At 36.4% G+C, this 72,089-nt stretch overlaps 1 protein-coding gene across 1 annotated transcript; it reads left to right on the forward strand.

The window, feature by feature from the left end:
• The first annotated feature begins 14,562 nt into the window (after positions 1 to 14,562).
• ANKRD50 (ankyrin repeat domain containing 50) lies at positions 14,563 to 51,635 on the forward strand. Its single transcript, XM_031466455.2, has 4 exons — positions 14,563 to 15,486; positions 37,667 to 37,896; positions 43,486 to 47,036; positions 48,573 to 51,635. Exons 1-3 carry the CDS (start codon positions 14,975 to 14,977, stop codon positions 47,031 to 47,033), a joined length of 4,290 nt encoding a protein of 1,429 aa, XP_031322315.1. The 5' UTR covers positions 14,563 to 14,974; the 3' UTR covers positions 47,034 to 47,036; positions 48,573 to 51,635.
• The last annotated feature ends 20,454 nt before the right edge of the window (positions 51,636 to 72,089 follow it).

The raw sequence follows: 72,089 nt of genomic DNA on the forward strand, positions 1-72,089 counted from the left end.
GAACAGCGAGCAAGGAAATGAGGACCTGCGAGGGACTGAATTCAGCCAACAACCTAAAGGAGCTCAAAAGCAGATTCTTCCTCAGAGCCTCAACATAAGAGTCCAGTCTGGCTTACATCTTAATTTTGTCTTTGTGAGACTTTCAGAAGCAAAACCAGATGAGCATACCGTACCCAACTCCTGACCCAGAGAACTGGGAGACGACAAGTTTGTGTTGTTTTAAGTTACTACATTCGTGGTAATTTGTTACATGGCTACAGAAACTAACACAGTTATAAACACTCTGGCCCCAAAATGGGGAAAACGGAGTCAGTTTAAAATCTTGCTCGGACGGCTGCACTAGGCTTCAAGACCTGGGAATACCCTCTGTGGCTTTCCTGTCTGCCTTCGGGGATCTCAGTTCTGAGCCGGCCTTCTTTTCCACGACAGATAGATCCTATTTGTAACTGAGTCGTCTTACCAGCCCCTGCTTCCTGCCGGGAGAACATGGGGGTGCTGAGAGTCTCCTTTTATTCCATATTCTTTCTGTCCCTTTCAGTCTCAGCTGGCAGTTCTCCTGCTGATCAAATAGTCCCAAGTACCTCGTGGCTTTATGTAGATTTCTGGGGGTTCACTCCATCAGACAAAAGGCTCCCACACAGATTTTTTTCTGAGGTAATTCCTTTTCTATTTTTGGCTTCAGCTAAGATGGCTAAAGAACACTGCCAGTAAGCTTCTTAGAGGTTTTCTGGTTTGATGGAGATTACGAAACACATCTTTCATCTCTGGTGATTGAACACCCTGACTTTTTGATCTTTGCAGGGTTGCAGAAAAAGATTGTATGGCCACACCCACAGGTTTTACTCTGTGCCACCCTTTCAAGAGTAACCTCTTAATGTTAGCATCTTTTGCCATCTCTATAGGCTGAGGATTTCCTAAATCAGCATGTCCTGGTTCCTTTTTATTTGACAATCTCAATTCAGTATCCAAATTTATTATTTACAAGTTCTGCTTTCTAAATAATGGCAGGGAACAATTTTCCTAAACTTCGCGCTACTACATCACAAGCATCTCTCTTCCTCCAGTTCCCAGTATCACCTTCCGCACTTCCTTCTGAGCTCTCACCAGTAGCGTTTTTCGTGTTCATATTTCTACTAAGAGTCTTTTCAAAGCAATCTAGGCTTTTGCTATCAAGTTCCTCACAGTTCTAACAGCCTCAGCTCATTGCCTGATTTCAAAATCCCTTCCACATTTTTGGGTATTTGTTACAGTAGCATTCTTGGTATCAAAATCTATATTAGTTTTCTATTGCTGCAAAGCGGAACGACCATAAACTTAGGCGCTTAAAACAGTGTCCACTTATGATCTCACAGATTCTGTACATCAGACGTCCAGGCAGGCTCAAGGGGCTTCCAAGTATTCAGGTTAAAATCAAGATGTCAGCTGGCTGTGTTTTCATCTGGAACTTATGGTCCTTTTCCAGGCTCACGCTTGTTGTTGGCAGAACTGATTTCCTTGCACTAAGATCACTATTTCTTTGTTGGTAGTTGGCCAGGAGTCACTGTCAGCTCCTTGCAGCCCTTCTACAATCCTTGCTCATGGTCCTGTCCATCTCCAAAAGCAACAATAGTGCATTGAAACCTTCTCTACTTCAATCTCTTAGTATTAAAAAAAATTCTACCTAAAAACTGTCACTTGAGTGTAGTTCTGTTGTGAGGCTTCAACTGTGATTTCTCATTTTTATTTAGTGTGTAATTTGTGGACTTTGGTTCTGATGTAACCTCCCCACGTGAATTTTTCAGTAATCATTTCTGCCTCGGTCTGAGAGCATACCTTGATTAAAATATTTTCCTCTCCCCAACCTCCAGCTATTGTTATCGAATAACAGCACCTTGTTCCTCCTGAATTTCAGGAACTGTGTGAGCATTTCCTTTATGTAACCTGTGTACCTATCCGAAAGTCTTGTTTTAATCTTATCAATTACAGATTATAGACTGAAATGCCAGGTACTTACTTATGTAACATTTCTAAATTATTCTGGAAGCAAATAATGACTATATATAAACAAATACAAGTAGAAAAAGTATATATTCTTTATTCATTTTAATTGGAAATTAGCCAAATCAAACTACCAAGGATTATAATACTTGTTAACATTACAAAGGTTATATTAAATAAGAAATATATGTTAAATAAGAAATCAGCTATTGCTAATGATAGTAAGTGTGAAATTATTGTTGAAAAATGTTCATGTTGATGAACCTTTCAACACACACTAGTTAATTTTTTAATAATTAACTAAAACTAAGCAAAAACTAATACTAGGCAAAAATTCTACTTCACTTTGCTATTTTAGGGTTCAACAACCAACAACTAAAGAAGATAAAAATAAGTTGTTTTTAACTTCCTTAGATTGAAAAAATTTAATTAGCGATAGAATTACAAGTTGATTAAAATCAGAACATTGAACTAGACGTATAGAACTGGAAAACAGAATACTGTCTTTTGTTATGTAGTAATTTATATAAGTAATATTCCATTTAAAGTCAAACATTATCAGTTTCTGTTCAAGTATGATATTCACATTTTCTGAGCCTTAATGCCTCAAAGTCCTGTTATTTTGAGTGAAAATGTAATTTTTTATAAATACAAAACCCCAAACTGAGAAAAATATCAGTGCAGATGGACTTTTTTTTTTATCTTTTGACTGTACTCCTGTGTTTTCATGTTAAATGGCCCACTGAATTTAGGGGAAGCTGTTTAAATCAGAGTTTCTTAGTTTCTTAATCTGGAGTCCTGTGACAGAGAAGGGCATTATTCCTTTAGAATTAACAGCCTTTGTGTATGTGTGCATTTTTCTTTCTTCTGGTGGAGAATTTACATCACTTGCCAAATTCTCAAACATTTCCATTTGCAGTACTTAAAAAACATGACCATAATATTTTGCACCTCACTTCATCTGAAGGTAGAGTCTTTCCCCTCTGCCTGAATCTGTCCTTGTGAATTTCTTTGACCTATAAAATGTAGCAGAAGTGACACTGGGTGAGTCCAAGAGCAAGGCCTCAAGAGGTTTTCCAGATTCTGCCTTCTCTCTCACAGAACTCCAAGGCCATCCTGCTGTTAAGAAGCATGCGGAGAAGGCCATCTCATTCTTTGCAGCCAAACCCATCTAGCTGGTAACCTAAACATGGGAGTGAAGCCAGCTGAATACAACTAAATGAGGGAGCCCAGTGGAGAATAGCAGAGGACCCACCCAGTCCATCCAGAGAATTGTGAGAAATAATAAATCTGTTTAAGTCACCAGTTACATTATGGTGTGTGATGTAGCAACAGATAACTGACACACTCAGAATCTAATACTCCAAAAGAAACTGGTATAGAGGCAAAAAGCAAGTTCACCTTCAAATGCTTTTCCCTTTACTACAGAGCCTTTTTTGACAAATGTCCTAAAAAAGGAGACTTTTTGTCAACATTTGATATTTGTTTTTTACTCTCTAAATCAAAAGAACAAAATGTTTCAGAGAAATAAAATATTTTAAAATTAATTTTAATTCAATAAAAATTATATATAGATTTGGTTTCCTTTGAAGAAGTTAAAGTTTCCAGGATTATTGTGTCCATTCAAGAGCGCACAGGCTTCAATCCACAATCAGTTTCTCACGGTTAAGCAGCCACTTCTGCAGGTAATACTTGCTTTACCCTGTTACTGCTTGATTTCTCCTTTTTTGTGGTTTCTCCTCCTCGGCACAGGGAAGTAAAAAATCTTTTAGGGGTAAAGTTGATCTACTTCAGTGCAGGAGATGGAGCCCAAATCTGGGAAATCTTGTTTCCTCGGTCAAGAAGCAAGAGTTACCCACCTTAGCAGACTGCAAACCAGGATATACCGACGGCACATGGACTGGTAATTGCTTTCTTAGGTGCCTAGTAAGGTTACCTTACGATTGTCTTCATCCCAAATTCTTGTGACATTGTCAGTGAATTTCTTGACCTTCTTTACGCAAACATGTAGAATCTCCAATGTGAACTTTTAAAAGCTCTCTTGTTGGAGGGGTGGGGGGGGGGGGAATTCTCCATCTGAGAAATTGATCATTTTATGTTTACTGTGTCTTGACTCAGAAATAATTATATATATATAGATTATCTATTCTGTATCTTCTTTGCCCTGGTCTGAATAAATAAATATAATATGAAATTAAATGTTGTCTAACTTAGAGGTGATCTCAATTCTGTAGTCACTGATAATTTACAGATAGATGGTGTTGCTTTTTAAGCCATGATTTATTCCATTGTCATGTGACACTAACATGCTTAGCTTAACTTTTCATGTGCATCTGCATTAAAATAAAATTTAAAAAAAATTTCAGTTATCCACTCACCACCTGTTTTTATATTATATTTTCATTGTTAATGCCTTTACTGATTATCAGTGTAACAGAAATATTACAATTTTAGACAGATTTAAGTAAAAAGTTCCTTCTTAAAGTTCAGAATGTTAAAGTAAAACAGAACTACTTGGTAAATATTCATCTGAGGGGAAATAATCTGATACCAAGAAAATGAAAGAAGTTATTTTGACTTTCTCATATTATTTTTTTTTCTTAGGATTTAAAAAGAATCTTGATATAGTAGTCTAAATTTCTAGTCTTCTATCATTTTTCTTAGTAGGTGACATCCTTCCTAGCTTTATTGAACTTCTTCCCCAGTATGCACTATGGAATGAGCCATTTCAGTAATGACATGCATATGCCAAAATAATGTGTTTCCTTAACCTTTTGATATTTTTCTTTGGTAATTCCCAGCCCTGGTTTGCCCTCCTTGTCTGCTTTTTTCATTCCTGCTTCAGAGATGCTGAACATTCCTAGAGGTCACAAAATTATGCAGATACTGCTAATTGTCTTCCGAATGAACTTCCTTTACTTCTTACCAACAGCATGCTGCTTTTTCTTTTTTTTTCAGAGCAGCAACGTGTTCAGCCTACCTTCTGTGGTTCTGGTAAATTAGATGTGTAAATGTGTAATGAGAATTACTGGGTAGGTTATACCTTCCTGATATAGGTGCCACCCATTCTTTTATTGTCTACTTCATTCTTATCTTTTTCTTGTCCCCAATGGATATGAGAATCTGGAGAAGGAATGTCATCTTGAGGTCACTAGGGTGACCAACTGACTTGGTTTACCAGGAACTTAGGAGGTTTCTCAGATGTGTGACTTTCAGTTTTAAAACAAGGACAAGGTCATCCTACCATTAGGTGACAATGAAAATAAAAAATACATACTTAGGAAGACAGAGGAAAACTAGAAGGGGGATTCCTGAGTACTGTTGACATCTAGATAAGCCACGCCATTAGCTTCTTATTACACAAGGGAAATAAGCCCTTAAGTATCAAACCGTTGGATGTGGATTCTGTTACGTGTGCTTATACACAATCTCTAACTGCACTCACTCCCTTGATACAGTCTGATCCGTGTTGAGTGTGTCACAGTCCACTTGAACGGTGTCACCTGCAGTTGTGCAGTGAACAGCCTATGCAGCTATATGTAGTGGTCGGACCAAAACTCTGCTTCCCTAAAACCTTGAACCTCCTAATGTTCCAACCATGATTTTACTTCATAGACTACGCTGTTTCTCAGATACCCTCCCTCTCAAAATGTCTCCAAACCATACTCCCTTTCTTTCTTCCATGTGAACTCTTAAAAAAAAGGATTACTTCTCCTTTTCAAAGTGTACCTTTCCCAGTATAAAGTTGATCACTTCTCTTCCCACCTCCTCTGGGCTCTTAGTCTACCTGATTTGCTTAAAAAATATTTAGTTTTATTATCCTTTTTTTATTATAACATTAAATTTGATGGGTTTCTCACATAAAGGTATGCTCCTTGGATAAACTAGTTTGCCTCTTTATAATATAGTCTAGTATTAAAAATAAAATTTTGAATGAATTATTAATGAGCTTATTCACCTGAATCATTCAACATTTAGATCTATCTTTTATCTGAATAAGTTTCTGTATAATGTGTTCTTTGCAAATATAGAACCCTCTATACAAAAAGAAACCATCATGAAACAAAAGCTTTTATTATTTAAGATTAATGCTAAACAAAAATGTTCTATTCTTTTGAAATTTTGAAGTAGTCAAACTCCAGAAATTCAGAAATTAAAATCAACATTACGGAGATAATGTGCTTCTGATTTAGCTTACCCCTGACACACCATCCTAGTTACATACAAGACAATGTTGGTAAATTGAGAAGGCAGCTTCTGATTCTCATTTGTTATAAGGCAGTATGCTAGGACCAGATGTTTTTTATGTGGGGAAGTATCATATAGCTGTCTGACAGGCTAGAATCAGAGATGTTCCTGTTGATTAAAGGTTTCTAATATGATAAGAAATATGCAGTGGAGAGAAAAGACACTTGGAAATTAATGTAAATTCTCCTTCAGTCTATATGATTTTAAAAAGTTCACTTACCTTCTGTCTCACTTCTCTAATTGTTTCTCAAATGGACAGTGTATGTCCCAGAGAAAACTAGGATGGGATAAATAATATTTCAGTTCTTCAGAACTGTTTCCATTGTCTGAGAGACTAGATGAGGAGAGGGACAGAGGAATTACATGTAACACTTGCAGAACATTATGAGATTTCTTATTTCCATCAGGTAGTGTTTTAGTTATTACTATATAACAATAACTCGATAACTTAGAGGCTTAAAATAGTAATCATTTTGACATCTCTTATGGTTCTGTGGTTTGACTGGGCTCAGCTGGACAGTTCTTCCACTGAGCTCACCTGGGGTTCTTCATGAGCTTGCAGTGAATGGTGGCTGGGGCTGGAATCATCAGGGGGCCCAACTAGGATGCTGGGCTGGCTGGGCCTCTCTGCACCTCTGCATCTCCATATGACCTCAAGGCCTCTCCACGTGGTCTCCTTCAGCAGGGTAGCCAGACTTCTTTAGGAGTGATTCCCAAAGATGAGCGTTCCCAGGCTTGAGAGAAGCCGCTAGTCCTCTTCAAATCTAGCCGTGGAGTGACTATAACATCACTTCTGCCACGTTCCATTGGTTGATGCAAGAACCACTGGTTAATGTGAAGCCCAGGCCAGGAATGGTGTGAGGCAACTGCTTAAGGGTGTAAACTTCAGTAGGTAGGGTTCCTTGGGGGCATCTCTGTCCCACCTGGCTTGGACAGGTAGCAATAATAGTTGGAAGAAAGGCACAAAAACCTTGCTTCCTTTTTCAGGAGTGTGGGTACCTTTCAGAAAATAATTTTGGATGGTATTTTCAGGACATTTCTAGCACAGCAATGATCTCTGATCAGGTGCTCACCATGTTCCATAGTTAGAAGCCTTTGCATATGGGGCACCTCAACCAACTCACTTCCAGACTTGGGATTTTACATTTTCCTGTCAGAAGAATTTTTAACAGAGGGGGGCTTAATCAAAATTAAATAGAAATATAAAGAATGATCTAAAGGAAGGATCACATTTTAGGCTAACTGAAGAGTGCTGATAAGAACCTAGATAAAACTGAGGAGTAAGGAAAATATCAATTTCCTCAGGAAGGTCACTTGACATCTAGCCTGATGGAGAAAAAACAAAACAAGCTTTCTGAGAAGCTAAATGCCCTGCCATAGGTCTCTCGGTGCTGCTATGTGGCATGATTGTCTCTGCCTTCACCGCCCCCACAGAGCAACGTGAGCGAGTTCCCTGGTCACACGTGTGGGCTGGGAAGCGTGGGAGTCCCAGGAGCCTCTGTGACCTTAGGAAAAGGTCTTCTAAGATGAGTTACTCCCAAAGACACTTCGTTCAGTTTATTTTTATGCTTTCTAGTATATAATATTTATCTACCAAATGAATACAACCTACCTCCCAGAGGGTGCTAATACCAAGGAAGGATGACCTAGCAGGTAACAGAAAAAATAAGGTAAAAGAAAAAATAAGGTAAGATTCCAGAAGAGCAGAGACACTGAAGACAATAAATAAAATACTCACTTACCTGGGAATCTATCAAGTTAATAACTATGTGCTGCAAATCAACAGACTGATTAAGAAATCTGGTCAAAGAATGCATAGTGGACATAATACAGCTGGGAAAGTCTGCTTTGATAAATGATGTTTAGCATTAGTTTCAAATCACTATAATTATATGTAATTATTGCTATTTTTACATATGACCATATAACATAAGAGTCAGAAATGTAACATTGCTAATTCAGCTTCAACTGTTCTCAGATAGTTAAAATGAGGTTCAGAGAATATTTCATTAATGACCTTTATCAGGATGAGAGATTCAATAAAAGGATAATGATGACACTGTGGCTGGGCATGGGCTTACAGAAGAAAAGATAGGAAAATGCAATTATGAGAATCCATTGGAGGGACATATTTCAGAGACTCCCACTTGGCTTCTTTAAATTCCTTGCTGTATTTGAGAGGCAGACAAGGATATGAATTTCAGATTCATACTATAATGTGTACTGTCGATGTAATTTTGAGAGTTTTGGCTCTAAGAGCCTGTAGAATAAGGTGGGGCATTGTAACCAGCTACTCAATAACCACAGCTAGTGAGTCTGTATTCCCCTTGGCTGGGAATTCTGCAAAATAAATCTTATTTTGGAGTTTGTTTAATTTTTTGAAGGAAAGGCCTATACCTTACACATTTTATAAGCAAAACCTATTTTTAGGGCTTGTCTTCAAGAACAGGAACAAACACAGCTGGCCACAGTACTTTTAAAATGTAAGGCTTACATAAGCATTCTTTTAAAAAGGGTCTTTTAAGAGGGCAGCCAAGCTGGATGTTCCTATCATGATGCTTCCCATGTCAATCAAAGACTTTCTACAGTTGATGACCACATCAAGCCCAGCGAATGCAACTAACATGACTTGTGCATGTTTGTTAAACAAAGCTCTGTTATTAATAGTAGTATTCAAATAATCTGGAACGGGTTTGGTAGACCTTCATATTTATTTCCAGCTTCTGCCATGGTCATGTTTCAAAGTGTGTGAAATGCATTAGTAATGAACAGAGTTCTTTAAATTTGTGGGGAAATCTGAAAGATGGCCAGCATTAACTCTTTTCTGGACTCTTTCTGGATGCAAACTAACTAACCCCTCCCTTTCAAGGATAGAGTGCAGGACAGTAGCTAAGAAAACAAAACTCAGCTTGCTATGAGAGGCTAGATATAGCCAACTCCCGGTCTTGGTAGTAGACAGTGGAACTTCAAGCTTGCTGATCCTTCCAGGTACTTGGTGTACCAGTCAGGTTGCGCCCTGGCCTGCTGCTGCTGCCTTTGACATGCGTGAACTCACCAGGCTGCCACTTCAGAGAATCAGTGGTAAATGCTGAAAATTAAATGTAAGGTCTATCTGAAATATGTGAAACAGAGGCTGAGTCACCCTGTTAACAGAGCATATATCAAATAGGCTGAATGCTTTTGTATAATAAACAGAGTTCTTTAATTTTGTGACATAATCTGAAAAACTTCCAGTGATAACTACTTAAAGAATTACTTTGTTACAAACTACTATGTATAAAATAGATAAGTCACAAGGATGTATTGTACAGCACAGGGAAATATAGCCATTGTTCTATAATAACTTTAAAGGAAATATAATCTATAAAAATAGTGAATGCTGTATACCTAGAACTAATATAATATTATAAATCAACTCTATTTCAATTAAAAAAATCACTTTGTAAATAAACCTGAGTGACCTACATTAGTTAATCTAGATAATTAAAATGAAGCCTCTAAATTTTCAGAACATTTTATTTAAAATCACTGAAACTCTAAAATCATAGTATTCATCTTCTGCAGCTTTTTAAAGTATTGTAATTACTGAAAACAAAGGTTGCAAATAGGAAGATACTGAAATTCATCTCTACCAATCAAAGAAGGAACTAAATGTGTTACATGATGAGAGCACACATATTATAAAAGATCCAGTTTTCAAATTTATAATTTGGCTTTGGAATATCTCAATTTGTGGGGAGAGTCTTTTGATGGAGCTGTTGCTTTTAATTGGATAAAATTATATTTTGTTTTCAAATAGATTAAAAAATCAGAAGACCTATAATTTTGCAGCACTAAATTTAATTGAAACCATCAACATAAAAGAAATTTATATGAGGAGCCTTGTCTTGTAAAAATGTTTGTTGAAAGATGTTACTCTGAGTTTTAAAGGATACACCTGTAAAAAGATTTGAGCTGAAAATTTTGTACATTTCAATATAAAGAAATTAGAATATATTTTAGAAAAATATATTTATTATATTCTTTATTAGAGTTTGCTTTGAATTTACTAGGTTCCATAGGACTTACAGAAAAAAATTTTCAATTAAAAATATTATGGTCTATAGATAAGCATAGTTGAAGGTGCCAATCTTTTCAAGTTTATGCAACCATGATGAAGATTTCAGGCAATTTTATGAACAAATTAAAAATAAGGAAAATCATATTTAAGCACATGCATTCTTTAGAAAAATATCAGTATTGGTGGTGGAGAAAATATGCTAAGAAATTGATTAAAGTACGTGAAAATGTACCAAGAGTAAGTACTCTGCTTATGCCATTTTTAACATTCAGTTAATTGATAAAAAGATGTTTTGAAAAATTCAGTAAATAAAGATATATTTATGTTTTAATATATGTGTTATTGTTATTTTTTAAAAATGTTTAAATAGAACTATTTAATATCTCTACCAAATATAATCGAACCAAGTTTTCAGTCAATAAATAAGCACATCTAAGAATTATACAAATTTAATTGTTTTTATTGTCTCAGTTCTCAAATATGTCCTGGTTTGGTAAAAAAATAAGCCCACTAAGCCATATGTAATATATATTTTTTAACAGTGGAGATTTCAGACTTTTTGGTGAGAGACACAGCAATTCAGTCAAGAAGAGCTGGAAAGAGCTTAAAAACCACCATTGCTTCATATAAAAAATTGGTGAGATAAATGGATACTTGAAAGAATGGCTAGAGCAGTCCCAGGTTTCTCTTGCCCTGCAACAGCCTCTCCAATTTGAAGAAATTGTGCCCATTCGTCTTTATAACCTGCCACTATGCTCAACATAATACCATATGTATAGGAAGTTTCTAAGTAAGTGATTGTGACATGAAAGAACAGACATGTTTCACAGGCAGGGAATCTTACTACATACCTACGAGGGTGTGTAGGGCACAGTCCCTGCTTTTCAACAGTTTTTCTTTTAGGGAAAGCTGAAAGCCATAAAAATGAAATGTGAAATAAACTTTAAAGTAAAAAAGAAAGTCTAAATTTCTGAACATTAATTACAGGTTACTTATTCCTGAAGTTATTTAAAACAGCATTCCATGGTGGTTAGTCATAAAAAAAATAGGCTCAATAAACCAAAAGTTTCTGTAGCTCCTCTCCCTATTGGGCAGAAATTACTTAAATTATTGTATTAGCAAATAGTTTAATGGAAATGATAACACGATGTACCTATTTCTTACTTAAAATTTTCTCTAGACATGTAATTTTACAATCATGATACCGAAGGAGTCAACTTTTCCAACGACTATAATGTATGGCAAACAAGCTAAGTGGTAATGAAAATTGCTTAAGCCAACGTGTATCAAAAGTGTAGCTTTTTAAAAATCAATTTTCATCACTCCATTTCTGGGGAATTTATACTTTTCCTGTTTTGCTTGTGTTTTGGAAAAGAACCTCAGAACTCTCAGCAAACGCATTAAAGTTAAATATTAAGATCAACAAACCTCAAATGCCATGGATAGGCTTGGAGCAAACAGAACGGAAGAGTAAGCACAAGCACAATACATTTTTCTAGTTAAGGGTGATACCTACACTTCGAAATCCCTAAAAACAGGACACTGGCTTAACATTTAAGAAATAAACACATTTAAATTAACAGAGAATGGAGAGGAGCTCGTGGTCTTAGCATAAATAATAAAAGAATAAAGACACATTTCTACTCCAACAGTTGACAGTACTTTCCCAGCAGCGTTTTGGAATCTAAATAACTCAAGTCCACGTGAATGCAAACAACTCGCTCGTCTAGTTCAAAAGAAACTGCCCCGCCGTCAGGCCCTCTAGGGCAGTTCATCTCATTCTGCATCCTGACCTCCACCCCAATAGTGACCTCTGCGGGTCATCAAACGGTCCAAAAGGGCAGGGGTCTGAGATCCAAGCTTAATTGCTTTCAACCTCTATCTGGCGGAAGCCAAATCCTTTTCATGAGGCAGGTGGGAATATCACCCCAGACCCCTACTATTTTTAGTTTTGCAACATTCTTCCCGGTCCTTACTTGCTTCTTAGTCCCAGGCTGAGAAAGTAAAAGCATCACCGGAATTTCACAGACTGAAAGGGGACCCGGATGACTGAGGAGTGGCCTTCTGGAGCAAGAGGGTTAAGGGAGTGGCAAGGGGCAACTCTCCCAGCTCAACTGTCCCTCCTAGCAGCGGATAACGCCCCAAAAGCCAGCGAGTCCCTCCGGCCTGGAAGACAAAGAAAGGCTCGGGGCCGAGTGGTGACGGGGTGGGAGGGGGCAGCGACTCGCGTGAGCTCGGGGACGTGAGAACGCAGCCCCCGCCCCCTTCTCCGCCCCTAGAAAGGTCTCCCCGCAGCGCAAGCAGCGGGTCCCAGGCGGCCGCACACGCCCAGGCACGGGCGGCGACGGGACGGCGCGGTGGGGGAGGGGAGGAGGGGCGGAGCCGGCGGCCGAAGAAAGGCCGAGCAGCCGGGCGGGGGCGGGGCTTGGGCCGGGAGGGCGGGGCCGCGGGGCGGGGCGGAGCCGGCCGGATCCAGGGCTGCCTGAGACAGTCACTGCCCTGACGGCGGCGGCGGCGGCGGTTGGCCAGTGGGGGTTGGGAGGAGCACTGCCGAGGCTGCTGGGGCAGCTGGACCTGGCAGTTGCCGGGGGCCAAGAGGAGGATCTGGAACTGGGAGCGTGCTCTGGGCCGGGCGGAGGAGGCGGCTGCAGTTGGAGTTCGGGAGCGCTGGCGGCGGCGGCGGCGGCGGCGGCTTCTCAGCGAAGCAAGTGTCTGAGACTGAGAGCCCGCAGCGGCGGCGGCGGCGGCGGCGGCGACCGGGGCCGAGGTAACCGAGGGGCGGCGGCAGTGGAAGCGAGGCCCCACCCTCAGGTCGGAATCTCGGGGGCTGTGTCTGGGGCTCCGACCTGACCCACCCACCCTTCCAACCTCGGGCCCCAGACCCGACTTCTCCGGTCGTTCCGCCGTGGTCCAGGTGGGGGCGGGAGCGGCTCTCGGGGTGGGGGCGCGGAGCTGGACACCCACCCGAGTCGACCCCTCATCAAGGATTGGCAAGGACGTCGGGCACCCCCTCCCCCTTCAAAAGACACACCCCAGTCTCGGGCGGGGCGGGCTGTCGAGGCGTTCCCAGCCTTCTGGAAGGGAAGATCTCAGTGTGGAGGCTGAACCTCGGTCCGTGGCCTCTCCGAGGTGGCCCCCCTGTGGCTCCTTGGGGCTGCTGAAACCGAAGGTGGTTCCTGTCGCTGGGAATCCCGGAGTTCCTTTTGTCTATCAGCTGAAACTGGAGGCCGGAACTGTAGGCAAACACCCACCAGCCCTGCAGCCCTCTGCTCCTCATCCCTTTCCTGCCTGGAAGGAATTCTCCCCGGCAGCCTTTTCTCTGGCCATAGTAGTAGATTTCATTCCTCACCCCCATCCGAAACCTTCATCTTTGGCTCAGAGGAAGGAAAGATTCACGTTGTACTTGTGTTTGAATGTATCATTCATGTAAGCTCATCCCCCTCGTCCCCTTTTTTTCTTTTTAACCCATTCCCATCCAGCCACAACCCTGATTATCACCCCCTAGATTTTGCAAACTATCAACAAAGAAGCGTGGCCAGTTGAGTAAACAGTCCTGGCTGGTCTGTGCAGATTAATAGAGCCTCCCTAACTGGTGCTCTTCCACCAAGCTAGTCGGAAAGACCTTTTTGGCTAGGGTTAAGGATGTTGCTGCGTGTGCATAAAGTCTTTTTTTCTCGTTTCTACAGTGAGGTTTCAAAAACCTTGGGTAACTTGATTAAAATGTAGCTGTTTGGGATGCCTAACTACAGAGGAAGAGAAATACAGGAAGGAAAATGTAACTAAGATTTTCGGGTAGTTGTCCAACTTTTTGAAAGTGCCAGAGATGAAATATATGGATTTTTGAGATAGCTTTAACTGGTAAATTGTATTCTTTGATAAGAAGGCTTTTAACGTGATATTTTGCACTAAGCTATTTTTGTTTATTTTAGTTGCTTGGGGAAATAGTTGATTACCTGGACATCTTAGAGAAACCTGTGAACAGATTCATTAAGAATCTATTTTGAAAAATGCATTTTATGAATGCTTTGAAATAAGAAGGTTTTAACAGTGGTTGGCCATTTTTGCCGCATAAGAGACCATAATCTGAAATAGTTCCCTCCTTGCCAGTTGCCCATATGCCTAAAGCTGGTGGGTCTACTGCTCTGAGTGACTATCCTTCAACAGGAAGTACAGCACTAACAATCTACTGTATAAATGTCATCTCTTTGATAGCATTTACTATAATGGACACGTTTTCTGCATCTAATTTTCAGATACAGAGTTAACACATGGAATCTGGAGAAGCATTTTGTACGAGTTGAAAGATTGGGCTTTCTCTCTAGTTTTCCAGATGTATTGTCTCATCTGCATACTTGAAACATCCACAGTCACATAAACTCCAGATGTAACCATGGAGTTATGCGACCCATCAAGATATAGGAAAAGTGTTGCCAAGGTTCGGAACCAGGCAGTTTTCCACCAGTTCAACAGCTAATATAACTAATATATTCTGTGCTGATTATCAAGAATAAAGAGCCAAATAAAGTCGTGCATATTCTGTTGGCAGATGGACTCTGTGGTTGAATTTTACTGTAACTGGTTACTCTGTCATTCAAAGTAAACTTAATATGCAAGTTATGTCCTAATGGATGTAAAGACCTGTGTTGACGTATCCAGATTCTAGCACATGTTGAAGATAAGAAACCTATTATGACTAATCCTTGGGAAGAGAAAGTCTGCAAAATGGCTCAAACGAGTTTACTGCAGGGGAAGCAGTTTTACTGTAGGGAGTGGGTTTTCCACAAGCTTCAGCATTGCCTCCAGGAGAAAACTAACTGCTGCAACAGTGCTGTCAACACACCACCCCTTGTCATGAATTCTGGGAATAATGCTAGTGTTGTCTCTGGAAAAGGAGCTGCCTGGGGTGTGTTATTGGTAGGAGGGCCTGGCAGTGGCAAGACAGCCCTATGCACTGAGCTCTTGTGGCCAAGTTCACCTACAAGCTTGCAGAGAGGTCTGCATCGCCAGGCTTTGGCCTTTCATTTCTGCAAGGCCCAGGACTCTGATACTTTGTGTGTCGGAGGGTTTGTTAGAGGTCTGGTTGCCCAGATTTGCCGCAGTGGACTACTCCAAGGATATGAGGACAAGCTAAGGGATCCAGCAGTTCAAAGCCTCCTACAGCCCGGGGAATGTGAGAGAAACCCAGCTGAAGCATTTAAAAGGTAACAGTAAGAATGTCAGTGTTTCAGTTTCTATGCAAAAATTAAAGGTTTTTTTTTTTTTTTTAGTACTGCTGTATATTTGGGTAAAATCTGTAGTTGTGAATACACCTGTTTACTTTGAATGTTGAAGGAAATAAAATTTAAGCCTTGTATTACAGGGATATGGATTGAAAATATGTCTTTTACTTGTTTAATAACAGAATGTGAAGCACTGAAGAAACTTAATTTGAGAGGTGTTATATTTCTTGCAGACTTTTTAATGTGTAAGTGCCGTCCAATAAAAATCAGGGCAAATCTGTTATCTTCTGATGTTAGCCATCAAAATTAGAGTTAAAACTGTTATATCACTCTTAAATTAATGAGGAAATCTGTTAGGTGATGCCTCTGTCACAAATATGAGATGCCAGGTTTGATGGACAGTGTTCAATATGGAATCACTGTATATGAAATCAATAATGTAGTCTTTAATAGGAAACTTTCCTTTTAAGAGACTTAGGTCTCTGTATATAACTCTTTTCCTCTTGACTTACTACTTTTTCTGGGGATACTATCACTAGGTGGAGAGTTGAATTTTCATTTCTTATAAGTAGTTTCATAAACTATGAATTTATTGACACCTTAGAAAATGTTTCAGAGTTTAGTCTAAGTTGAACTTAGTCTAACTAAATTATGTAATTATGCAATTAATTTGATTGGAATTAGTGTGTAAATTTCTAATACCTTTCAATATTTACAATCAAGTCTGCTAACCTTATTTTTGATATATTCTGATTTTGAGCAAATCTTACTCTATAGTATCAGAGATTTTCTTGAAAAAGATCCTTCTACTCAGATGGTTTTTACATGTTTCTTTTTCCTGTGTGAATTTTAGTTACTAATTGAAGGGAAATAAGAAGCAAATAGAGCTGTGTGTAAAATCACACCAGTACTGATTTTCTGATTGACAGAAGGAGCTAATCATTTTGTATTCCCAGTCTGTACTTGGGTAGGGAAAACCTAGTCTTTCTAGTTGACCATTTTGGTGCCCTTAACTTAATCTTCTACTGGATCTTTCAAAAACCTAGGTCACTTCCTTTTTTCCTGGAGAATGAATCATTAAGTAAATTAGCTAACTTCGGTACTGGAACAACTGTTTCTGATACTTCACAGAGATACATTTCCTTTAAGACTGTCAAATGCAGACATGAGAACATGAAAGTTAAAAAGAAATATTTTTACATAGTCTATGGCATTAGATGATCAAGGCCCCTGCTTTTGAACAAATAGGATTTTATTGAAGGTTCTGTTAGTGATTGGTTGACTTGTTAGAGAAGGACTTTAGAGAATTTTTATAGGATTATATTTTATTTAGGTTGGGATGGGTGTAATTGAACAAGTAGACAATGGAGCAAAAAAATTATTTTCAAGGCGTTAACAACATTTTGAGGGAGACAGAAATGAAAGTAGTTAATTATAACATGATGGGAGATGAAATATAAACAAAGAGAAGTTTTTTTTTTTTTTTTTTTCATTTTTGGCCAAAAAAATCCTCCCAAACCAGTTTGTCTATCTTTACTTTCTTAACATCTAACACTTGATAATATTGATGGCTTCATATATTCATGTGTGAAACAATTGGACAGAAATAGAAAATTGATAAAGAAAAATCTTAGTTCTTCAAAGATCTACAAAGTTGGAGAAATTTCAGAGTGATTCAGTAGTTAATGCTTTTTATCTAATTTTTTCAGTTATACTTCCGAATTTTTATCCTTATTTTTTTTACCCTTAATGATACTATATACAATATGTAGTACCACAAGCTAACTTCTTACATGAAGTCATATAGCTAAGTGGTAACTTAATTACCAGTTTTTTGAAATCACATTTTCTTCATGGTAATTAAAAAAGACTGAAAGGAACTTCATGTTAATCTAGTTGAATATTGTACTTTCTCTCCCTTCTGATGTGGTAGAGTATACTCTGTTGATTCTGAGATTTAGTTGTCAAGAAATGTTTTGACGTTCATTCATTCATTCATTCCTACAGCAAATGTTTATTGAGAGCCTTTTGTGTTTAAGCATAGTTCAGCTGGAGATATTTATTGAGAACTGACTGTGTGTTAGGTTAGAATTCAGCTGTAGATAAATCAGTGACTAGAACAGACAAAATACCCTGTCTTCATGGAGCTTTAAGTTATCACACTAATATTTATCTCATTTCTGTAAAGAGAAGTAACACTTCGGGTGAATACTTGTTATAGTGTTCAAGCAACATATGAACATTTTACTGCTAATGCAATTAATTATATCACCTGCTATAGGGAATTATGAATGAAGTCACATTAATTTCTAATTTTTGTTCTTTTCCCTTTTTCTTTCTTAACTGGTTAAAGTACAAAGCTATTGTTACTACGTTTAGAATATATACATATATTCTATATATATAAAAATATATATTACATATAATATATAAAAATGTATATTACATATATACATGTATATATACACACATATATGTATATGAATATATATTTTTTCCATTTCTGTTGGTGGAAATAAGTTGATGACAATTATATTTTTACTTATTTTGAGAACCAAAGGCTGATTTTTTTCTTTCTGCCTCCCGCTTCAGGCTTTTATTGCAAAATTTTGTGTTTTGTGTTGAATTGTCTTTTCTAGAGTTAGAGTTTGCTAATAGCCTTATAATTGTAAAACAAATTCCAGTTATTTTTGACAGAAGGATCAAGGCATCTATGTTAGGGAATGAGGGAGGGGCTAGTGGTTTTAGATCCTGTGACTGGTTTAGAAGCACAGCTGAAGATGGTTGTTTTATTCAACCAGCAGCTTATTTCTGAACTGGACTGTCATGGTCCTTGAACCCCCAAGGGTCTTTTTGGAGATTTAGGTGGATGTGGAGTGGGAATACAAACCTATGTTCCTGATGGACATCATTCTCTTTTGTTTCTGGTTGACAGTCTGCAAGGCCAGATGTGAGTTTTCTATGTGTGATATCAGTTTTTTCAGGTAGAGTAAAAAGATTTTGTTTTGTGTATGTTGACAGGACTTAATTGAACATCTTCAGGGGTACCACAAATTAAGTGTAAATGGAGTAAAATTGTGATGAATTAAGTATGAATGACTCTAAACTTTGAGAATGTAACAGAAAAGTTGTGTTAGTGGTGAGAGGGAACAATGGCTTTTTAGAAAAGTATTGGGAGCTGGAAGACTGAATTCTGACTTTTTTTCTAATGTCGAACAGGGATCCTTAAATGGTGGAATTTTCTTTCTAATCTTTTTAGCTCCTCCTCCTTGAACATTTCATAGTTTTTTATTTGTAGCTCTTTAGATTTTTAACTTCTTTTGTAATTATTTATGCAGACACGTTCTGTTGTTTCCTCTATTAGGCATATTCTTCTTCATGACATTATTTATGACTGATTAATACTTTATGTTTACTATAGCGCTTTGAACAGCACTTTGCATATAGTAAGTGCAAAATGATTATCATTTGAATGAGTGAATAGTGCTACTTACCTATCTAGGATATCTTTGAATCCGACTGAAGAACAGCTGAAATTCTTGCGTAAGAAAGGAAATTGAAATGTTATATTGTTTAGGTCAGTTTTAAACGCAGGCCAGACTTGTATAGTGATTATTAATTTATTCGCCTGTTGTCTGCTCTTTAGCATGCATAAATATGGCATTGGTCCAGATAGTTTTAAGTGGCCAGATGTCTACTTCTGTCTCAACTGGCTCCAAGTATTTTTGGCAGACTCAACAAAAGGGCAAAGAACAGAATGGGACTGAAACTTGTGCCTCCTACTTACCCTCAGTTGTGGAGTATTTTCAAGGCAAAATATTCCCATTATTTGTCTTGTATCATTAAAACTATTTAAGATAACTGTCATTATCTATTCTTAAATATTGTCAGATTAAAAGGTCTTGCAAACATGTCTTTACTGTTCACATTTTGAATAAAATAAATGAATCAGTGTAATTTTTATAGTCAAAATTATACATTTCTTTTAGTGTAAGAGTGTCACTTTTCACTGAATTGTCTGTTTTCCAACTCTTAACTATGTTATTTTGACTTTGATATGAACTTCCATTCATTCAAACCATCCCACTTTCCCTTCCTAAAATCTTTCCTTTCTACCCTAGATAGGCTCTCTCTCTTTCGTACTTCATGTCTAAGTGTTGCTTCCTTTGGTTCCTGGTACTTTTATCATTTGCCGAGCCAGTCCTCAGCATTTAATCACTTCTACTCTAGTGGCATAACATTTTGTTCTGTATTCACACTGTTTAAGATCGGCCACATTCTTAATTCTGCTTGGCCATTCTTTTATTTACTTCTTGATAACTCAGTTTTTTTTTTGGGGGGGGGGACCAGAGAGAATAAAGTGGTACTCTACAGGTTGAATGTATTTTTTATCCAGTACAGGAAATTTCACACACCTATCCATATTTGGGGGTTTTCTTGGAAAAAATGGAAAAATTTGATGATACTACGTTCTCATTCCTTTGAAGCAGTAATCTGGTGGTGCCGAGTCAGCTGCTGTCTTTATATGGGGCCTTCTTAGTCTAATTTGACTCAGTTTCCTCTGGTCTCTGTCATTCTATACCAGGACCACTTTATCTGTTGACATATGCCAGCCTGGCTCCTGTGGGCATTTTCAAACTTGAACATGTTTTCTATCTCTCTGAGTTAAGAAACACTATAATTGTATGTGCCCCCCAAATTACTGTCATATTACCTTGAATTTGTATACACAGGTGCTGCCACTTCTTCCCTGTCACTCCATCTTCCTCTTCCCTTCCTGAAGTCTGACTTCTGCGTCTGTGTAGTCACAGAAAGCTGTTTATGCATAATAGCTTCTGAATCCATTGCTCAGTCTATCTTTAGCCTTAGGTGATGGATTTTAGAACTTTTTTCATTATGTGTACTTGTCCTTTCAGAAGCCCCTGTCTGACTGTATTCTTTGGTCGCCACTCCTCTCGGTTCTTTCTGGGTGTTTGTCCAACAAAGCTTTCTTAGATCTTCTCCCTCTGTATGTACTCCTTCAGTGATTTTATTTACTTACATGACTACCAATGCTCATGTCTAATATGATAGCAATAAAAGCTGCATCAGTAGCCTTTCTCTTCACTGTGATCAACATATATCTTTTCACCGGCGTGTCCCTCACTTACCTTCCTCTGTTCAGTCCAGCATACAGAAATTAGCATTTCTATTCATTGACTTACTCATTTCTTAAATATTCAGCTCCTGCTTTGTGCCGGATGTGTGCTGATGTCCAGATATTAGGACTAAAGTGGTGAGCCAAACAGGACATTGAGTTAAGTGGGGGGAAATACATTGAACAAATAATCACAAAAATTAGTGTAAAAATGCAGCTTGGGTAAGTGGTAAGAAGGAGGGACACAGGATGATAAGAAAGCATATAATATGAGGCTTGATTGTTATCTGGGGTTCTGGGAAAACTTGACTCTCTTTATCTAAGTTGTTCCATAATTACTCTTATTTCCTAAACCCTTTCTACTTAAAAGTATGATTTAAGATCAACAATATTGACATCATCTGGGAGGTTATTTGAAATGCAGAATCTCAAATCTACTGAACTGAATCTGTCTTTTAATAAGATCCCTAAGTGAATTCTGTGCACACTGAAGTTTAAGCAGCACTGCCCAGGCTAGATTCTGGAGTTTTCTTTACTATTTTCTATTATACTTCTCTATCCTATGATATTTTATAATTTTCTTGGAATATTTCTTGAATTCTTTTACCCTAATCTAGAATTTTTGTGCATCACCTCCTAGGTACTCTACTTAATCCTAGCCTCTCTGTATTGTAACTCATTTTGCTTACAGTTGGCCAATTAACCATAGGAAAACAGTGCTTTCTTTAGCATTCCTCTGATCCTGTGATAATCTATACAACAAATTTAAATTTCTCTGCTTGACTGAAAAAGCTTTTCATAATTTGGTTTTCTTCCATCTAAAGCATGTATCATTTTCCCAGACTTCATCAGAATGCATTAAGCTCATTTATTGTTTCAAGAAATATTTTTAAGCCTATGAGACAGTGTTAAAGTTGATAAGAGAGGTGAATAAGTAAGAATATTCTTATTTTTCTTAGTGTTTCATAAGAACTTCATATACACAGTAAGGCTATTGACCGTATACATTGCTGACTTTTTAAAGTTTGTTTTTTTAGTTCTTCACTTTGTTTTCAGCAATTTTGCTTTTAGAAATTTCAGAAATAAAAGTTTATATACAGTGAAATGATTTGATTTGATTAAGTAAAATAAGTAAATACTTATTTTTATCCCCTTAAAAAATCTTGGAAGCATATTCCATTTGGCTGCCCATCTTTACCCTCTAGTTGTTTTTCTGAAGTCTTTGACCATACTATATATAATTATCTTAAATTTCAAACTAACTTTTCTCTTTCATGTTATCTTAATCTCATAAATATTCTTAATGTCATTTTTCACTCCAATACACATGAAATAGCTAAATATAGTCTTTGGCAATAAAACAGAATTTGAAAATTTTCATATAATTACTTAATAAAAATAAGTCTTAATTAAGAGAACCAATTATATCTTATTTGTGGTTATCTTGGAAAAACGATTTGGAACTTCCCTAAAGCTGGTGACCTTTTACAATTATGACTCATGATTTGAATACATAGAAAGTAACGTGGATTGAATTACTTGCTTTTGTTCTCCTTTTCTCCATGGTTGGTCTTTGGGATATGGTATTGCAGGTCCTTCTACTAGGGGAGAAGTCTGCATCTTTGCCCTTGGATTTTGGCTCAGCCATGTGATCTGCTTTGGCCAGTGGGATGGCTGTTAGAAAGGACCCAAATAGAGGCTTAATAAGTGCATGCGTGATGGGGCTTGTCCTCTTGTGCCTCATCACCATGAGAAGGACATATTCTGGCTAGCCTGGTGGTCTAAAAAAGATGAGGGAGATATGGAGTAAACCAGACTCAACCCGAAGCTGGACAACAGGCCTAGAGTACAACAAACACACAGACATAGGAGAAAATGTAAATGATTGCTATTTTAAGCCACTGGGCTGTGGGGTGGGTTGTGGTATGCCACTGTTGAGGAAATAGCTAACAATACAAAAACTAACAAAATAATATTCCAACTAGAAAATCATTAATTTTCATCAAAAATCTGGGAGTCTTCATTGATTCCTCAGTGTCACTCATCCTCTGCACTCAGTCCATCAGCTACTTTTGTTCTGTCTCCAAGGTAAAGAAAATACCTCCACTCTTCGTCTCCGTTGCTGCTACTCCCATCATCCCTTGCCTGGACTTCCGCAGTGACGTCCTAACTGGTCTGGTTGCTATCATTGTCTGTCTTGTCTTCACAAAGCAGTAAAGAGTGTCAGATCCTATTACTTCTCTGCTTAAAACCTGCAGATAGTTTCTCACTACCTTCAGAGTAAAATCTACGCTTTACCTGGTCTAGCCCTTGCCTACCCTTTGACTTCAGCTTGTACCATTTTCACCCTTGTTCATTGCTCATGTGGTCCTTACGCTTTTTCTGAAATAAGTCATATTGCGGCCAACAGATTATTGTTTGGCTGCTTGCTCTGGTATCACTTAGGTGTACCAGCTTTAATGTTACCTCTGCAGAGAGCGTCCCTTGTCCACTGAGTCTTTAGAAGTCTCCACATCCAGTCATTTTTCTTAAATCACATCATCCCACTTTGTTTTCTTTATTTCTTAATTTTCCATGCCTGTCATGATTGGGAATTATTTTGTGCATTTGTTTCTGGAGTGAGCAGAGTACTTGTCTGTCTTGTGCCTTTGTATCTCTGAGGCTTAGAATGTAGTAGAGGCTCCGTAAGTATTTCCTGAATTAATGTATAACTATATTTTAATTTAAAACATTTATAATTTTGTCATATTGATAATGTGTTGCTCTAACCATATTGTTTTGAATAGTCAATATTTTTCTGTGGAGTAATTTATACATACAGATGATACAGTTATACATGAAAAGGATCCATTTTAAACCAGTATTTTTGATTAGTTTATCAGTATCATATTCATGTTGAAATTAATTTTTATCAAGTGGAAAATCTTTTTAATAGCATCAGATTTATGGGATGTGATGTGAGTCATATGAGGTCATCTTTTGCCTTTCTTCTATAAAACCATAGTTTCATCTGTAGAATTCCTATCAGTCTTTCAGAGATTGGCATTTAAAATTCATATTCGCTTAGAAAGGAGAAAGAAACTTTTGTAGCTTAAATCTCAGTTAATATGTTTGTTAAATTGCTACTTTAACAAGATGCTGCTTGCAAACTGTGGACTTCACGGGAATTGAAAGGGAAAAAAAATGGCACTAAAGGGGAAGAAATTGTAGAAAATAAATTTGTGAAGGAAATGATAGATTGCTCCTAGCCCCAAAGTGTTTCAGTTATACAGGAAAGTTAACAAACATGCACGAACTTACCCATTTTGCCATATTTGTTCTAAATCCGTGTTTCCTGTTTTTGTTTTAAAGAAAAAAATAATCAACATTTGAAGCCCCCCAAGTATCTCTTTCTAATTCTTATCTACTCACACGGCATAGTTGACTCCCTCCTGGGAGTTACTTTTTATGTCTCTGTAGTTTGACTAGTTTCTCTGCAGTTGACTACAGGGGGATGTTTATGTATATACACATACTTGTTACATGCTCTAGTTTTGTACATTTTTTATTCCATTTCAGCAATTCTCAAACTTTTTAATTCTAGGTCCCTCTTATACGCCTAAAAATTATTGAAAACCCCCCAAAATTCTTGTTTATGTGAATTATATCTATCAGTATTTACTTATCTGAAATTTAAACTAATGTTTAAATATATAATATATTTAATAATAGTAAGGCTATTACATATTAGCATAAATAACATTTTACTTAAAGAATATATTGTTCAAGACCAAAAAAGAAAAGAACCACTTCAAGAGTGGCATTGTTTTACATTGTTTTGCAAATCTTTTTAATATTAGGCTTAATAAAAGACAGTTGGATTATCATTGATCTCTTTCTGCATGCGGCCTCTGGAAAACTCCACTTTATCCTTGAGAGAGAACAAGAATGAAAAAGGCAAATAACATCTTAGTTTTATTACGACCCTGAATAGGAGACTCCTAGGGATCCCCAGACCACATTTTGAAAACTGTTGTTCAGTGTAAATGGTATTGTGTTGCTCCCGCTATTCAGCAACATTTTCTGTGCAACTTTTTTTTTAATGTTTATCCATGTTGTTACATATTGGATCTACACAGTATAAAATTTCATTCTTTATACTACAATTCATTTATTGTTGTGTGGATACTCATTTAAGATGTACTCCATTTTTTCACTTTATAAGACAGTGCTGTTTAGAACATTCTTGGGTATCCTGGTGGGATGTTATTAGGAGTAAGTAGTAAAGGGTGATTCCAGGTTGCATACTTAGCTGTCGTATGATGTATGGACTTGGAGGCTGTTGTGAGGACATTCATTTTTACTTTGAGAAGATTGGAAGCCATTAAGTCTTTTAAAAACAAAGTTGTAACGTCATATGACTTCATATTTTAAAGGATCATACTAGCCTACTGCGTTGAGAACTGGGGTGGTAAAGGTGGAAGCCAGGAAACAGTAAGAGACCAGTGCGGCAATGGAGGTGTGAGAGACAGTGTGCTTGGACTCAGGTGAAGTGGTGGAGGTTGTATTCTGATTATTTTTAAGATTGACCTGATAGCACATTGGACAGTGGAGTATGAGAAAACTAGAAGAGTATGGATGATTCCAAGATACCTGGTCTCAGAAATTATAAGAATGGATTTGTCCTTTAGTGAAACGGAGAAGACTAACGGAGGAGAAAGATGGAGGTTAGAGGTCAGAAGTTTAGTTCTGAATATGCTCAATATGAGATATCTGAAGTTAGGTAAGCAGTTAGATTTACGGCTAGATTCAAAGATGAGGTGCTGTCTGTGTGTATAAATTTGGTTTCAATGGAATGTAGATGGCATTTGAGCATTAATAAGCTTATGTAAGGAATGAATGTAAATAGAGAAGAGAGAAGATCCCAGATCTGAACCTTAATGTACTTAAAAATTCAAAAGTTGGGAAGATATGAAGAAAAAGTAGCTAGTGTGAAAGGAGGAGGGAGCCAAATGACAAAGTAAAGACAGCGTCACTAGAGGAGGAAGTGATAAACTATGTCAGGTATTTGCTGAGTTGAGGATTGAGCACTGGATTTTAGTAACATGGAGGTCTTGGGGTATAGGTGGAGTGGAAAATAAAGCTTGATTCTAATAGGATCATGAGTGAATGGGAGGAGTAGATAGCAGTAAATATGGGCAGAATTTTTGAGGCATTTTGTTGTGAAGAAGGGGAGTAGCAAAGTTGGATAACAGCTAGAGAAGGATATGGATCTGAGGGTGATAAAGAAGAGATGAGATTGGTGATTGAAAGGAGAATGGGTAAACTGCTGGAAATTATGTCACTGAGACGGTAAGACAGGATAGGATGTTATTTGAATGGATGGGATAGGAGCACAGATGGTTTATCCATAGTTAGAGGAGGGAAGGCAGAGTATGTAGATATAAATGCAGGTGAGTTGGTGGAGTGTTCCAGTGAGTGTGTGGAAGTTTTCTTCTAATTATATATGCTTACAGGTGTGTATGTGTGCGTGGGCATGTGAGGGCATGCAAACATTTATCTATTGAATGTTATTTATACTTATTTATTTAAATACTTTTTTATTGTCTAGGAAGCAAGGTCAATCATTGGGTGTGAGGGTGGGGGAAAAGGAAATATTGGAGGTTTGAGAAGAAAGAAATATACAGTGGACATCTAGGCATGTGGGGCATGGATGATTTAGTATTTCTCCAAGTGTGGTCAAAATTATTTTCAAAATAATACACAGTATTTGTTTTTCCATTCTCATTCTCTTCTGAGGGTATGGTAGAGGCCATATAAGAGACTGAGTGCACAAATACTCTGGCTGAGATTTTGATTAGGATTGCATTAATCCTTTAGATTAATTTGTGGGAGTTGACCTCTTTGCAGTATTAAATCCCCTAATCCATTAATATGGTATATCCTTCTGTTTATTTAGGGTTTTTTTTTTTTTTTTTCAATTTTCCTCAGAAATGCTTTATAGTTTCCAGTGCACAGGTCCAGTACATCTTTGATTAGATTTATTTTCAAGTGTTTGACTTTTTGGTGCTATTATAAATAATAGTTTGTAAATACTATTTTATGTATCTCTTAATGTTGGTGTGTAGGGATTCAAATGATTTTTGTCTATTGACCTTGTCACAAAGCAGCCTTCCTCAGTTCACTCATTAATTGTTATTCTCTAATCACTTTCACTTTCAAAGGATATTTCCACTTGGTATCGGGTTAGAGGTTTAGAGGATTGTGTGAATGTGTGTATGTTTCCTTCAGCATTTTAAAGATATCTTTAATGTGTCTTATATATCTTGACGTCTTTTGAAAAATTTCCTGAAGTCTTGTTGGTTCTTTGATGATAATGCCTTTTTTCTTTGCTTCTTTTTAAGATTTCTTTCTTTTTTTTTTTTTTTCTCTCTCTCTCTCTCTTTTTTTCCCCCAGTTTGACTTTGTTGTGCTTAAGTGTGGTTTCTTGGTAGTTTTTCTGTTTGGGATTTATTGAGTTTCTTAAATCTGTGGATTGATGTTTTTCATAAGTTTTGGGAAAGGCCTTATCCATTATCTCTTTGGCTATTGCTTCAAGCTGATTCTTTTTCATGGGGACCACAATTGCATGTATGTTGTACCTTTTAAATGTGTCCCACGTGTATTTTCCACGCAATTCTGTTTGTTCTAGCCTTCTTTTCACATGCTTCAGTTATTCATGCTTCATATTTTCTAGTGGTCTGTTATTTTTAATTTGCTAATTCTATCTTCTGCTGTAATCAGGATGGTGTTAAATATATCCAAAGAGTTCCTAACATCAGATACACACTTTTTTTTTTTAGTTCTAGAATGGAATTTTAATTCTTAGTTTTTATAGATTCTGGATTTTTTGTTGAAATTCATCTTTTATCCACTTATATATAGGTGTATATGTATTACCCATTTTTTCCAGTCTACTCTGTTTTCTTCAACATTTTAATCATAGTTATTTTAGCCTATGCTAACAATAATATCTGGATTATTTGAGTCTGTATTTATTGTCTCTCTTTCCTGTAGATTATTGATCACATATTTCTGCCCTTTTCCTGTCTGATAATTTTTGATTGTTATGTCAGATAGTGTGTTAAATGACAGTAGAGTTCCAGGCACTATCTTTCATCAGGGCAGGTTTCCCTTTTTCACCATTGGGCAGATAGGGTGAGGGGCTAATGTATCCAGGAATCCAGCCAAACTGGGGCTTCTTTGTCATCTTAGTAAGACTGCTACTTTATTTCAGTTATTTTGGTGTGGACCTTCTAAGCTTTTGATTGAGAGCTCCATAAAGACTGTTGATAATTCACTTCTTCCCCAAGAAATAATTAGTCCTTTAACTTCCTGCCCTTTATATTTATACCTTCAAATTCTGATAAATGTCTTGAAGAAGATGGGTTTTGTATTTAAACCAAATACCTTTTTTAGCAGAATTTTGTCTCCAACATACGGACTATAGGGGATTTCATGCTGGCTTTTAGACACATTCTTCCTAGTTCCCCAACTTTTTAAGTACAGCCCAGAATTTAGCAAATGTACCTTGAAGAAAAATTAGCTTCTTTGTTTCAGATTTGCACTCTGCTCGCTGAAAGAGACATGACTAACCTCTAAAAGCTGTGTTGGTTTTATTCCTCTGGTAGAGTCTCTTAGGGTGGCCCAAGCCGGATTCTTAGTCCGAACCTAAAATTACTGTATGCCTCCAAACAGCAAATGGCCCTGAGAAGAAATCAGCAGGCGTTTTGGGGAGCTTTTTTCCTTTCCCCTCATTTTTTTTTAAACATTTTTAAATTGAGTTATAGTTATTTTACAATGTTGTGTCAAATTCCAGTGTAGAGCACAATTTTTCAGTTATACATGAATATACATATATTCACTGTCACATTTTTTTTCTCTGTGAGCTACCACAAGATCTTGTGTGTATTTCCCTGTGCCATACAGTATAATCCTGTTTATCTATTCTACATTTTGAAATCCCAGTCTGTCCCTTCCCATCCCCCACCCCCTTTGTAACCACAAGTTTGTATTCTATGTCTATGAGTCTGTTTCTGTTTTGTATTTATGTTTTGTTTAGTTTTAGATTCCACATATGAGCGATCTCATATGATATTTTTCTTTCTCTTTCTGGCTTACTTCACTTAGAATGACATTCTTCAGGAGCATCCATGTTGCTGCAAATGGTATGGAATACTATTCAGCCTTAAAAACTGACAACATAATATAATGCCATGTTTTGCTCATTTTGGATGAATTTCCATCTTCTGGAGTTCTACTTCATTTTGTTCTCTTGCTTCAGCAGCTTTCTCATGTCTTTAAAAATATAAAATTTGTAATTTATCCACTTTTTCCCTGGCTGTTGCAGTGGAAGTTTTGGGCTGCTGCCACTTACTGCATTTTATCTGGCAGTGGAAGTCCTTGTGAGGAAGATTTCTCTGGTTCATTCCCGTTTATTTGATTTGCACCTTTGCTTGTTAAATAATTTCTTTTTTTAAATGGATTTTATCTCCTCTTTTATTTATGTGAACATCACAAATAGATTTTCTTTAGATTCTTCAGTAGTTTTATAAGTTACTTTCATTTGCTTATGAACATGTATTCTGATCATTGAGTTTTCTGCTTTCTTTCTGAGCACTGTGATTTTTGTAATTTTTTCCCTCTCCTTTTTGGATCCCCCTCCATCACCATTTCTACCTCTGCTTTCCTGGTTCTAATTGCTGAGTGCACCACTCCCCACCCTCAGTACAGTCTAGAATGAGGGCCAGTAATTGAGATATGAAGCTCCGATTCCAAGCTGATACTTGGGATTTTGCAGACTTAGTCACTGACCCATGGTCTTTTTAGGTTCAGTTCCTGTCTCCATTGAGGCTAGTTTTTTGCCCTCCCTGCTGCTTCCTAAAAGCCATAGCCCTAGGCGGTAGTCTGTGCTTTTTGTTTCCTTCTTTCATTATTAATAGGGAGAGCCCCTGCTCCAGCCCCTAGTTTCAAACTGTGAGTCTGAGTCCTCTTAGTAGAGGCAGGAGAATCTGTCCCCACTTTTACTTTCACCCTCTGGTCCCCAAGCTGCCACTGCAGACTGGCTTGGCAAGTTAACATTTTAGGCCCACTCCCAGCATTGTGCTTTTCTGTTTCTCTTACTTTAAAATGTTTATTTTATTTTTGATTCTGGCAATATTTTTCTCTTTTCTTTTTGTTTTTATATTCCGTAATTCCTTTTTGGTTTTTATATCCCATAATATATTTTAGCAAAGGGGAACAGTTCATAAAAGCATGAAGTTACTACACTATCTTGGTCAAAAGTTTAGAGAGAAATTGTATCCTACATTTTGGCCAAACTCCTGACCTGATTTTAATTATCAATTATACTTACTAGATTTTTTAAAAGAAAAAATAGTATTTGATCCCTGACTGGTTTGAGGTATCAGTTAGACCTGTTCCACATTTTCACATGCTTTAATTTATTGGAGGATAGTTTGGTTTGTATGAAAAGAACATAGGAGAACAACCTGTGTCTATTAACCTAGATAAATGGATAAAGAAATTGTGATACACACACACACACACACACACCCCTCAGCCATAGAAAAATAAGGAAATCCTGCCATTTGTGACAATATGAAAGGGTCTAGAGGACATTATGCTAAGTGAAGTAAGTCAGACAGAGAAAGGCAAATACTGTATGATTTTACTTCATGTGGAATCTAAAAACACCAGACTCACAGAAACAGATCAGATTTGTGGTTGCCAGAGGCAAGGGAGAGAAGAAGGGGCATTAGTTTAAAGGTGGTCAAAAGGTACAAATTTAGAGTTGTAAGATCAGTAAGTTCTGGGGATGTAATGTGCAGCATGGGGACTACAGTTAACACTGTATCGCATATTTGAAAGGTGCTAAGAGAGTAGGTCTTAAAAGTTCTCATCACAAGAAAAAAATTATAACTACGTGAGACGATGGTAGTAACTACTCTTATTGTGGTACCATTTTGCAGTATATACATATGTGTTATATACCTTAAGCTTATACATGTGATATGTCAATTATATATCAGTAAAACTGGAGAAAAAAGAAAATAGAACCTGGGCTTGCTTTCCTAAGATAAGATGTATTAAGTAAGAATTATTATTGCTTTAGTTTTTCTAATTTCTTTTCATCTTTTTAAATAACCTTTATTTTAAAGCCTAGCCTTTTGAAGAAACTTAATCATTTCATTAATAAAATGACAGGCAGGTATGTCAGCATTAAACTCCCAGGTGATTTTGGAAAGTGCTAGGTATTTAGGATTAACCTGCTAGGTAACTTCAAATGTATAATATTTTGATGCTAAATTTCACCAGATAGTAGTGAGATTTTAGGCTCCAGAATTCAAAATGGGTAATTTGATACTATTATGTATGATTTAATTGTAAAAATTCCCTTTTTTGCATCAAAGTAGGTGATAATGAATTTAGAAAAAATACAGATATTTATAATTGAACAGCATTAAATCTGAGGGTATTTTTTGTTTAGCCTTCATTCATAATTGCTGTGTCTAGCATGGGATAATGGGGTAACTGAATAAAATGAAACATGTGAGAACAGTCTTCATATATTGAGTTTATTGATAAGTCACAGAAAATCAATGACATACCCCAAGTTAGGGAACTCAGGAGCCATAAATAAACTGTTGACATTAATCATGTAATAATTTCAGCAAAATTATTAGGAACACCTGCCATCTACTAATTTTCTGGAATTTTAGTATTGAGACAAGTGACTTTTAGCAGCAAACAAACACAAAAATGTTTAATTCTCTCAGGAAAGAAAAATTTTAAAAGTTGCATATTCATTTAGAAGACCTTAAGATATATAAATTTTTTTCTTCCATAAAAATGTTTCCAGATAATTTAATTGCTGAAAAATTAGCTTAAGTTGCCAGGTTTAGTCAGGTTGTTCTAAGAGTGTTCTTGTTTAAATTGGACCTCAAGCTCTTATCTTACATAGCTTTTTGATATTTTCAGGAGTTCAGCATAATAACAGAGAAGAGCAACTCTGAAACAAATCAAACTCATTCCTACTGTGCCACTTACTGCTTGCTTCTCTTTGCAGCCTCCTTACCTCTATACCTTTGTTTCTTCATCTGTGAAATGGAAATGGTAATAGTATTTCCTTTTTCAGGATTACTGTGAGGGATAAATAAATTGATAGCGATAACTGGCCATAGTGCTTCATACATAGTAAGCGCTCAGTAATATTTCCCATTCTCTTTGTTTTCCCAAAGAGAAAATAAATTAACACACACTGTACATTATACATATGTGTGATTTAGAAGACAAATGTATTACATCTTGCAAACTAATTCTCTGTCATCAGAAAGCCAAACCTGCTTTCTACCAGTTCGCTTTCCAGACCCGTATTTCAGTGACTATGTAGGATTTTTGAGCGTGGTATTTGAGAATTTGGTTTGTTACCATCAAGAGCAGCGTGAATTGATATACTGCTTTCAAGTAGATGGGAATCAGTGATTTTGATTGCTGTTGCATTAAAGGTTTATGAATAAAACTGTTACGAATGTTCATGTACAGATTTTTGTTTGGCCATTAGTTTTCAGTTGACTTAGGCAAATACCTGGAAGCCAGATTGCTGGGTCATATATTAGGTGTATGTTTAACTTTTTAAGAAGCTGTCAAACTTTTCCAGAGTGGCTGCACCATTTGGAAGTGGCTGTGGCATTGCTCTGCATCAGTTGCCAGCATTGGTGTTTTCAGGGTTTTCATTTATTTCAGCAATTCTGACAGGTGTCTAGTGGTATTTTACTGTGGTTTTAATTTACATTTCCCTGATGACTAATGATTTTGAGTACATTTTCATATGCTTTTTTGACTCCCTTATATCTGCTTTTCTTAAGTGTCTGTTTTGGCTTTCTCCATTTTTTTCTTAATTTTTCTCATTTGTTTTCTTATTGTTGAGTTTTGAGAGTTTTAAAAAAATATTTTCTGGACACAAGTCCTTAGTAAGAAATTTACTTTGCAAATGTTTTTGGCCTCTGCAGTTTGTTTTTACATTCTCTTAACAGTGCTTTTGTAGGCATTATGAAAGTTAATTTTGAGAAAGTCAAATTTATTAATTTTTTTTAAGGATCCTGCTTTTTGCATAATATCTCAAAACTCTTTACCTAACTCAAGATCAGAGAGATTTTCACCTGGAAATGTTTTACATCTAAGTTTATAATCTATTTTGACTCAATTTTTATGTAAAATATGAAAACTGTGTGGTGAGATTAACCTTTTTTACATTGAAATCCAATTGCTATCATTTTAAAGCATCATTTGTTGAAAAAACTTTCCTTTCTCAGTTAAATTACCTTTGCAACTTTGTGAAAAATCAGCTTCCTATATTCATGCTGATCTGTTACTAGGCTTTTGAAGTGTCTGTCTTTTGCAAATACCATACTATTTTTTGTTAATTTACAGGTTTTATTTTTAGAGCACTTTAGGCTTGCTGCTCTTAAGGGTAAAGTGCAGAGAGTTTCCAGATACCTCCATCCCTACACACACAGCCTCTTCCACCATCAATACCCCACGTCACAGTGCTGCATTTGTTAATGAGTGATGAACCTGCTTTGACACATCGCTATCCTCCAAAGTTTAGAGTTGACATTGGGGCTCACTCTTGGTGTTTACGTCCTGTGGATTTTAACAAATGGGTGATGACATGTAACCACCATCTTTGTACCATACACAGTACTTTGACTGCCCTAAAAAGCCTCTGTGCTCTGCCTATACATTCCTCCTTCCCCAACCTCTGGCTACTACTGATCCTTGTACTGTTTCCATAGTTTTTCCTTTTCCAGAATGTTTGACACTTGGAATCATACAGTATATTGCCTTTTCATGTTGGCTTCTTTTACTTGGTAATATACATTTAAGGTTCCTCCATATGTTTTCATGGCCTGATAGCTCATTTTCTTTTCGTGCTGAATGATATTCCATTGTCTGGGTGTACCACAGTTTTTATTAAGATTCACTGACTGAAGGACATCTTGGTTGCTTCCACATTTTGGCAATTATGAATAAAGCTGTTGTGTACGTCTGTGTGCAGATGTTTGCATGGACGTAAGTTTTCAGTTCATTTGGGTAAATATCGGGGGGCACGACTGCTGGATCATAAGAGCATGTTTAGTTTTGTAAGAAAATTGTCAAACTGTCTTCCAAATTGGTTGTAGCGTTTTGCATTCCCACCAGCAATGAACGAGAGTCCCTGTTGCTCCACATCCTTGCCAGTATTCAGTTTGTCAGTGTTTGGATTTTGGCCATTGTAACACGTATGTAGCAGCTTCTTGTTTTAATTTGCAATTCCCTAACGACATATGATGTTGAATATCTTCTCATATGCTTGCTTGCCATCTGTACAGCTTCTTTGGTGAGGTGTCTGTTCAGGTCTTTTGCCTGTTTTTCCTTCGGGTTGTTTTCCAGTGCCCAGGTGCACTGCCCCAGGTAAGCAAGTGCTTGTCTACCTACTTCTGAGTCTACCTGCAGGTGTCTGTGCCACCTTAGATTTGGGGCTAGGTGACCACCCTGTGACCTAAGCTTTCTCATGGGTTCAAGAAAAGTGTTGAACTTGCAGCTCATCTGGCTTATTTTGTTGTAAGGCTGAGAGGGAGGCTCTCAAGCAGTTCTCTGCACCCGAGGGAGTGAGCCAGAGAGTGAGCTGAACCCCGATGTTCAACAGTGAAAACTTCAAGGGAACTATTGTACATGTAGGAGCTGTCCATCTAATAGTATATTCCTTGTAATACTTGTGGCAGCTTTTAAAAGTTAATTAGCCTCCTGAGAAAAGGCAGTAAAAAACCCAAAAAAAGAATAGATGTCTTTCATTTCAGAACTGCCCTAATGGTCCATCAGCTGCCGTTCTGCCAGGAAATCAGAAGGCCAGCGACATAAGGGTGCTGCTGCCCATACTTACATTCAAGATGGAGTTGAAAATAGAGAAAAGCTAGTTCAAGGACTTTAAATTGAATTCATAAAAATATTAAGAATAATATATTTTTGCCTGAATTTTAATAATGTAACAAAGAAATGTGAGACATTTAATAGCGTACACACACAGAGGTAAAACCCTGCAGCATACTGCTGCTTTTGAAGATGGTGATTATCTTCATATGAATGTGATAACCTAACACTATTACATTATCTCATGTGAATGATAATATATATATAGTCACAAACAGGAAAACCTGTTGTAGACTATCTAAAGTACTCTTACTTAGGGTGTGCATACGTTGATGGGATTTTCATTTTATAAAATAATGTAACCTAATAGAAAATGTGGATCTATGTGTCACTCGGTGGTGTACGTATCCCTGTGTGGTGCTTTTGTTGGAATAATTGAAAGGGCACTGAATATGGGAGTCTAGTAAATTTTTTATCCTAGTGTTTTAAAGTAGCAGTTTTCCCATTAATTACTATCCATTCATGAAACACATTTTATAGAGTGTTTGTGATGCGCTGATAATGGCTCTGAGTGCTGGGAAACTAGCAGTGCACAAGACAGGCACTGTCATGCGGGAGGCGGGGTGGAGGTGGGGGAGCTTCCCCCCAGCCTTATGGTGCAAATAGTACACAAATAATTCAATAAGATTTTTTGAGAATATGTTAAATACTACAAAGAAAACAGGATGAGGTGTTAAAGTAACAGCAGTACATGATGATGAAGGCTGTTTCAGGCATGGTGATCAGGGCAGGCCTCTTCAGGAGTAAATTTTGTGTTGAAATGTGAAGAATAAGAGATTCTGCCTGGGGGAGCTTTCTATGCAGAGGAAGCAGCAAGTCCACAGGCCCTGACTGGAGACATGCTGGGTGTTAGAAGTGAAAGGGGGACAGTGTGCTGGAACAAAAGGGAGGACTCGGAATGAAGCCTGGGATTTTGACTTCAGGCCCTCGGGGAGGACGGGGTCCACTAAATGATGGGGAAGGCAGGTGGGGAGGAACTTATTTTGAAGGTAAAATGGAAAGAGAATGCTTCTTTAAACGTTAAATTTGAGATACCTGTAGCACCCCCACATGGAGATGGCAGATAGACAGTTTGGGGAAGTGTCAGTTTTGAGTTCAGGGGTGAGATCAAGGCTAGAAAAAGTTGCTCAACGTTTTTAAAGCCATAGATTGGCTGCTGGTTTTAACATAACTGAGTAATGCCTGGGGAAAGTCTGATAACAAGAAAGTGAAACTATGAGAGACCTATAAACCCAAACCTGAAGGTAGATAATATAGAAGTTAACATAAAATTGAATGCAGACCAAAACTGACAGGACATTTATGCTTTAAAATAAGTGCACACCCTGAAGGTCATCGAGAGCATAAAGGCTCTTGTCGGGAACCATGGAGACAGGTTATAAACTTATGCTGGAAGTTTCCCTGGGCCCAGTTAAGCAAAAAGGAAGAACAGAGAAGTCAGGGAGAATGAGTCACACAGAAGAGCTGTATGCAAGAGACAGACATTGGGGGCTGGTGGGGGAGGGGGTTGTGGTGAGATACTCCGCCTTATGTACATCCCCTCAGTTTCTGATCTTAATTGGCTGTGGAGACGTAGAAGCACACCCATAACTCTGAGTCATATGGAGAAGGCTGGACACTGGATACACAAACCTGCAATTGCTGGTCCAGAAAGAAGTTATCTATTGAAGAAGAGCTGTTACAAGATATGTAAAATATATATCGCAGAAACAGAAGGGGGAAGGAGACTGAAAAACAGTACCAGAAACACCCACCAGAAAAATGCTGCCATGAAACAAAAAGAAATCTTTAGCTAAACATATTGTCTTGAATGAAAACAGTTAATGAGCAATTGCCTGACTTAAACAGTTTCACGAAGCAGAGATATAAGTGGAGAAGAGATTGGGAGACAACAGAATAAGATAAATCAGACTCAGAATACGTATGGGGATTTGTTCTGTGGGGGAAAAAAAGAGGAATTTCAAATCAATTCACTAGGAGAGAGATAATTTAATAAATGGTTTGGGGATAACTGTGGAGCCATGAGGGAAAAAAAATTGGAACCCTAGGTCACACCTGTCAGAATTAATTTGAATAAAAAATAAAATGTGCAAAGCATTTGCAGAAACCATGAGGAATTATTTTTAACATTAATATCAGACAGAGTAGGTTTTGGAGAAAAGAATATTACCAAATCCTCATACTGATAGAACTTATTGATAAATTGGGTCTTGTTGCTATTGGGATTGAAAGACTGAGAAGAGAGCTGTAGACAGGAATATCTGTAAATTTCTGGTATTCATAATTAGATGGATTCTGTCCTGTCACCATTGTATCTTTCAGTATCTCATTCAGTTCATGGAATGCTCAAGTAAGTATTTGTTGAAAATGAATGAGTATTGTTTTAGTTAGGAAAAAGTTGCGTTCAACTTCAGTATAAATTATCTGCATAGGAAATGTGTTCTTTAGTGGAATTAAACCTAATATATTCTTCAATATATTGAATTTTGAACATATATCAAATGGGACCTAGACTGTAGTTAATCTTTGAAAAGTTTTTTAAAATAAAATTTGTGTGTGACAAACTAGATAAAACGCACTCACTTTGTGAGCCATGATGATAAAATACTTGTAAATTCTGTAGAACTCTTTGATATTTTTCCTGTTATTGGGGTGGTCCCCAAGGTTTTCTTTTCCTTTGCAACACATTTTAGTTTTATTATAAACAGCTCAAGCTTGTATTCTTAATTCGAAAAATCAGGAAGGGAATATTGAAATCTTGTTTCCTCAAGTTCCTACTGCTCTTCTTAATATGCTGAATCACAAATACACATACACTCACCCACTTCATTGTGGAAAATCTTGTTATTGGAATGTGAACTATTTAGGACCAGTATTTTCATTAAGCCAGAAATTGAAACTTGTGCAATATTTTTATTCTAAAACCTTGATTTATTTTTTAAAACAATATTTATAACCTGTAATTCTAGTGTTTGAATAAGAAATCTTAATATTGTGGCCAATAACATTCCGAGCGCTCACATGGCTGTTTTACAGGTGTGTTCTGCTCCCTCTGTTGGGGATGAAGCCTCCGCAGCAGAGCCTGTACCTGCTCGTGGATTCTGTTGACGAAGGGTGCAGTGTGACCGAAGGAGAGCACACATCTGCCAGTTTATCTGGGACTGTTGCAGAGCTTTTAGCTGCTCACCACGAGTTCTTCCCACCATGGTTATTGCTTCTCTGTTCTGCCCGAAAACAGAGCAAAGCTGTTACTAAAATGTTTACCGGTAAGTGCAATTACTGCCACTCTCAAATGTTTTTCATTGATGAGCTAATACACGTGTTTCTTTCTGAGAGGAGAGTGCTTAGTTGAAAAATCTGGTTGTTGCTTCTGCTGTTTTGTCAGCTGTTCTGTCTGTTCCATCAGCTGTTTTCAACTGTACCTTGTTCAAGTTGTGTTAAAAACAAGCCATAGAATATTGTAAGATCATTTAACAGTACCTTTTCCCCCCAGATTCTTTATGTCGCTTCCTTAGTAAAGGTTAGGAGTATTTCCTGTCGTGTTAGCTCTTCTGTATCTGTAGGGCTGCATTTTTTATGCTGATGTGTCCTGATGACAGCTTATGCTATTTCTTCTAACTAGACTGGACATCTTGAGAGTAGTGAATATGCCTATTTAAAAATCAATGGCAGTTTCTCTAAGACGGGTTTAAGAGGAGAGACAGTTGACAGTCTTTTAGGATAACTGATGAAATAGATCCTTTTCTTAACCCTTTGCTGATGTGTGAGAAAGCGATTTATATAATGTATAGAAATTCATGATCAGTTGTTTTTTTTTTCTTAAATTCTCCCTTGTTTCCTGACTTTACTTTTCTACTACCACGATAAGGTTGTGGTTACTCCTGTTAGATTATGTAAAACACTTTTCTTTGTGCTATGGGAAATAACAGGAGCATACAGCAGGAACACTCACAGGATTTATAGTGTGATTGGAAAGATAATAATCAAGTTATTGGTTAATTAGCCATGCCACTTTTAAACTTCCTTTTTTGGAAGGGTGAAACCTTATTAATTTGTGAAAACAGTTTCCTTTAACCAGATTTATATTCCCTCTCTTTCAGATTCCCTAGCTACTAATGACAGCACTTAGGGTTTGGCTTCCTTTATACTATTCTTTTTTGTTGTTACTGACAAAGATCTAGTCACTAGAAGTTGGAGGGTTAACAGGGTAACAGCTAATGTTATGTAGCTGTTAGTATGTCAGGTACAGATAAAGTTGAAGCCCCTTTCTTTCCCTTCTTGATTAGAAACGATCAGTGTTATTAGTTTATCTTATATCCTTTCAACTCATATTAAGTTCTGTACGTTTTTATAGTTTGTAGGAATGAAACACTGCATATACCAGCTTAGCTCTTCCTAATCACTGGCCGCGTGACCTTATGCAGCTTACTAGTACATCCTGTGCCTCAGTTTCCTCATCTAGAAAGTGAGGATTATACTTCCCTGCTACTTCCCCACAGGGTTTTTATGAGGTTAAATGACAAATTACATGACGGGAAGCACTTAAAACCATTCCTGGTACATAATAAGTGCTTCATTAGGTGTACTGCTGCTGTCATTATCATTATCATCATCTCCTCTTTTTGTGCAAACATTATTTTTTGAGCCTTATTCCTTTTGCTACTTATTAACCCAGTTCTGTGGTTTTAATTGCTGTATACTATTCCTTCCCATGAATAAATCTCCAGTTTTCCCATTATCCTATTCATGGACACTTAGATTATTTCAATTTTTCACTATAACAAAAATGCTTCATGAACATGCTTGAACACATCTTCTTGTGCACCTGTGCTAAAGGTTTACATGATAAACCTGGACACATAATTACTAAACTATAGAGTGTGTACATTTTGAGCTTTACTTAATTTTGCCAGACTGCTGTCTGATGTGCTGGAAATAACTTACGCTCCTACCAGCAGCACATGAGATTTCCCTTTTCTCTATATTCTCATCAGTTGACACTTGTTATTTTCAGATCTGCTTTTTCTGCATTAGGGTCTTGGGCTTATGTTCCCTCTGACTGGAGTGATCTTCTCCTGAACTTCTTACTGTCTTTAACATTTCAGCCTCTGCTCAAATGTCACTTAGGCAGACTTCTCTGTATTTTTCTATTCTATTTCTGTTTTTGCCTCCTCAGCTGCTTAGCCACACACTCGTTATGTCTTGTTTCATTTTCTTCATATGTCTCATTACTGTTTAAAATTGTTTGTATTTTATATTTGTTTTCTTACTTGTGTGTCTCCTCCACTAGGATATAGTCTCCGTAAGAACAGGACATTTGCTTGTCTTGTCTGCTACTGTGTCTCCGCAGCAGCTAGAACACAGCTGGGAACAGGCAAATAAATGAGTTTGTGTCTCTTTGAACCATGTCTTGGTGGAAAAAGCAGTGACCCAGGAAGGAATAAGGAGGAACTGAATATGGCCCTGTTCTCTTTCCATACTCCTTCTAAAATGCTGTTAATTATTAAAAGTGCAGGGCTGTAATGAGCGTTGGACTATATCTCTATTGATGATAGATTTGGAATTTGGGGGTCAACACTGAAGAATATTACTGAAGTTATGAATACATATTGTCAAGTTGCTTTCCAGAAGGTATACATCATATTATATATCTACCTGAGAGTGTTCGTTTCTCAGAAATTCTACCAGTAGTGAATTACTTATTTTCATATTTACAAATTTAGTGTGTGAAATTTAGTTTTATTTGCACTTCTTATTTACTATTGATTTCTTTCCTCTTTATGCTTATTTTATCAGTTTGTCTTTTTTCCCTGTGAATTCTTATTTTCTCACCTTTACTGTGTCTCCTTCAGGAAGTTAATGATATTCTAATTGATTATTAAGAGAGCTTTTATTTCATATTTTATTAATCTTTGCAACTATTTTCTTCAGCTTTTTAAAATTATCATAATTCTTTTGAAGTCTATTATATGTAATGTAATGTATTGTCCTTTAATATCTAATATTCTTATTTTTATATTTAGTGATTTTTATCCATATAGTATATATTCTACTGAATGGTGTGAAATAAGACTCTAACTTGGATACTTTATCAAACCACAGATTTTCTCAGCACTACTTATGGGCTCCCATTAGTTATACATGCTTCTTTTATCATATGTTAAGTTTCAGTTTAAGTGCGTGTATATATATCACTTTGTGTTACTGATATATTTCTAAGCCATCTGTCTGTTCTTCTAAACTATCTGTCAGCATTTTTAGGCAACTGTCACATTGGTTTAATATTTAAAATTTTTTTGTACAATTACTTCCCAGTCCTCCTTGCCATCAATGTTATTATTTTAAAAGGTATATTTTACCTTTATTCCTCCAGATTGACTTTAGTAGCTTTTTAAAATTCTAACTACCAATGATACAAAAAATTATTAAATAGGGTTAAAATTTAGGAAATTTTTGATATTTAAAATATGCTTTCTTTCCATCCACAAACCTGGCATATTTTTTCACTTACTCAACTTTTTAAAAACCTTTTTTTCAGTGTTCCTTATATATATCCTACACATTTCTTTCTGCTTTTTACTGATGCTTTAAGTTGAAATGTATGGATTTTGCACTGAGAGGTATGCATTCCAAATTAGAACTGGCGGGTGCAACTTATCTCACAGGCTTGACATAAAAAGACGTGTACATGATCAGCACTGAAGTGCTGCTTTGAAAATAACTGACTCTTAATAAGTGCTGTTCTCCTGTATTTCTTTCTTAAGAACCAAACCTGTTACAATAGAGCTTTAGCCTAGATTCTGTCTTAATTAACTCAAGTTTCAACCATGGTATCTTAGTTAAATAGGTTTAAATTGTAGATATTTATTCATAATAAGCATTATAATCTTTTATGTAAATCAGTATCTACAAGATCACTTTGGAAACTTTAAAACACTGTAAGATATTATTTCTTAAATCCTTTTTATTAGCAACATGCCAGGTGTTTTCCAGCCTAAATTGTTATAATGAATTTAGAAAGCCAAAAGCAAATGAACACACAAAAGGGCAAGTTAATCTCATATCACTAGTAAGTGTAGATTGTTATAAATTTCTAGGCATGTTTTAAACTCTCCTGAAATTACACAAAACGTTATGGTAGCTCACAGAGAAAAAAATGTGACAGTGAGTGTGTATATGTCCATGTATGACTGAAAAATTGTGCTGAACATTGGAATTTGACACAACATTGTAAAATGATTATAAATCAATAAAAAATGTTAAAAAAGTAAACTCTCCTTAAATAAGGTGTGTCTTTTTCATAATTAAAATTTATCTTTTGAAATGAATTCTGCTGAGAATAATCAGTTATATGTTTAATTATAATCAACAGTTGTATGTATGGACATATGTATGTAATTACAGATTCCATTTTATGTATATACATCTATATATAATTATAGATTCCATTTTTTACATAGATTTAGAGGTTTGCAGATTTGTTATTTCTTCATGTGTCATTCTTCGTAGGTTGTGTTTTTCACTAGATTTATCCAGTTCACCTAAATAATTCAAGATTAGTATCACAAAATTTATCAGCTCTCTCTCCAGACCTGATATTTGTCTTCAGTGGTCTGTTTCCATCTGGCTGGCCATGTCAGAAATGAATGTCAACTTTGACTCCTCCTCTTTTTCATTCTCCACACTCACTGAGCTCTATGCAGTCTAGCCCTTATTAATAATTTCCAAATCAGCTTTTATTTTTATCTGCTGCTGCTGCTGCTTTGGTTGTTCAGGCTTTTAGTGATTCTTACCTAGACTTCATCAGAGCCTCTGTAAAATGTTTTGCCTCTAGTGGTCAAAATTCCTCACTGACTTTTCATTACCAAATGTGTCTCATCTCCTCATATAGTACCTGGCATATAGTAGATGATATATATATTTGTTTTATTCCATCAAGTAAAAAGAGTATTTTACTCAGTATTAATTGACCATAACTAATCTTTACTGAATTTCTACATGTATACCTCTTAAGAGAGTTCATTCACTCAGCATTCATTCAATTTTTTCTTCTGTAAGATGAATTACACAATCATCTAATAAACCCATGTCTATAAAACAGGATATCATCTTCCTTCAGAAAATGAAATTATAGTTCCCTTTAAAGAACTCAAAGTGAGTTTTGAATAGCTGTAACTAGTAATTTCAGGTTGGTTTGAATTTTAGTAAGTTGCTTTATTTTCACAATGCTGAAGTTTTATTAACATAATTTAACTAAGTTGCATCTTCAGATTCCAACTATTTATTGACAATCTGAAATTTAATCATTTTAATTTGATAGCATATAAAATAATGTAATTTAAAGGCAGTGACATGTGATATTCAAATTGGATGCAAATATTCAATCCCATAATTAAGACATGTACATTCAGTTTTGTGGATAGAAATATGTAAATTTTTCACATGAAAAAGATCAGCGTATAAAAACAAATGAACTTCATTTATGTCTTCTGCAGCTTTTTTTTCTTAGTCATTTGGGGGATCAGAAAATCTTGACAAGGTGCTTGGATATGTATATGAGATGTCTAATGCTCAGTTTAGTATCTCATCATTGAAGCTGAGAGGAGCACTGAGCCACTAAACGAATAAGAAATACTTCCATTTGTAGACAGGAAAATGAAATAGTTCATCTGCCATCCATATGTTTTTCCAGCAGGAAAACAAAACTGATTTATATACCTCTAGGTATTGATTAATTTGTTTATTAGTATTAATTGATTTATTATTGATTTATTTGCTTATTTATCACACATTGAAGACATTCTTTGATAATCATTTTGAATTGATGATGTCCACTTTTTTTGTCTTTTCTCTAGGTTTTCGAAAAATAAGTTTAGATGACCTTCGGAAGGCATATATCGTTAAAGATGTTCAACAGTACATTCTTCATCGTTTAGATCAAGAAGAAGCTTTGCGACAGCACCTCACAAAAGAGACTGCAGAGATGTTAAACCAGCTGCACATTAAAAGTAGTGGGTGCTTTCTTTATCTAGAAAGAGTTCTCGATGGAGTTGTAGAAAATTTTATTATGTTAAGAGAGATTCGTGACATCCCAGGAACTCTAAATGGTCTGTATCTCTGGCTGTGTCAAAGACTTTTTGTAAGAAAACAGTTTGCAAAGGTTCAGCCTATTTTGAATGTGATTCTTGCAGCCTGCCGACCTTTGACCATAACGGAATTATACCATGCGGTATGGACCAAAAATATGTCATTAACCTTGGAAGACTTTCAACGCAAGTTAGATGTCCTCTCCAAACTTCTTGTTGATGGACTAGGAAATACTAAAATACTGTTTCACTATAGTTTTGCAGAGTGGCTTCTGGATGTGAAACACTGCACTCAGAAGTATTTATGTAATGCAGCAGAAGGACACCGAATGTTGGCTATGAGTTATACCTGTCAAGCCAAGAATTTAACACCATTGGAAGCACAAGAATTTGCATTGCACTTAATTAATTCAAACTTACAGTTAGAGACAGCTGAATTAGCTCTGTGGATGATATGGAATGGTACACCTGTCAGAGACTCCCTGTCTACTTTAATACCCAAGGAACAAGAAGTGCTACAGCTGTTGGTTAAAGCTGGTGCTCATGTCAACAGCGAAGATGATCGCACATCATGCATAGTCCGACAGGCCTTAGAAAGAGAGGATTCCATTCGGACATTATTAGATAATGGAGCTTCTGTGAATCAGTGTGATTCGAATGGGAGGACATTATTGGCTAATGCTGCTTACAGCGGCAACCTTGATGTAGTGAATTTACTTGTATCCAGGGGAGCAGATTTAGAGATAGAAGATGCTCATGGACACACACCACTTACCCTAGCTGCCAGACAGGGACATACCAAGGTGGTTAATTGCTTGATTGGCTGTGGAGCAGATATTAATCATACTGATCAAGATGGCTGGACAGCATTAAGATCTGCTGCTTGGGGTGGTCACACTGAGGTGGTTTCTGCACTACTTTATGCTGGTGTAAAAGTGGATTGTGCAGACGCTGACAGCAGAACTGCTCTGAGAGCAGCAGCCTGGGGAGGACATGAGGATATTGTCCTGAATTTGCTCCAACATGGTGCTGAAGTCAACAAAGCTGATAACGAAGGCAGAACTGCTTTGATAGCAGCAGCCTACATGGGACACAGAGAGATTGTGGAACACCTGCTGGACCACGGAGCAGAAGTGAATCACGAGGATGTGGATGGCAGGACTGCACTCTCTGTAGCTGCGCTTTGTGTTCCCGCAAGTAAAGGGCATGCATCAGTTGTTAGCCTCTTAATCGATCGAGGTGCTGAAGTAGATCATTGTGATAAAGATGGCATGACTCCGCTGCTGGTAGCTGCCTATGAAGGACACGTCGATGTGGTTGACTTGCTTCTAGAGGGGGGAGCAGATGTAGACCACACAGATAACAATGGTCGTACACCCCTCTTAGCAGCAGCTTCTATGGGTCATGCTTCGGTTGTAAACACACTTTTGTTCTGGGGTGCAGCTGTGGACAGCATTGACAGTGAAGGGAGGACAGTCCTCAGCATAGCTTCAGCCCAAGGAAATGTTGAAGTAGTACGTACTCTCCTGGATAGAGGGTTAGATGAAAACCACAGAGACGATGCTGGATGGACACCTTTGCACATGGCAGCTTTTGAAGGTCACAGGTTAATATGTGAGGCACTTATTGAACAAGGTGCTAGAACAAATGAGATTGACAATGATGGGCGGATACCTTTCATACTAGCTTCACAAGAGGGTCATTATGATTGTGTTCAAATATTACTGGAAAATAAATCGAACATTGATCAAAGAGGTTACGATGGAAGAAATGCACTGCGGGTTGCTGCGTTAGAAGGACACAGGGACATTGTTGAATTACTTTTCAGCCATGGAGCCGATGTTAACTACAAAGATGCCGATGGGAGGCCCACACTTTATATTTTGGCCTTAGAAAACCAACTTACGATGGCTGAGTACTTTTTAGAAAATGGGGCAAATGTAGAAGCAAGTGATGCTGAAGGAAGGACAGCACTTCATGTTTCCTGCTGGCAGGGCCACTTGGAAATGGTGCAGCTTCTGATCACCTACCACGCTGACGTCAACGCTGCAGACAATGAAAAGCGCTCTGCTCTGCAGTCTGCAGCCTGGCAGGGCCACGTGAAAGTGGTGCAGCTTCTGATCGCGCACAGTGCGGCGGTCGACCACACGTGCAATCAGGGTGCCACTGCGCTCTGTATTGCGGCCCAGGAAGGGCACATCGATGTTGTGCAGGTTCTGTTGGAGCATGGTGCTGATCCAAACCACGCTGACCAGTTTGGACGCACTGCTATGCGTGTTGCAGCCAAAAACGGACATTCTCAAATAATTAAATTACTAGAAAAATATGGTGCATCCAGTTTGAATGGCTGTTCTCCATCTCCTGTACACACCATGGAGCAGAAACCTCTACAATCGGTGACTTCAAAAATGCAATCACTAACAATTAAGTCGAATAGCTCTGGCAGCACTGGTGGAGGGGACGTGCAGCCTTCGCTACGCGGGTTACCGAACGGGCCAGCTCACGCCTTCAGTTCTCCTTCAGAATCGCCTGATTCAACAGTTGATCGGCAGAAGTCATCATTGTCAAATAATTCCTTGAAAAGCTCAAAAAATTCGTCTTTGAGAACCACTTCGTCTACAGCAACGGCTCAAACAGTGCCAATTGACAGCTTTCACAGCTTGTCATTTACAGAGCAAATTCAGCAGCACTCACTGCCGCGCAGTAGAAGTCGGCAGTCGATCGTTTCCCCGTCTTCCACAACGCAGTCCTTGGGGCAGAGCCACAACTCACCCAGTAGCGAGTTTGAGTGGAGCCAAGTAAAGCCCAGTTTGAAGTCAACTAAAACAAATAAAGGGGGGAAATCAGAAAATTCCGGCAAATCTGGGTCAGCTGGGAAAAAAGCGAAACAAAATAATTCTTCACAGCCAAAGGTTTTGGAATATGAAATGACTCAGTTTGATAAGAGAGGACCTACAGCCAAATCTGGGACCAGTGCACCATCTAAACAAATGCCCACAGAATCGCAGTGCAAAATCATGATACCTTCAGCTCAGCAGGAAATTGGTCGATCGCAACAGCAGTTTCTTATTCACCAACAAAGTGGGGAACAGAAGAAGAGAAATGGAATAATGACAAATCCAAATTACCATCTTCAGAGCAACCAGGTTTTTCTTGGTAGGGTCTCAGTCCCACGAACAATACAAGACAGAGGGCATCAGGAAGTGTTAGAAGGATATCCTTCCTCGGAGACGGAGTTAAGCCTTAAACAAGCCCTGAAGCTTCAGATTGAGGGTTCTGACCCTAGCTTCAACTATAAGAAGGAAACACCATTATAAGAGGTAAGGTTTCATCAACATAAAGGATAAATATCAAAAGCACAGTTCCCTCTCCTTAGAATACTCCCTTCCCTAATTCCCAGGGCCAGTTCCCTCACCTCGTCACTATTTGTGTCATCTTCTCAGCAAGAGCCTCCCTCCTCACTCTTTCCAGTTTGAATTCTCCCGCCTCCGGCACTCGCTTTCCCCCTTTCCTGCTGACATCGGTGCAGTACTTACTATTTCACACACTTTATACATTTTATTTATTACTATGTTCATTATTTGTCTCCTCCCAACTAAAATGTAGTCTTTGTGAGGGTCGGGATTTTTCTCTTTTGAATTCCATGTCCTGGGACTGACAGTAGTTTCTCAGTAAAAATGTGTTGAGTAAGTGAACGAATGAGTGAGTGAATGAATATACTATTTGTGGGTCTCAGATTAAGAATTCCTTCCTATATAGTCATTTCGCCTCTTAAAGGTTCTTTGATGGTAACAAGCGGGGGCCATGTCTGTAATACTCCCTTTTGGGTTTGAATAAAATTGTGTATGTAGTGCCTAGGTAGGTGGGTAATGAAGGTTCATGTCCTTCCTTTATTCACCCTGGGAGAAATAAAAAAATTAATCAGCAAAATGTAATTTTTATTGTGAAAGATGTCTTAAGAATCTTCTGGGTAAAATTTACACATACCAAGAATAGGTGTAGAAAGATGATAAATGGGTATCTTGGAAAGAGGGTATTTAGAGCCCAGTGTATTTAGACATAAGAATTAAATGTTTAAACCTCAAAATAAAGTTACATTTATTAAATAAAAAACATTTTTTCTCCTTTCCACCACAATGGACGCATCACTAATTATAATAAAGAGGAAGTTAATGGGAAAATAGACACATAATTTTATGTTATGGATACTTTTTCAAAAGTACACATCTCATATTAGAGACAAATTTCAAAGACTTCATTAGGAATTTGTGCTGGCTTCTACTCCAGGTGTATTTATCCCACTTTGCTCAATCATTTTTCATCCTCTAACAAAATTGTGTTCTTTCCTTTAGCAAACTGAAATCTCTTTCTTGTGCTTTTTTTTTTTTCATTTTTGGAGTTTTATTTTAAGGATGTTTTATTTAAGTGAAACATTATTATAAGTAAACTTCCTATACTTTCTAATAATAAACACCCTTCCATGTGAATTTATGGACTGGTCAACTATCATTCAAAATTAATTTGTATAAAAGTTAATTCATTCTCCAATATCGTTTATTTTAAAAATATTTAGTTCATCTCTCAACTCTCCAACTCATCGTTCAACTCTCCAACTCTCGTGAAAGCTTTCATGAAGGTTAAGTGTAGATCAATATTAATAATTAACACAGATGAATTAGGGTAAACACTTTGTGGAATCTTTAAAAGTGATTTATACATTAAATAATGAATCGCTAATGGGTATTCTTTTGTGCTTTACATAGTAAATATATATATTATGTAGGGTTTTAAAAGTATGTGTAGTTATATAATAAGTGTAGTGTAGAAATTAATTTTTTTTTTAACTTTTCAATTAGTTTCCTGTTCTGTGAAACAGAAGACATTGTGATTGGAGTGATTCTTCAGCTACTGGATGAAAACATCAAATGCCTGTTGATTTGCTGGAAAAAAAAATGAAGAATGTGATATCTGCAGTACAGTTACCTTAATTACTGTAATGTGCCTAAATAGTAAGGCTGCCTTCTCAATGTAACCCTCTGTGCTTAACAAATTTCATTTTGTGTGCTTTATATTCACTACCCAAGAATAAGCACTTTTTTTTCAATGCAGATATATACTGCAGTTCCTCTAAAAGCTGAAAAATTTTGAGTAAAGCATTTTAAGTTAAGATTTGATAAATGTGCATGTGCCATGATCAAATATATATGAAAAGGCAGTGTTCCTTGTATTTATTTTTTTCTTTCTGTGGCAAACGAAACTTAAGCATAGTGTTTCAGTCACATTTGCCTTGTTGTAGTGTATGGCTTGTTTCCTGTATCCTTAAAAATGTCATTCAATAAAATAAATCATACAACTATTTTATGTTCACTACATCTTCAGCATTGGTTACAAACTGTGTTTCTATTTAATGCCACACTGAGATGAAAAAAAAATGGTTTTGTGAAAGACTTTTTTAAAGTGTAGTATTTTAGGGAGCTGCTCTAAGTAGTTTAAATTTGGATTTCCCAGTAGCATCCTCCTAATCTTCAGCTAAAGTTTCAAAAGAAAGAAAGAAAAGAAAAAAAATTCACACAAACAGACTGTAGGCAGAACAAAGTTCTGTTTCATTCGCTAGGATGCAATTTCACCTTCCACTCACTTGTCATTCCACCTCCAAGAAGACAGATGATCATTCCTGAGGCATGAAAATTCTCAGGGACAAAGCCAGGCCTCAGTGGCACATGTGTGTAGCGGGAGATGCACCTGTCGATCTGAGGGTAGATTTCTGATCCCTGAACAATTCATTGACTACTCTTACCTCTTCCATTCAGTTAAATAAAATATAATTTGTCACTCTAAATTTTAATGCTGGCTTCTCTGTGGTTTGTAAATCACTGCATGACCAAAATAGCCCCCACCCAAAATCAGTTGGATTAATTTTAGTGATTCGTTGGATGAATATTCTTGGTGAATATGTGTTCTCTTCACAGATGACAGCACTAACCTTTCAGTCAGAGCACAGGTGTATTTTTTTATTGCTATTTGATAAATATTAGTAATAGATTTGCACTTTTCTGTCCACATACTCTTTCCTGTTTTCCTCTTTGGACAGTTGCTTCCAGAATAATGGATGTAACCAAGAAAAACAAACTTGATTGCTCAAATGAGCATGTGACCACAGCCTTAGCCTCCAGGATGGACTCTAAACCAGCTGAGCTAGCTTAGATGGGTTATGTGCGTGTCTGGAAAAGTTAGAATGTATTGTTCAGAAACCAAGGTTTGTAGGTTTGATCTATGAAAAAGCCTGGGATCTTACAAAACCCACATTGTATTCTTTCCATGTGCTGTTGATAAGGAGGAATAAGGAAAGAGAATTTGGAGATTCAGCACAAAACCATTGCTACTACTGGAAAAAATCTTTAGAAGATGTCTTAGTAACAGAGGTCAGTAATGTCATCTTCATGTATGAAGGACACATGTGTTGCATTGTTCACGGAAATAGAAATGTGTAATTGATTGTGATAAATGTTTCGCTTGATCTTTGTGTAAGGCTTTTATTTTGCTTCTGTTTTTTTAAGTCAGCAAAGCACATGTGTTTATGTCATCAGTAAGTTATAATCAGGAATAGGAGATAAGTTGGTAAGTTCAATCAATATTAAGGTGACATGGCAATATTTATAACTCGAATGTGAATGTTTCAAGTATTGAACTTTTGTCCCCATGGGACATTTATTAAATACACTTAATAGGACTCTTGCAAAGTAGCCTTAAAAGTGTTAATGATTCTGTTAATAAATATGAACGCATACTATTATTAGAACCAACTTTGGTCATATCTCAAACACAGTGCATTTACATAATTCTAGAAGATGAAGCTCTAATTTCTTAGTAGGTGTATTTTTCTTTAGAAAGAGAATCCTGAAAGTGCCGGTTTTTCTATTAAACTTTGAATTATTGGAATTGTATTTATTTAATTTTATTGTTTTTACAAAAGTGCACCTTGTGGCCAAAGGGCAAAGATATGACTCATTACATGAGGGATTTATGTTTTTTGAAGAGCTAAATGTTTTCATAACCATTCTATATACACTTGAAACAGCTGTAGGAAGAGAAACTGTTGGGAAAATATGACTTTCAAAAGTAAGTATTCCTTTGGATGTTTTTATATTAATTAAGCTTCGGAGTAGAATAGCAGTGGCTTTCAGTTCGGGTAAGGATGATAAGGGGGAGCTGAAGATGCCCTGCTTTTCTTACTGGTTTCGGTGGGGATTTATTTAATACCATGACTGAAAATGGCTTCTGCCCCATTAAGAAGAGTAAAAATAGTCCCGCAACTATAAAGCTCCTCAATAGCTATTTTTAAAATAAAAATGTTTAAATTTTGTAAATCACCTGATGCCACTACACGACTGTGATGCCATCTGCTTATAACGTTTTTATACCATTCCATCTGCGCTCATTCCCTAAAAGTCATGAGTTGATAATAAGGGAAGTGATAAAAAATACAGTAATGAAAGATAAAAATGTCTATGTTTGTAGGAGAGGTTTTGGAAGGAAGACTGACCAGGACGCAGTGTGTACTGCAAAGTACAGCCAGTTATGTCCCTCACCCTCACCCCCATGCTGACCGGAATCCTCACCAAAAGTAGTTCACTGCTTAAAAAACAGGAGTAAATATTTTTCTCAATATTGTTTGGCTATGCAAATGTTTGTTTTGCTTAGTGTCCTCCATTTACACTTCTCTGCAAATGTAGTTACAAATGCTTTTTTTAAAAATTTTCCCTTGGTTTGAGGTATGTAAATAGCCTAAAATGTACATTGAATTTCACATTGTAAAAGTTTTATTTTATTCCTTGTATTATATTAAGCAAAAATCCCTATGTATATGAAAGTGCATAATAAATATATTTGCTTTACAGAGGATATCTTGTTTTAATTTCATCTTTGAGCGAATAGAACATGCATGACATGCTTACACTAAAAACAACTGTTAGTTGTTTTAAGTTATTAACTTAAGTAAATATTGAGCAAATGATTTTGAAAATATGTTACACAGAAAAAAAATGAGATACAAAGTTTCAAAGGAAGGTAGAAAAACAACAAAAAAAATCTACCCTTTGTATCGTCCTAAAGCTTCTGTAAAGACATAATATTCTCCCCACCACCACCAATAACATAACATGTGAAGTTTCATGTCTTCTGAAATTGCAGTAACCCAGTAAATTGTGTGCATGTGTGCTCCTTGAGCATCAGAATACTATGGCGCATTTGATATTTTGGGATTTTATTGCAAACATGGCATTCATGTTCTAAATAAATTTCTATGTATTCTTCACTCAGTAAACAAGTCACTTCTTCATGTCTTTCTGTTTCCCCTACCATAACACAGTATCATTTGTGTGTGTGTGTGTGTGTGTGCTCCAAAGAGGTTTCTAAAAAGGCCAGCAAGGCAAGTTCTGTTGGGTGATTTTATGATAATCCCGGGATTCTGTAGTAATTACCTACTTGCATTCTTTCTAAATTTGTTGCATTAAAAAATTTTTTTACTCTAAAGTTTTAATAACAAGGTTTAAACACAAATGAGTGATGTACATAGAAGAATTTTTAAACAGACTGATTGACTAAATAAACTTACATGAAATTTTCTAGTTGGTGGTCCAAGGAAATATGCTGGAGAACTGGCAGCAACTACTGTTTTCACTCCTTTGCCCTAGCAGTTGGAAGGATTCCAAACAATAATAGTGGAATAGACACCAAAGACTTAGATTCCTGAATTTCTAGGAAAGTTTTATAATGCAGTATATGCACTAATCTTATCTTTAAGATGCAATCTCTGCTTGCCTGCCTTGCTATTACAGTAAAACTACAGTTACCCAATATTAAAATGGAGTCATTTGAAATTTACTACATATTTAGATTAATGCTCTTAAATACAAACTGTCATTACCACACTGGCAAAATTTAGCTAAATTCTAAGAACCATATCCTTAAAAGAAACATATTTTTAAAGTTTAGAAAAAGCCCCCTGTGTACTTCTAGCTTTTACTTATTCTTGGTCTACATGTGTGGAAATTGATAGAAAGGTATGTCCCCCAAGAACTGACGCTACATTTTTAATGGGTCTGTTAACTCCCATTCTATTTGTAAACTTATGTTGAATTACACATACAGGAAAATACACAAATCCTAAGTTCCTGTCCTATACATTTTTTAATAAATGAACATACCTGTTTAACCATCACCCTCATCAAGATGCAGGCCTTAATCTTACTCTCAGAAACCTCCATTGTCACTTCCCAGACATTACCCACAACAAAGAAAACCACTATTCTGACTGTAATCACCATAAATTATATCAACTATTTTCTTAAACTTCATATAAATGGAATGACTGTGTTCTTTTTCTGCTAGTTTTTTTCCCTTAACATGTTTGTGAAATTCATCCACACTGTGTGTATAACAGTGGTTTGTCCCTTTTCGTTGCTATATTGTATTGTTTAGTTTTTAAATTGTATAATACTCCATTGTGTAAATCTAGCATACTTTAAAAAATTCATTTGACTACTAATGGGTATTTGGATTGTTTTTATTAAAAATTCTACAAGGAGTAACATTTTGTGCATATTTTTGGTGTCCATATGTATGTATTTATTTGTAATGATTTGAGTGAAATTACTGGGTCTTAGGATATGTGTATGATTAGCTTTCATAGATAATGTCAAACAGTTTTCCCAGGTGACTGTGTCCATTTCTACTCACCCCAGCCATATACAGAAGTCTTGTTTCCCTACATCTTTGTCAGCACTTGGTATTATTTAATTTTCTTCTTTTTTCTTTTTGGTTATTTTGTTTAGTTGTATAATAGTCTTGCATTGAGATTTGAATTTACATTTCCCACATGACTAAAGGAATTACACTTTTTCATGTAATTTTCATCTATTTGTATAAGCTATCATGTGAAGAAATTTGCCCTTTTTACCCCTTGGGTTTCCTGGTTCATAGAAATTCTTTTATATTTTGGATATAAATTCTTTTTATAATATATACAATGTAAATATCTTCTCTGATTCTGTGCTTTGCTTTTCACTCCCATAATGGCATTTTTTGGTAGAGATTCTTAGTTAATCTATTATTTTTAGTACTTCTGCTTTTTTGTGTCCTGTTGTATATTTGCCTGTCCCAGGTCATGACGATAGTCTCCTATGTTTCCTTAGAATAGGTTTATTGTATTACCTTGATTAGTTATCAAATTAATCTAGCATTATCTATTTCTCAGTGTAATTTACTATCACTTTGTCGTAAGTCAGGTATTCTTATATGGGTGGATCTTTTCATCCATTCTTGAGCCAATATCAGACTCACTTAATTACTGTGGCTTTATAATAAGTTTTAACATCTAGTAGTGTGTGACTCCTTTCACATTTTTCTTCAAGACTGCCTTGGCTCTTCTAAACATTCTGCATTTCCATAGAACTTTTAAAATCAGCTTCTCAATTTTCATTAAAAAGAATAAACTTGCTGACATTTTGGTTGAGATTGTATTGAATTTGCAGATCAATTTGGCGTTGGGTGAATTGATTTGTTTCTGCATTTAGTCTTCCAATCAATGTAGCTGTTATATTTGTCATTGGTTTATAGCTTTACTTTCAGTAATGTTTCTTAGTTTACTGTACAGAGGTATGTGCATTTATCAGATATATCCCTAGGTAATTTGTTGTTTATTGATGCTGTTGTAAATGGTATTTTTCTTTTATTTCCTATTTGTTGGTGTATGTAGAAATAGTTTATTTCAGTATATTGATCATGTATTCAAAAGTCTTGCTAATTTTTTCAAGTGAAGTATAACTTACATACAATAAAATTCATCCTTTTAAAGGATGATCTGAACAGTTTTGACAAGTGTATACAATATAAACATCACCATACTTGAGGTATAGAATATTTCCATCACCTCAAAAAGTGCCTTTGAAAATATAATATTAGTCACGTAGGTGCGATTGTGCCTGGCTTATTTCACTTAGCCTAATGGTTTTGAGACTCATCCACACTGCAGCACGTATGAGCAGCACAGGTTTTATTGCTGAGTTGTAGTCGCTATTCCACGGTAGGGCTACACCACAATTTGTTTATCCTTTCACAAGTTGGTAGACATTTGAGTTGTTTCCAGTTGTTGGCTATTGTGAATAATGCTTTAATGAGCATTTGCATTTAGACATTTGTGTCACCATATGACTTCATTTGTCTTGAGTAAATGCCTAGGAGTGGGATTGCTGGGTTGCCAATATAAGTGTACCTTTACATGTATAAGAATCCAATGAAACACTTTAAAAGGTGGCTGTGCCATTTTGTATTCTCACCAACAACTAATTAGATTTCTAGGTTCTCCACATTTTCACCCACACTTGATATTGTCAGCCTTTTTAATTGAAAGTTGTTTCAATAATTGTAGGTTTATATGCAGCTGTAAGAAATAACAAATATCCTATGAACACTTTTTCTAATTTCCTCCTATGGCAGCATCTTGCAAAACTATAGAGCAATATCACAGGCAGTATATTATCACTGGTACAATCCACCACCTTACTCCAGTTTACCTACTTTCACTTGTACTTGTTAGATTTCCCCAATTTTTCTTGTATTCATTTGTGTGTATGTGTGTGTGCGCGTGCACACACATTTAGTTCTGTTCAATTTTATCACACACATAGTTTCCTGTATCCAACACAGCAGTCAAATTACAGAACAGGTCCATGACTACAAGGGTCCCTTATAACTACACTCACCTGCTTCCTATCCAGCCCCTCTATTCCTAACTCCTGGCAATCGCTAATCTAGTCTCCATTTTCATAATTTTGCTATTTCAAAATTGTTATATAAATAAAATCATAGAGTATGTAATCTTTTTGGATTGACTGTTTTCACTCAACAGAATTCCCTTGAGATTCATCCAAGTTGTGTGTATTGGTAGTTGTTCTTCTTTGTATTACTAAGTAATTTTCCATGGTATGTTCGTACCACAGTTTAACTGTTCCCCCATTCATTGATGGACCTGTGGACTCTTTCCAGTTTTGAGCTGTTATGAATTAAGCTGCTGTCAATATCTGTATACAGGTTTGTGTGTGAACGTAAGGTGTCATTTCTCTAGGATAAATGCCAGAACAGCAATTGTTGGGTCACATGGTAATTGCATATTTAAGTTTATAAGAAACACCAAAACTTCTCCAGACTGACCATATCATTTTACATTTTCATCAGTTACGTATGAGTGCTTCAATATCGTCACATCCTTATGAGCATTTGATGCTGTCACTTTTTAATTTCAGCTATTCTGATAAATTGTAATAAATGTGTAGTAGTTTGAATTTGAAGTTCCCTAATGACTGATGCTGCCGAACACCTCTTCATGTGTCCACGTGCCATCTATATATCCTCTTCAGTCAAAGGTTTGTATTGTTTGCCTGTTTTCCAATTGGATTTTTTTGTTTTTTAATGTAGAGTTTTGAAAGTTTTTTATATAGTCTAGATACTAGTCCTTTGCCAGATACATGGTTTACAAATATTTTCTGACAGGTTGTAGCTTGTCTTAATTTTCGTCATGTAATCTTTTGCAAAGCAAACGTTTTAAATTTTAATACAGTCCAGTTTATCAAATTTTTATAAAGGATTGTGCTTTTTCTGTCAAATCTGAGAACTATTTTAGCCCTAGACTGTGAAGATTTTTGCTCTTTTTTCTAAATGCTCATATAGTTTTTTTACATTTTACATTTATGTACACTAAAAACTTCAAAACATTGCTGAGAGAAAAAGTGATATATTGTCTTCATGAATCAGAGGACTCAATAGTCTTAAGTCAATTCTCTCCAAATTACCTATAGATCGTCTATGAAATACCAATCAGGAGTCCAGCAGACTATTTTTGTGGGTATTAACAAAGTGATTTGAAAATTTACACGGAAATACAAAGAACTTAAGGTATTCAAAACAGCTTTGAAAAAGAAAAAAATTGGATTTACTACAAAAGTAATTAAGATAGTATGGTATTGACATAAAGATAAAAATGTACATCAATGGAACAGAAAAGAGTCCATGAACAGATCTACACATATTCTTTCCACTGACTTTCAACAAAATGCCAAAGTAATTCAACAGTGAAAGAACAGTATTTTTGTCAAATGGGCATTTGTGTCTAAAATAAAGAAAGAACTTGTACTACACAATAGCAAAGAAAACCTAATTCATCCTAACTGAAAAATGGGCAAAATAATACTTTAATACTTCATTAAAGAGGATATACAGATGGCATATAACCTGTGAAAAGAGGCTCAACATTAGTTGGTAAGAGAAAACAATTTGTGGTCACAATGAGATTTAACTATATATCCATGAGAATGGCTAAAACTAAAAAAGGCTGACAAAGAACTTTTACTTCCAGCAGGGAGGAACATAGCCAACACCTATATTTTACATATTTTATGGCCGTTTCCACACTAGAAAAATACAGTTGGGTAGTGGCCCATTAAGTCAAAATTAGTTATTATGGGAAAAATTTGGATTAGATTATTTGAGATCTTTCTTCTTTCCTAATATAATAATTTAATGCTGTGAAGTTTCCTCTAAGCATGGCTTTAACCACATTCTACAAATAGCATATTGGTTTTCATTTGCATTCAGTTAAAAATGTCTTCTAATTATTCTGTGGTTTCTCTTTTTGACCCAAGTGTATTAAGATATGCATTGTTTGTTTTCTAAATATTTGGGTATACTTTCAGGTTTTTTTCTGGAAAGATATGTTTTGATTATTGATTCTTGGTTATTCCATTGGCATTAGAGAACATACTTTGTATGATTTCAATCTTTTTTAATTTGTTGAGGTTTGTTTCATGGATCAGAATATATCAATCTTAGTAATATTCCATGTACAATTGAAAAAAATTATACTGTTGTTGGGTGAAGTATTATATATATGCCAATTGTGCCACGTTGGCTAAGTATTGTTCCACACTCTTACATTTTCTTATTTACTTTGTTCTATCAATGAGTAAAGAGAAGTAGTAAAAATCTTTTATTGTAACTGTAGATTTACCTTTCTCCTTTCAGATCTTTCAGATTTTGTTTATGAATTTACAATCATTGTGCCCCCTTGATGAATTGACCTCTTCATCATTACTCAGTGTACCCCTTTATCCTTGACACAATTCCTTAGCCTGAAGTCTCTTTTGTCTGATACTAATGCAGCCACTAAAACTTTCTTATGAGTCTTTTTTCCTGTATATCCTTTTCCATCCTTTTCCTTTCAACCTGTTTATTTCTTCATATTTGAAGTGAGTTTCTTATACATGGAATGTAGTTGGTCCTTCCTACTTTTTATCCAATTAAAAAACCTGTCTTCCAATTAGAATATTTGACCATTTCATTTAATATAGTTGATGTCACTGAGTTTGCCTACCATCTTGCTGTTTGTTTTTGTTTGTCTCATTTGTTCTTTGTTCCTTTATTCTCTCTTTTCCTCTTTTATTTTGGAGTAATACTTCATAATTCCATGCTATTCCAACTATTGGCTATTGTTTATAGCTCTAAATTTTATTTTTTAATGATTGCTCTAGGGTCTACTGTATACATCACTAATTTATCACTGTATTCATTCAGATAAGATTACACTTTACATATAGCTTAACAACATTATAATAATATATTTCCATTTTCTTTTTCCCACATTTTGTGTTAATGTTATCATATATTTTATATCTTCACATGACATAAACCCCAGAATGTATTATTAATATTTTTGCTCTAGACACTCAACTATTTTTAAAGATTTAAAAATAAGAAAACAAACCTTTATATTTAACTATTCTTTACCATTTCTAGCCCTCTTCATTTCTCTGTTTTCAGATCCAGTTTCCCATCTACTATCGTCTCTCTTCTGATCAAGAAGTCCTTTAAAAATTCTTAGAGCCCGTGTCTTCTGGCAATGATTTCTTTCACCTTTTGCTAGTTTGAGAAGTTATTATTTTACTTTTATTTAATTTTTGAAGATTATTTTTCTGAGTATATAAATCTGTGGGTATTTTTCTTTCAGGGCTTTAAAGATGTTGCTCCATTGTCCTCTGACTTCGAAAGTTTCTAGTGAGACCAACACTGTCATTCTTTGTTTGTATTTAATTCCTCCTCTGACCTCACCTACTAATCCCCTTGGCGACCTCTGGCTGCTTTCAAGATTTTCTTTTTATGTATTATTTTTAGTGGTTTAACCAGAATGTCTCCAAATGTGTTTTCCCTTCTTGTTTCTCTGCTTGGAACTTTCTGAGCTTTTTACATGTATGGTTTGTTTTTCTTCATTACTTTTGGAAAATTCTTGGCTGTCCTATCTTCAAATATTTGTTCTGCCCTCTTGCTCTCGTCTCCTTTAGAGTCTTCAAATGTATATATATTTGACTATTTGATATCATCTCAGAGTTGGATCCTCTATTCTGTGGAGATTTTTCATTAATTTTTTCCCTTTTGTTTATAGTTTTGGTAATTTCTATTGAACCATCTTCAAGTTCATTAACTCTTTCTTATGCTCTGTACAGCCTGCTGATAATCCTGCTGAAAGAATTTTTTATTTCTAATTATCATGGTTTTATTTCTAATTTTCATGGTTTTATTACAGAAGAATCTTTTGGATTTTTATATATTAAAATTATGAAATTTCAACTCAATTTCAACTTGTAACTTGGCTTGAATGTTTTATATTTTCTACCCATTTAAGTTTCACAATAAAGGTGAGCATTGGTATCATCATCATTTTATCAATCAGAATAAGAAGTCAAACTCGTACACCCACTCACACAAATCATCAGCATTAGAGGAGATACAAATCATTTTGAAAAACTAGCTGGTTTGTCCCAATGAAATGGAAAATTCAATTTCCTTTAGGGAAAACTTCTAATATAATACTACTACTTAGCAATGGTGTCAAACTTTTAAGGGATGTATAGTAGAACGGTATGCTATCATTACCGAAGAAATTATCATTTTCAAGATATTTTTCTATAGAGTTCCAAGGCTCTTCTGTTAAATTTTTTTCAGAATCTTCTAATTGTGAGGTAGATTGGTTTCCAACAATAAATGTGTGTTGTCACTAATGTAGCACCTGTTTGTGCTTCTTTGTGATTCTTAGTGGAGACAAGAACCAATGTATCTATGTGTGGTTTTTATATCTAACTATAAACCTCTTGTGTCTGAAAAAACGTTTATTGTGAAGGTAGAAGTTAATGAACCATGTGATATTAGGAGATTTGGTGACAATTTAATAACTTCATTAGCATATTTTACTAGGTAGATAAAGAAACAACAAACACTCATGTATACATGCAAAAAATTTTTTAACTATAATTAATTCTCACAGGGACAGGCAATTTATGCATTTCCAAATACCTGCAAAAACTCTGTATACATATTCTAAAAACACTGCAAATTCAGTATATACAAATCTAAAGACATCAATCTCCCCACCCAACCACCAGTCCTCTTCGTAACGCCTCTGTGAATAAGTAGAGTTTTCCATTCTACCTTAAAGAAACTGAAATTTGACATTGTAGATGATGCTGTATGGGAGTGGCTTACTCAGGAGAGAGTGGAGTCCTCTCAGGGAGTCCTCAGTATAGGAAAGGCTTTCATCCTTCCTCAAGAAATTAGCCAAGGGATGTACTGTTACATACTTTGAGTTATAATAAAATGTTTTGTGACTAAAATTTTTAAATAATTAACCCAAATATTTTTATTAAAAAAACAGATATCCATCCTGTTTGAATCAATAAGAGAGCTTCTACTTGATAATTTACTCTCCCAAGTACATAGGTTTAAAACCCCAAAGTAAGGTTATTGCATTTTATTTCTAAATTGTATTAATATGTCTAAGATTGACTTTTACGTTATACTAGGCTTAGAAATTGCTGTATGTCAGTCTTTTCTGTTGGACAATCATAAGGCACATTATCATATTAAAGTCTCTGAAAGGTCCTTTAAGAAAAAATAAAATAACTTTGTATAAACTAGTGTTTTTGAAAAAAAATTGAAAAATAAAATTTGGTGATAAGAGTGCCCTGCTCTGCACTTAAAAAAAAAAAAGTGCCTGTTAAAACATGGGTTAGGAAATACATCCCAGAGTCACCTTGCTTCTCCTCACCGCTCACACCCAGGCAGTTGTTACCTATGGGTTTCATGTTTGACTCCACCTCATGTCTGACATTGTTATTCTCTTCCCTCCTATTTCCACCATCTTTGTTTGGGCCTCATCTGGTCTCCTATAACCCCTTGGAACCAGTGCTCCTCTCCTCTGTGCTGTGCCTCCTCCAACCCTGCACACTGATGGCCCATACATTCTCTTAAAGGGTGGCTGAGCACCTCACAGACTCCTCAGCCAGCCTGCAGTCTGTCTCCTCTGCAGTCTGTCCTTCATGTAACCACCAATCATCTTTTCAGAACATCACTCTGATCATGGTATGCTCCTGCCTCTAAACCTTCAAGAGCTCTCATTACTCAGAATGGCACAGTGAATACACAGTACAAAAAGTCCCTCACAGACTACCTCTCACAAGGTGGGAGGGCATAGCTCAAGTGGTAGGGTGCATGCTTAGCATGCAGGAGGTTCCTGGGTTCAACCCCCAGTATCTCCTCTAAAAATAAACAAATAAGTAAACCTAATTACGTCCTCCCACCAAAAGAAAAGAACTCTTTCACATATTTTTCCATTGCTGCTTCTTCCATTTTCTCTATCACTCCACCCTTAATGGACGTGCACCAAACCTTTTGGTCCCCAGCTCCACAGAAATACTTGCTATTTCTAGAACCATGTTCCTTCACAGCTATAAATTTCTTTGCTTATGTTGATCTTTATCCCCATCTCCCAGCAAGGAAGCACTTCTTTTTTTATTATTGTCGTGTTTTATTTTGTGCCTTTTATGGTCCTTTTTCTTCATTATGCTAAATATGTCTTCTTTTCTCCCACTGTAATGTTCCTTTAGACAGGAGTTGAGTCTTACTCATCTTTGTATCTTTTGGATTGTCTTGTACATAGTAAGTGTTCAATTACTATCCTTTTAATTGTACTTTCTTTTTATTCAGAAACAGCTGCATGATAGTGAGAAACACTTTAATTCTGCTATTTTAAGCCACTTGTTAAAACACACTCTTGGCTAACCAAGCTCAAAGAAGGAGTGAACTCAGTACAAAATAGTATGTATTTTCTTATTCCTGCTTTCCCATCTGTTTGTATTGTACTCACTCAGTTTGTATTGAATATAAAAGAAAAACAAGCCAATTATTCATTGCTTATTAGTTTGAACATATGTGTTTCACTGCTCAATTGATTTTAGCTGATAACCTGACCTGACCTCTTTGTATTGGAGATAATTAAGTTGAATTCAGTTGATTCTTTTGGAAGAATTTAATAGCTGTCACTAAAGTCAAGAAAACATCCATTTGGCCTTTAATTATTTAGTAATCATGGAAAACCAGCAGTTTTCAGGGATTCAACAGAATAAATTTGGGTTGTCAGCCCCACTCCACATCACCGACACATCACTTCCCTGACTGACCACTCCTTTCTCTGAGAATCCACTGGTAAGTTCTGTTGGTGCCATAATAATAGGCATTTTATCTGGCACCTGGTAATAACTCATTTGATGGAAATTTTAACAGAAGCTGAAATGAAAATAGAGCAGTGGGGAATATAGCCCATTAAAAATAAAATAAAATTGGTGAAATAAAAGAAGAAGATGCATATCAGGATGGAAAGTAAAAGAAAATGTGGTCTTAAAACAAAAATAGAGGTTCTAAAACAGAAAGCAAAATGAGGTAACTAACAACATTCAATGAAGACTATGATTTTTGCCTTATTTTGAAGTTCAGGATTATATTTCATTTGATTTGTGCAAAAAATACTCTTTCATTAAAGTGAATTAAATTCTGTTCACACATTTATTTTTATTTGTATTTTTCAAGTATTTTAAAAATTGTAATCATATTTACTTTATAGTTAAATTCTCATTTAATAAATAATGATTTTTAGTGTCCATTGAACATTGAGAATTTATTTGTCATATTGATACTAAGTGAAAACTAATAGATTGACCTCACTTAAATAGAAAGAGAACTTTACTTATCTCCTCATTCCCTTTGGATCTAATGCTTTTCATTTCTGTCTTGGACAATGGTGTGACCAATAGTACAGGGCCAGCAACTTCTCATCAGACGTGTGAGTCATTCATTTAGTCAATAAATATTTCTTGGATACTTAATATCTAACGGTCACCATAATAGGAAGTGGTAAACAAGAAAATCAAGTCTTCTTCCCACAAAGGATTTATATTTTAAGTCTCTTTTTAAAGAAAAAGTAGAAATATGATATAGAATAGAATAAGAGTGTGAACTCTATGGGAGAAGAGACATTTTCTCTTTCATTCACTGCCATATTCCCAGCAGCACTTGGCATAAGGGAGATGCTCAGTTAATACTAACTAAATGAATGAATGAATGCTTTGAAACAGATTTGTAACCAGAAGGGAAATCTGCAAAACCTAGGAATTTAAGGTGTTTTATGTTTTTCCTTTATGCATCTAGCGGTGGTTTGTTTCTAATTCCCAAACTGTGGGGAAGGATGACCACGCTATATGAAAAGGCCGCCCACAACACACATAAACACAACTTCTGTGCTAGAACTAGTCTTCCCAGGATGCTGGCTGATTATGTTCAAATCCTTTGGTTGAAGGAACCAGAAATCAACTCAAGTCAAAGGAAATGTACTTGGAGACTATCTGAAGCTCCCAAAATTCATAAGAAATGTGAAGAACCTGGCCTGGACATAGACAGAGTTCAAGTTATCTATAGATTTTAGAAAGAGGATGTTCAGAAATAGCAGGAAATATTTGTTTAGGGAGCCACTGCTGGGATGAATGAACGCCAGTTGCTTTCATTGTCTTTGTTACTCTGTTTAGGTTCCAGTGAGGTTAGCCTGGGTCATGCCCCTATCTCTTAAAGAGAAGGCAGACATCTAATTACATTCCTGAAGATAGTATCAAATAGGGAATACAAAATTCTCAAGAAGGAATCATGATGTTATTAGGAAGGTGCTAGGAAACCCCAACTAGAAAATGCCAGCTATACTGCTTTTGTAAACTGAGGTGTATACAAAAAGGCTCTGAGATTTTACTCCACTTGCAAGCTCACAAGTCACAAGCCTGTCACAGTCTCATAGATGCCAGCAGAAGACACAAGACTTCTAGAGGATCAGAGACAAAGGACCTTTTATTACTCAAACCACAGGAGGCAGCTTGAGCTTCATGTTTGCATTGGTTCTCCCTGTCCAATGCACGCTCATGGACAGTGGTTGTGCATCACAGCTAGGGAACTTCAAGCTTGGGAAACCTTTGTTCTTATAAAGGGGCTGCTAGCAAAGTCGCCCAACTTCCATCTTTATTATCTTGAACAGCAAAATCTGCCCTCTGCACTGGAAGGAGATATTCTAGCTCCAAGACTGCTACACAAATGTCCTTGAAAAGCTAGTCCATAACAAAAGATGTCACAAGATAGGCAGAAATATGAGAGATCCAAGGAGAAGTGTCTACCAGCAAGGTCAGAGGATGAGTTGAGAGAGGCCAAGGAACGTTGACAGATGAATGTCTGATTCAAATCAAAGATGGAAAGAAAGCCAATGTCAAAAACATGAAAACTCAAGTTCAAAAGGACTAGAGGATAGGGATTAGGGACAGACAGCTGAAAGATCTGGGCTTTGTGGATTCAGAGAGGTCAAGGTGCTGCTGACGGTGCAGATGTTGGGGGGTTCTCAACCCCTGATTGTCGCTTGTCGCTGGTACAGATCAGGCAGACTTATGACACCAAGAACAGGGTGGACATTTTGTCAGTTTATGCCTCATCTGTTTGGTAGACCTTGAAGAATTATATAAAGGTATTTGTGAAGAAGATACAGGAATAGATTGAGTTCAGGCAGAGCTCAGTTTGGGATTCAACCAAGAGATCAGCTTCATGCCACTGCCTAATGACACAGCCCTTACCCATGATGCTGCTCTTAATGAGCTGTTCTTTGGTATGAGTTCCCACATAGCATGGAGGCCCTTCATAATTTCCTATGAAGGATGCAGACTGTGGCCAGTGTGCTTTGAAATATTTTCCCCATGGAGCCTAACTATGCATGATACAGATGTCTTCTCCGTCCAAGCTTACAGGTACTTCTTGGGAGAAAAAAAAAAAAAAACATTCTTTGCCAATGTAGGTCCCAGCCCTTCCCACAGGGCAATGAAGAGAGTACAAGGATGGGACCTGAGCCAAGAGTGACAGCCTGGAACCTTAATGGGAGAAGATGGGCAATTGTGGGCAACGCCCCTGCTTATCCTGCCCATTATCTCTCTTGTAATGTGCCTCTCAAGAATATTTGAAGAAACAGTTCTTGACTTCTGTTTTAAAAATATGTCAATGGCTTAAGGGTAAAAATTAGTACCAAAGAAAAAATAGTCTGGAGGTTTATTTAAAGCAGTTAGCCCCCTTGCAAGTAGATTCTTCTACCTAAACAATTTTAAATATATATTTAAGGGAAAGAAAAACTTCTCAGCTAATTTTGAAAATTAAGCAATGGAAAGCTGACGAGACTATAAAATGAAACTTCTATTAAGCAGGAAATGTGTAATCACTTATAAAGTCATATAGAAGTTTATTCAAAGTATTTCCTCCTTTTTTTTGGAGTGACCTTATTTAAATCTTGAGTAATGGATTACTCACAGGACTTCATAATATATCAAGGAGAATTTTGACTTCATTGCACTAAGGCTGTTATTCAGGATATATTTCAGTCAAATACACTCTTCAGGGAACGCTTAAGAGTGAAGAGTTGAAGGTGATCCAGAATTTCCAATAGTTGAAAAGCAATTTTTAAATAAGAATAACTATTCCTCAAAGATCTGAAAATGCATATCTGGATCATTTTTTTCAATTAACTGTCATTTTTTTCAATTAACTGATTTTTAGTTGGGAACATCATTTATCTCTGCAATGAATGTTGTTATAGTCCTGCTTAAAACAGTCATTTTTTTCATGTAAAATTTATCTTGAATCAATGATTTCCAAAGCCAGCTGGCCATCAGAATCACTGTAATCTGTAATCTTTTTCTTTTTTGGGGGGTGGGGGGTGGGGAGGGGGTGCTAATTAGGTTTATTTATTTATTTATTTTAATAGAAGTATTAGGGATTAAACCCAGGACCTCATGCATGCTAAGCACGTGCTGTACCGCTGAGCTATACCCTCCCTGTCAGAATCACTTTAGCAGCTTCCCAGTATTTTCTGAAAATCAGCCACGCTTGTGAAGCACTGCTTTGGGTCATCTAGTTCCTTCTTTAACAGAATGATTCAGAAAACTTAGCTGCAGTCACATGACAGATCTTCGTAAGCCAAGCTGCATGATTTCCCACGCCAACCCCAACCTCTAAGAGTTTTAGGTTCCACTTTTCACATCGATTATTCTGACATTTTTCCTTCCCCACAAGGGGAATCTACAGTGAACTTGGATTATTTCAAAGGACAGTGGATCATATTTCCTCCTTCAATCTGTCATGCTATGAACAGAGACGCTTCTGTTCTCCTGTCAGAGATCAGTATAGCACACAGCAGTGTATAACCCAGTTGTAAGCAAGTTTTTTATCCAGTTTTTCAAGTGAAGAGAGATAACCATGCTATGTGAAAATACAACCATAACACATATGAAACACATTATGAACCTTGAATGTGCATAGACTAAACCATATCATTGAGTTCCTGACTGTAAGCATATCTAAATATCTAAAAGGTTTGTTTCTGTATGAAAAAATCAGTCTAAGAATTAGAGCAAGAATTTGTTCAATGGCAAGCAAACTCTTTATTTTACTTGCAAAAATGTTTCAGAGTTTTTGTGTATTCTTTACCTGAATTCTCCCAATGATAACATATTACATAGCCATAGTACATGTACTAAAACCAGGAAATTGATATTGAAACAATTGTTGAAAGCTACAGAGCTTATTTGTAGTTCACAGGGTTTTTGTGTACTTTCTTCATTTTCTATAGTTCTACGAAATGTGATCACATACAGATTCATATATCTGTATATGAATCACTCCAATCACTATACAGAACTGTTCCATCATCCCCAAGAGACTGTCTCCCACTCTCCTTTTATAGCCACTTTTCCCATAAACCAAGCCTCTAGTCGCTACAGTGACAAAAGAATTCACAAACAATTTTGATTTAAAAACTAATGGAGCCTTATCTCAAAAAGACACATGTACCCCAATGTTCATAGCAGCACTATTTACAATAGCCAAGACATGGAAATAGTCTAAATGTCCATCAAGCGATGAATGGATAAAGAAGCTGTGGTATATTTACATAGTGGAATACTACCCAGCCATAAAAAATAATAAAATAATGCCATTTGCAGCAACATGGATAGACCTGGAGAATGTCATTCTAAGTGAAGTAAGCCAGAAAGAGAAAGAAAAATACCATATGATATCACTCATATGTGGAATCTTAAAAAAAAGAAAAAAGACAAACAAATTTATTTATAAAACAGAAACAGACTCACAGACATAGAAAACAAACCCATGGTTACCAGGGAGGAAGGGGGTGGGAAGGAATAAGTTGGGAATTCGAGATTTGCAGATACTAATATATAAAAAAATAGATAAACAACAAGTTTATACTGTATAGCAGCGGGAACTCTATTCAATATCTTGTAGTAACTTATTGTGAAAAAGAAGCATTATGCTGTACAGAGATCAACACAACATTGTAAACTGACGATACTTCAATAAAAATATATTAAAAAATAAAAAAATAAAAACTCAACATTATTGAGTTAGATGTATATATTAAGTAATAAAATTGTCTAGCTTTGTGTTGAAAAGCCAATGATTATTTCTAGTTTAAACATGAAATGCAAGGCAGCAATTTCTCTGCCTGTTCTCTTCTGGATATTGTGCAAAAGTTACAAGATGAACACTGACAAAATCTTCATTTTCAATGATACTAGAAGACAGATAATTCACAGACTCCAACAAAAGAGTAGGATCTGCCTTGATCAGGTAAAAGCTCTCCAAACTTCCTGGGGAAAAGAGCAGCAAATATTGTCACAGGAAAGTGGATGCTAGATGGCCCAGTCACAACCCAGATAACCCAAACAAACGTATGCACGATCATTTTCAGTTTCACACTACAGTGCAAAGTGAGCACTGCCTGTGCAAATTGATACCAAACCATGGCAACGCTTACATGAAAAGAAAATAATACACCAGCAGACTGATCTCACTTATTATTTTTGATGCAAAAACCTGAAGTAAATATCAGCAGTGGAAACCCAGACCACACTAAAAAATACTCTATCACAGCCAGCGGGGTTATTCAGGCAAGATTTAATATCTGTAAGTTATTAATATGGTAGTTCTCTTAATTACATACTTAAAAAGAAAAACATGTATTTCATGACATGAAAAGACACATGAGAAATTCCAACAATAGTTCATGATAAAAACACTACAGAAAAAGAAGAAAATATGTTTTTTAGTATAAAAGTCAGCTTTATGTTTAATAAAGAACTATGAGTTACCTTCCCACTGAAGTCAGAAAAAGCCAAGAAGATTCACTCTCACCACTATTAGTAATACTGTTCTGCCAACACAATTAGAAAAAGAAAAAGAAAAAAGAAAGGTTGAGTTTATAAAGAAGGTAAAGTAATCACTGTGTGCAAGGGCATCATATACTTGGAAAAACCCAGATGAATCAACTGGAAAACCACCAGAGGCAATTAGAGACTTCAATAAAGCAATGAGGTACACAGTTGGTATATATTATCAGTAGTTTTCACACACATAAAAAATAATCAAGTGGAACATATAGTAGAAGAAGTACACTAAAATGGCATTATTTGTCTATCAGAGTAACAAAAATCCCCATATTTGATATTTAAAAAATCTTCTTTTTTAAAATCCATGAGAAAGTAGGCATCCTCATATATCACAGATGGGCATCAAACTGCTACAATCCCTCTGGAAAGCAATTTACTTACTTCGTAAGAAAACTGCAAATTCATTTACTCTTTCCTCTAGAAATCCCACTTTTATAGTTTACTTGCCGATACGCCTCAACATGTTTGATATGACAAAGGTACAAGTTTATTCACTGAAGCACTGTTATAATCTAAAGAGAGTTGGCAAACAAAATGAAAGCAGAGCAAAGGAATGAAAATTGAAACGGCAAGAAGTTTGAAAGATAGGTCCATCAGTAGGAGACTGATTAAACAAATGACTGCCTGTCTGTACCATGGGACACTGCAAATAAAAATGAGATGCCTCTCTGTGTACTAACGTAACACCAAGGGAGCTCCAAGATATTTTGTCAAGTGAGGAAAAAAAGCTTAGTGCAGAACCGTGTGTCTGCATAAGAAAGATAACAAGATCAGTGTGAAACCATCCTTGCCAGCCACGAAGATACTGCTCACTCTGCTTACATACAGGAGAATGGGAACCCATGAAACCAAGGTGGAGGCAGACTTTTAAGCTGGTTACCTCTTATTTATTTACCAAGTGAGTTTACTTCCAATTCAAAAAGAAAAGCCAGTGAAATAAAAAAAAATACAGTATTTTGAACTTATTTTCTAGATCAATATTTTAAAATACTGTGTTTTCACTAGAAGCACATTTTCATCATTTCCCTGCAGGTCAGTAGGCCCCGTTGACCAGTCTGCACATCGGCTGGGCTGGAACCACGCCGGGCGAGATGACTCATCAGGGCATCACTTCAGCGTACCCTGGTTGCAACTCCATGAGTTAGCTAAGGATGTGAAACTGTTTCCTGCCTGGGCAGCAGGTCTTGGGAAAGATGTGAACTTTTTAAGTCAGCCTTAATTTGAAATCCAAAATCTACCATTTCCTAGCACTATGACCTTAGGCAAATTGCTCAACCTCTCTTACCTTCAGTTTCCTTTTCCCAAAATGAAGGTAATACCTTCACTAGGAGGTTGAGAAGGTTAAAGGCATTAATATGTAAAATATTTGTTGAGTCATAAAACAAATGTTAGTTTCCTTTTCCTTTTAATTCCTGCACCCTTACCCCTCCCCACTGGCCAAGTTTAGCAAATGATATTCTAAATTAACTGGCTTGAATCAAATAACTATCCCTTATTCATTCCTGAGTAACTTTTGTAGTGACGGATGATCACTAGAGATATTAATCATCTTAATATACATAGTTATTAGGTAATCATACCAATGATTAAGTGTGAATAGTTCCTATTTAACTCTTTAGTCATATAAGATTTTGGCTTTTTCTGGTACTGTGACTAAGATTATGGAGACCGCCTATGCGTGTTCAGTCTAGGTTACTAGTTTAAATGAACAGCACATTCTTTCATAAAATGCTGACTGATTACTGGTTTATGGATTTGGGGGGACAAGTTAATTCCATCAAAACAGCTAAATGGATTTTTGTGTACAGACCTTTTCCGCCCCTGAATACTCAGGATTAGCTGTAGGATATATACTATATGCTTTGATTTAGTGACTAGAATAGCACAAAATTTTATACCTCAAAAATGCCATGTCAGTAATGAAGGTAGAGATAAATAAGAAACAGACAAAAGCAGATTGAAAGCCAAACTAGTATTAGCAATAAGCTTTCTCTTCAAAGATTAATAAATATTCTGAACTATTCTACTTAGGAAAACGAACCCCCAGGTTGGGTCCTTCAGTGGGAACCTGTGATTTGTTTGGGGATTACCAGGAAGATATTGCTGAGACTTGTAGAAACTAGCGATGAAACTCAGAGCTGGAAGTAGAAATTTACAGATGAGACATAGGCACACCCTTCTTCAAAGTGATAGCATTTGCTCCTCCAATTAAATTTCTGAAGACGTATTTTGAAATTTCATGTCATAAGTGAAATCATTATCTTTGAGAACAATCTAACAATCTCTAATGGAAATGGTATTGCAAGATTCGTATTGTGTTTGATTTAGCACAGAATCACAATTTTAAAAAGCCAAAGGAAAACAAAAATTATAATATGGACCAAATGAACAAACCTAGCTTTCTCTTTTCTTTTCCTCTTGTGTTTACTGGAAGAAGACACTTTCACCAAGTTCTGAGAAAAAAGATGTCTTTAGAATCACATTGACTGATAATAATAACATAAAATGGCCCATTCATTGTCCCTAAAAATTACTTAAAAATAGGATATGTACCAAGCAGAAAGGACCAGGGTTATTATTTTCAATTTTTTTTTATTTGTAGTAAAAGCTTTCTTTATTTTTTTTTTCAGAGCCTTCCCTTAAAGGGCATATGCAGTTCCTATTAGCCTTTTTAACTTGTGCCTGCACTGAAGGTGAATTTTTTAAATCAAATTATAAACAGAAAAATCATAGTAAAAAGGAGGAAAAAAAAGTCACAGTAAAAGTCGTGTAAGAGGCACGAAGTCTCTTACAGAGCACGTTGTTGGAAGCATCACCTGTATTTGTATCTCTTTTAAGCCACAGGCAAAAACTTCCATCTATCCATCCCAGATTAAAGTATCAACACTTTGGAATTGTTGGGGGAAAATTAAACAGTACCTATCAGTTTTCTACAACAAGGAATTGAGACTTTTTCCTTTTCTTGTTCATTGCAACACATTTTAATATTTTTCCCAAGAAAAGGAGAGTTCTTTTAAGACACGCAGTTAGTGAGCCTGGGAATTTGAGGAGATAACCAGCAGGAGATGGCACCCTTGCTGCTCCCTTGATTGTGGGAAGTTAACCCTGTAATGGCTTTAGGGGATGGAGCCATCTGGTTTTACAGTTCATTACCCCTTCACTCTCAGGAGCAACACATCCTGTAAGGAGTTGCTCTTTGCTTGCTGAGCAGTTCACAACAGAAACTAACAATGGGATTAAATTCATTCTGCTGCCCTGCAGGTTTCCATCCTCAGGGTGCCCTCCATTTGAAGAATACTAACATCATCAGCTCAGGAGTTGGGGAAATGAGAACAGCAGGCAGAACACATGGGTGTAAAGCAATCAGAAGATGTGTTTGCAAAGAAACAGCCTACTTAGGACAAGGCCAATAGTCAAAGCGAGAAACAGAGCCTGTCCCTGCTAACACCATCACAGTGGATACTCAGAGGGCAGGCAGCCTTTGGGACGTGACCAAAGAAGGTGGGGAGAAAACCCTTTCCTTGGGAATCCATGAATTTTGGTTAAAGTCTAACTTAGTAGTTTTCTTTCTTCTTTAAAAAAAAAAAAAGAAAAGAAATATCTTGTAAATTGCAGACCCTCCAGGCACTCTCCCCTCAGCCTAGGAGCTATGGGGAATAGACTGCTTACTAAGTGTTTATT

This window comes from Camelus dromedarius, chromosome 1, assembly GCF_036321535.1.
Source record: "Camelus dromedarius isolate mCamDro1 chromosome 1, mCamDro1.pat, whole genome shotgun sequence".
Lineage (NCBI taxonomy): Eukaryota > Metazoa > Chordata > Mammalia > Artiodactyla > Camelidae > Camelus > Camelus dromedarius.

Bases quoted from the DNA above. Each gene is read 5' to 3' on its own strand.
- ANKRD50 (XM_031466455.2), top strand. From the start codon at position 14,975: ATGACTAATCCTTGGGAAGAGAAAGTCTGCAAAATGGCTCAAACGAGT. The intron at 15,487-37,666 runs GTAACAGTAAGA...GCTGTTTTACAG, and splicing joins CCAGCTGAAGCATTTAAAAG to GTGTGTTCTGCTCCCTCTGT. The intron at 37,897-43,485 runs GTAAGTGCAATT...TCTTTTCTCTAG, and splicing joins TGTTACTAAAATGTTTACCG to GTTTTCGAAAAATAAGTTTA.